The 70,228-nt window shown below is 47.6% G+C and overlaps 3 protein-coding genes across 3 annotated transcripts; all 3 read right to left on the bottom strand.

Annotated features, from left to right (window-relative positions):
* Window positions 1-8,867: 8,867 nt before the first annotated feature.
* On the bottom strand, window positions 8,868-21,525 carry LOC122427422 (keratin, type II cytoskeletal 72). Its single transcript, XM_043446886.1, has 9 exons — window positions 21,014-21,525; window positions 18,646-18,860; window positions 15,720-15,780; window positions 15,266-15,361; window positions 14,336-14,500; window positions 13,607-13,732; window positions 10,887-11,107; window positions 10,219-10,253; window positions 8,868-9,463 (listed from the first exon to the last, which is right to left on the bottom strand). Exons 1-9 carry the CDS (start codon window positions 21,473-21,475, stop codon window positions 9,270-9,272), a joined length of 1,575 nt encoding a protein of 524 aa, XP_043302821.1. The 5' UTR covers window positions 21,476-21,525; the 3' UTR covers window positions 8,868-9,269.
* An 8,017-nt stretch (window positions 21,526-29,542) lies between these two features.
* On the bottom strand, window positions 29,543-40,634 carry LOC122427428 (keratin, type II cytoskeletal 73). The gene is made up of 9 exons (XM_043446892.1): window positions 39,508-40,634; window positions 38,037-38,251; window positions 37,169-37,229; window positions 36,455-36,550; window positions 35,548-35,712; window positions 32,824-32,949; window positions 32,221-32,441; window positions 31,212-31,246; window positions 29,543-30,408 (listed from the first exon to the last, which is right to left on the bottom strand). The coding sequence occupies exons 1-9, from the start codon at window positions 39,952-39,954 to the stop codon at window positions 30,152-30,154; spliced, it is 1,623 nt and encodes a 540-aa protein (XP_043302827.1). The 5' UTR covers window positions 39,955-40,634; the 3' UTR covers window positions 29,543-30,151.
* A 4,265-nt stretch (window positions 40,635-44,899) lies between these two features.
* KRT2 (keratin 2) lies at window positions 44,900-52,945 on the bottom strand. Its single transcript, XM_043446889.1, has 9 exons — window positions 52,255-52,945; window positions 50,782-50,996; window positions 50,363-50,423; window positions 49,465-49,560; window positions 48,666-48,830; window positions 48,262-48,387; window positions 46,967-47,187; window positions 45,797-45,831; window positions 44,900-45,693 (listed from the first exon to the last, which is right to left on the bottom strand). Exons 1-9 carry the CDS (start codon window positions 52,885-52,887, stop codon window positions 45,341-45,343), a joined length of 1,905 nt encoding a protein of 634 aa, XP_043302824.1. The 5' UTR covers window positions 52,888-52,945; the 3' UTR covers window positions 44,900-45,340.
* Between the last annotated feature and the right edge of the window lie 17,283 nt (window positions 52,946-70,228).

Raw genomic sequence — 70,228 nt, forward strand, 5'->3', positions numbered from 1 at the left:
CAGCATGACTCTGGGGATCTGACTCTTCCTGGGCCAAGTGTGCACCTCCACTGCCTGGTGGAGTGTGAGCCCTAATCTGTCAGGGGAGCTGGACCTCAACAAAAGATAATTTACAAGAAAGGCACGAGACTAGGTCTTCAAAGCTGGAGAAGATTTAGATCAAAAGCAGAGTTTCAGGTGCCCAGGAAAATGCTACAGAATGAACTGGGCCCATCCATGCTCAGAAGTGACAGGCTGGGGAGAGCCAGGGGTAGGGCTAGGTGTCCCCGCACTCTCTGTATTCATTCCACAAGCAATCAATGAGTGCTGGCGTGGGCTTGGCCCAGTGCTGGGGGCTGAGCAGTAAGAGTCTAGTGATGGTGATGATGGTGATGGCCGTGGCAGTGGTGGTTGCAACACGGAAGAGGAGGAGGCAGAGGGGAATTTCCTGACGACAGTGGGGCGATCGTGGCCAAGCACAGGGGCCCCCCCTAGGAAATTTAATTGCAGAGAATTGCCTTTGCTACACAGTAGGATCTCTGACAGTTCCAATCTTCACCATGCGGGCTATCCTCTAATTACTCATCATAGTCCACACCCCAATCTTTGAGTTCACGGGACTAATGAGTGTCCCAAGGCTTGAAGAGGTTGGTTCATTCAATAAGTAGAAAATTGAGCGCTACTCAGTGAATTGCTCTAAGCTAAGCTAGACATCGAAAGAGAAACAGGTAAGACCTTCTCCTTCCTTCTAAGAAATTGAAATTGAACAGGAGGAGACAGAATATAAGCACATGAAAGTTGTTTTGCTGTTGTTATTGCTATAGTTTAATTCCTTGTGTTTAAATGAGTAATTCAGATAAGCTGTTATTGAAATTCTGCTTTTAAAAATAAATCAGAATAAAATATATTGGTCTTCCTGAGTTGGGGGTTGGGAATGGGAAGGTGAATAGATGCACAAGCATCCAAGAGGCAGTGAGTAGCCCAGGTGGACTGCAGGGGAAAGTTTGACTTGGGAAGCAGAAGTTGCTAGGAGAAAAATGACAAAAGAGGCCAAGGTATTTCCCTTCTCCATGAGGATAGTGTGGAATCATGTGAGGGTCCTCAAGGGAAGAAACCTCACAGAGCATGTGCTTTAGATTAAAGAACAGGCTCTGGGTTGCATGAGGGGAACTATGCGGGGGAGACAGGTACCCCAGGGAGACTGGAAGGAGCTGAGCCCATGTGCCCCGTAATCTCCCGCCGTCTTGGTTGAAGCTGCTACTGGAGGGGAGAGGTCTGCAGAGCATTCCACAGTGGAGGAGAGTGGAAAGCAGTGCCACAAATAATCCCAAATGGACATAACTGAGGTCATGTCAAATTGGTTTGAGAATGGATGTCAAAGGTCTTTTTTCTCTAATCCATTGTCCATTTGACTATTCCTAGACATAGTCAAGGAAGCCAGCATTCGTAGAAGGTAATTAATGGGGAGAAGAAGAAGCTTGACGGATTCTTGAAGGAAGCTTGATGGGTAATAAGACTTGGGGGCAAACCACAGCACCTCAGAATGGAAAGGACAGGAAGCTGAGTTCTCTGCTTTCCTTTCGAAAATAAGCTCAGGGCAGAAACCAAATACTCTCAGCTTGTCTGAACCAGTTTGAAAGGAGGCTGTTTTTCCATCCTCATCCAAAGTTAACTAGAACAAGCAAGAGAGTTCACCTGCTTTTCTCCTTCTCTCCCCATACCCTCTCCCAACACCCTTCACCTTCCTGACATGAAATTCCCTGGGTCTTAGTGTATCAAGTCCAACAGCAGATGGGACTGAAGCTTGGGTCAAGCTCACTGCTGCAGTTTGGGGACTTGGGCACCTGGCCGGGGTACAGTGGGTGCAAGAGGATGTTCAGAGACTGAAGCCAAAAGTCCTATGTTTGTAAGATGGGAAAGGGGAAACTCTGGGCACAAAAGATGAGAGCCAGCACCCCAGGCCAGATGACTGAAGCAGCTAAAGATCATTTTGTAGGGTGACCAGCTCTTCCAGTTTGCCCAGGACTGAGGGGTTTTCTAAGTGGGACATGGGACTTTCTATGTTACAATTTGGACTGTTCTGGAAAATCTGGACAGTTGATTGCCTGACCATCACCCACCACACCACAGAGTAAAGAGTATCAAATTCTCCAGTAGTTTAGGGGGGTCCCTGAAGTTGGAATATCTCTCCAAGTCTGAAACTTACATATTCAAGCAATTCACTGGCCTCTCGCCATCCCCACTGTTCCCTTGCCTCCTGCCCCCAACACACACCTGTTAACATGAATTTCCCAGATTATTAAGAAAACAGATAGCTGGATGGCACCAATATAAATTCAATTCCACTGTCATGTATTCAAGTCCTGTTATAAGGCACTGTATTGAGTGAAAACCCAGACAGGCAGTCAAAGGGGTTAAAATTTCTGCTGCTTAGTGCCACATTAGCATAAAGGATGTTGTGCAGTAAGCTTCTGTTTATTAAAACTTAGCAGAGGCTGTTCAGTGACCTGAAATCTGGCAGCAGCTTCCTTATCACAGGTGGTCTCATAGAACTTTCTACCCATCTCTCCACACACCCCACCTCTGAGTCTGAGGTTTTCCCCATGTCTTCTTCTCAGCACCAGCGTCTCCTTCCTTTTCTCTGAGGTCCAGCTCAGGAGACAAAAGTTGGAGCAGTTTAGCCAAGCGGCTGCAGTGCCTTTAAGATGCTTTTGTGCCAGTTCGAAAAAGGCTCCCCTTCCTCTGGGCAGATGCAGCCCTTTGCCAGGGTGCACAGCTGGATTTCAGGCCCCCCACTTGCCCCCTCACCAGGCCCCATTGTTGGACATAACCCTCGCAGCCCTCAGGACATTCATGGGTACATGCCCGAATCTTGGGGATAGGCTTGTGTTATACAGGTGAGTTGGAGCCTTTGGCCAGCATTCTTCCTGCTCCTAGGGGAAGGGTCATCAAGGTCTCCTGGCCTCCCCCCACCACCCTCAAGCTGGAGCCTACTTCTCCAGGCCTCCACTCTGACTTCAAGTCCCCTGGATCTTTCCTCTTTGAGCTCTCAAAAGAAAGTGATGGTCCCCCACCTCCCACCTCTGCCCACTCTGGCCGCTGTCCGCTGGGATCCCTGCCCAGCTCTGCTTCCCTCTGACTTAGGGAACTGCAGACTTGTTTTCACTGTTCCCAGCCTGAGTGTCCTTTGCATTCAGCACTTCCTGGGTATGCCTCACTAAGCTCCCCAGTCTTGATTCTCTTTCTCCTCCTGCTCTGGCTCCTAAGGCTTTCATGGCTGGAGAGACTCCTGGTCCTGAGGTGGACCTCAAGCATGCTTCAGTTCTCTTTCTCTCCTCTTTTTAGAAAGAAAAGCTCTTTGGACTCTTTACAGCTCCGCCCCAGCCCCTGCCCAGTCATCACCAGAGCTTTCCTCAGCGCGAAAGCCCTGAGGTATGTGGAGACAAGCGCCGTCTTGCTCTGGGAAGGACAGGCTGGCTTTCATTTGCTCTTTTCAAAATACCACCGGCCCCCATACCTCTATTATTTCATCCATCTCCTTACCTCAGACCTCCCCCCCGCCCGCCCCGCCCTGCCCCACAACTCCCAGCCACTTCTGGAAGAAATTTGTAAGGTACTTTTCTAACCCCCAATCCCCTTTATGGTGTGACTTGTTTTTTTTTTTTTTTTTTTTAAAGAGAACAGGCAGGCTGGGGGCCAGGCCTTAATCTCTTTATCATGGCTGTGAAGTCTGATGCTTGATCTGCCTCTTCCTTTGCCCATTTCCAAAGCAAACAAGCGGGCTGTGAGGCAGACTGTAATTAAGCCAGTCGTCCTAATGACAAGCCCTCTATTTCCCATCCGAGGCTCCCACAACCTGGTCCACACAGGACGGAGCAGCCCACTCTTCCCCCCATCCAGTAGGGGGAAGCTGGAGTGGTGGGCTGGGGGGTACCTGCCTCAGGTGTGGGGGGATATCCATATACATATCCCTGTATCCCCCCTGAGCCTGGGGGCAGGAGTTAGGAGAAGGGTGGGAGAAGGGGAGGAACACCCAGCAGGGCAGGAGCACCAAGGGGCCTGGATGACCACAGGCAAAGCGGGAACCAAAAGGGGAAAAAATCGGAAAGTAGGATGTCCGGAAAGAAGTATAAGAAATAAGAAGTGAGTGTTTTCAGAAAAGGAAGCTTGTCTAGCTCCCTGGGTGGTGGGGAGAGAGGAAATGGTCCTGAAGGGAGGAGCCAAAGCCTAAACAGGGAGGAGGATGAGGGGGTAGGGGACGATGGAGGCAGGGGCATGGCCTGAGCCCCCCATGGATCCATGACAGGCTCCTCATTCTTGATTCTCTCTCTCCGCTTACTCTGACTCCTAAAGCGTTTATGGCTGGAGAGACCCCCTAGCCTCGCAGTGAAGATCAGCCTGGGTGGAAGGGATGAGTTACCTGCTGGCTACAGGGAACCCCCTCACTGCTGGGAGGAGGGGCCTAAGCTCCACCCGCCAGGACGCAAGCCTGCCGGGGACTTACAGGCTCAGGAAGGCTGGGCTGAGGCTGCAGTCAGCCTGTGAGCTCCTCCAGCCAGAGCTGAGACCACAACTGAGTCCCATCAGAGAGTTGTGTCCACTTGCCCTTGTGGAGAAGGAGGCCTCGACACCAAGCCCCCTCTCCCCAGGGTCATGCCCCCCCCCCACATTGAAGCAAGTGGGATATTACGTCTGGACGTAATGGTGGGACCAGGACATGAGCGGTCGGCAGCATGGGTCAGGGAACATGGAAGGCTGGGCACACTGGCTCCCTCTTAAGGGGAAGGGAACATCTGCACATCATAACAGAGAGCCAAGGAGAGGGCTGAGAGGGACCAGCAGCCATGGGAGAGAACCTTCTGGAAACGAATGTGGGCTGGGAGAGCAAAGGAGAGTGAGGGAAGAGCTGTCAGCCTGGGATTGGAATCGAGCTGGAAGCTACTCTGACAGTCATGCCTGGGTGTAGACATGGAGGGATTATTGGCTGAGGGCTTGCTGAGTACATTTTAATTCATTTCATCTTCATACCAATCCTACTAAGTAAATACTCTTTATTTTTTACTTTACACATGAGGAGGGGCCTTCCTGATGGCTCAGTGGTAAAGAATCTGCCTTGCAATGCAGGAGATGCAGGAGAAAAACAGCTTTGATCTCTGGGTCAGGACAATCGTCTAGAGGAGGAAATGGTGACCCGCTCCAGTATTCTTGCCTGAAAAATCCCATGGATGGAGAAGCCTGGTGGGCTACAAGTCCATGGGGTCACAAAAAGATGGACATGACTAAACGACTGAGCACTTTGCACATGAGGAAACAGGAGCAGGGAGACTAAGCTGCCCAAGTCGTAATGATGAGTGACAAAAGAAACAAACTCTTGACTGGCCAACTGCCAGTGTGTTTCCTCACAGACTGGGTGATCCCTCTCCAGCCTGGAGCCACCAAGCTGTGATTCTTTTGGGTCCGGTGAGTTGGGAGTAGCTTTAATCTAGAACTTGGGGCTGCACCTGGAGTCTTAGCCAGAAGGATCTGGAATCCCTGAGACAGAGGATGGATGGGTTGGAAGTAAGACAGAGGGATTCCAGTGATGAACCTCTGACAGGACCGAATCTACATGATGGTGTGATGTGGATGTGCACCAAGTGAGGAGGGAGAGGCAGGGTGGTAGAAACTGGTCTGTAGGAGAGGAGACCCTCCGCATCTCTGCTGGCCTATGCAGCACTTGCTAAACGTGAGTGTAAGGGCTGAGGGATGGTGCCTCAAGCAGGGGGCTTGTCCTACGAACAGGAGTGGTAGCAGCCCTGGAAGGGAAACAGGAGGCAGCTGGCAAAGGGCAGCTCAACTTCAGAGCAGCCCCCAACGGTGACTTAAAAAGTCTGTAGGACACTCCCGGTCTCCGATAAGTCATGTCCCCTTCACCTCCTCCAGGAAGCCTTCCCAGACTGTGTTCAGCTCTGATCCCTTCCTTCCTCTGTAGCCCCTTGGCTGTGCCTCACCATGCCTCCAAGCCCAGATCATCCTCCAGGCTCCTTTGCACTAGAGAGTGAGGGGTCTCAGAGGGTTCCCCTTGCAGCCGAGACGGGAGCCTGCACACAGCACAGATGAGGCGAGGGCACAGTACTGCTGAGGGATGGGAGCTTTCCCTCCCAGGACCCCTGGATCAGCCCATCGAGGAAGAGCCGTCGGCAGGTCCCGAGTTCTCTGACTAGATGTAAAGAGGTTCAGGCTGTGGCAATGCCAGCACTACCACAGCCCCTACCCGCCCCCTCAGTCGTGTGAAAGGAGGGATGGGAAAGAAGGAGGGGAGACAGAAGCCAGGACCTGGGCAACACGGAGGCAGGGGCCTGCCTGAGCATGCCAGGGAGAGAAACAGCATCTCCTCCAGCTGGCAGCTCCACGGTGGGCACAGAGCCTGACCAAGGTTGTCTCACACCCTCTTGGTTTTAAGAGTCTTCCGCCCAGAGCCACAGGGTTGGAAGGTGCAGTACCTAGGGCTGATGGCAGAGGGCAGTGTAGGCACAAAATACCAGCCCCAAGGAGTTACTCGTCCTGCTTGGAAATGAGCAGTTGGTGAGTGAATGGGACCATGTGTCAATGAATAGACCCAGTGTTTGCCCTGGCCCTGCACTTAGCCCACCTGAGTCAGATCTCTGGGCACAGTGCTGCTCTGGATTGACTGCTCATGGACCAGGGCACAGCTGGTAAACACAAAGGCCCTGTAAACACGCATTAACAGTGATTATTATAATAACAGCTAACATCTGTTGGCTGCAAACTGTATTCCAGATGTTGTATTACTCACATTATCCCTTTTCATATGCTCAACTCTCCTCCACAGTGAGGACTTTGGCAGGTATGGAGGCATTGTGCATGGAAAACATGGACTGGACTCTGAGAGCCGGACCCCCAACTCTGCCATTTACTGTGTGAGGTTGGGTGGATTATTTTACCCCTTTGAGTCTCAGCATATCATGAGTGAGATCCATATTATAACAACCATACCTGTTGGGCTGTTGGGAGAATTCACTGTTGCCGTTGTGCTGAGAGTGGTACCTGGCATGTAGAAAGCTCTCATCAAAGGCCAGCTTGTATCAACCCCATTTTACAAGGGCAGGATCTTGTACCCAGTTACAACCAGCCATTAGAAGAGCCAGGATTTGAAGCCAAAACATATGACGCTCAGCCAGGACGCCAGACATAAGCTAGCATGTGCCTGACACAGTCCTGGCTTACGCCGTGCTATCTGCAGATCCAGTTTAGATTATGTCCAGAATAGAAGTGTCTCAATTTGGTTGATAAATTCTATAAATAGCATACACATGGACAAATGTAAGACACAAATCTCTTAACACAATTGTGTTTCATCAGTTGCATGCCAAATCATCAGGACACACGTGTGTTACATGAGCTCTTTCTCCCCAGTGAAGGTGGGTGAGACGGAGCAATGCATACCTATGACAAACATTACAGAGTGCTGACCATAAGCCAGACTGAGGGCCCCAGAACAGAACACGGAGCTCTGGAAAATAGAGCTTCAACTGTAATATGGGTTCGGGAACAGTGCTATGGATGTGCAGGGCCCCGGTCCCCACTCTGCTGCTCATCAGGGCTGTGAACGTGGGCAGAGCACTTAGCCATCTGGGCCTGTTTGCTGGCCTATAATAGTGGGGGGATTCGGGGAGTTCTTGGCCACAAGCTCTAATGTTCCTTCTCATTTATGCTTTTATGACTTGATGGAGTCCACATGGAGGGACCAGAAAATGCATGGCCATAGGAGGTGGCAATTCAGCTGGACCACCAAGGATGAGCAGGCTTTCAGGAAATGGGGCATGGGCACTTGAGATTGGAAGTTATATTTGCTAAGGTCTTGAGGTGTGAAAAGTCCTGGACTCCAGGAAGAAAGACTGGAGTATGAGGCTGGGGAATGACGAGGGGGAGAAGGGGTCACAGGCACCCTGAAGGTCACCCTCAAACGAGGCTCATCGTTGGAAGGTGGCCTTGCCCTGGAGGACTCTGCTCTTCAGCACCTCGTTCAAGGCAACTGTGTCAACTGCTTCTGAGAAAACAAACATTCTTACAGAAACATACACATGTGTCAAAGAACACTCTTCTTACGCTGTGTAACTTTTCTTCACAGACATCATCCCTGCCTGCCATATCCTGTGTTTCGCTGTTAATCGCTGATTTTTACTCTCCCCACCAGACTGTGGGCTCCCCTAGGACAGGCTCTTATGTGCCGGTTTGCTGACTCCTATATGCCCTGCGCCTGACGATGCCAGACTCACCAAAGCTCGTGAGCCACGGCTACATGGATACAGCAGACAGGGAGGCATACACAGGCAGGTGGGCGTGCTGGCCTCAAACTTGAGGATGGAAAGGAATCAGCTGGAAGAAGAGGAAAGCAAGGCTGGTGTGGGAGAGCAAGATAGGAGCTGGGTTGGCAAGAGACTGAGGAGGAAAGGAAGAAGAAGGAATGACTCTCTGACAACAAGAGACAGTTGTAGGGACACTGTGGGAGCTCTTGAGAGGCGGAGCAGGAAGCTGCGCTGAAACTCAGACACCTGAGAGTCCTGGGGTGACTCAGCTCCTTGATCACAGCAGCCTGAGCGTCTTTGTACAGGGGGCAACTGTTCCCATCTCACAGGGCCATTGTGTAGGCCCTGGAGTAAGTGCCCAGGTGCCCAGGAAGACCCAAGCCTGCCTAGAGGCAAATTTGTAACAAATCTCTGTTGTTTACAAGGAGCAGCTCTCAACCAATGCCTGCCTGGCCAGGACCAGACGGCAAAGATCCGTATCAGACCAGGGACCCAGAGGGAAGCAGGAGCTGGACCAAGAAGAGTTGGATGGGGCAACTCAGATGTCAGTATGCCAGGCAATAGAATCAACACTAAGAATGAGATGGCATTGACCATTTATTGCAAAGCAGAGAACTGGGCATGGCCCCAGTCAGAGGACAATGAGAGCCCCTTGACTGTGAAGACCCAGAAAGGTACAAGGACAGAGGGGCTTGCCCCTGGTCACAGAGAAGCATCCTGGGGATGTGTGTAATCTCTGCATACAGGGCAGTGACCCAGAGAAAGGTGCCCAAGGAGGAGGTCACCAAGAGAGCCTGTGGCTGGATGCCCTGCATCAGAGCATCACCCCACTCAGAATCAGGAGCAGGGATGGGACCAAGGCTGTGGTTACAGAGGAAGCACTTCCTGACTTGGGAAGGGGACCCAGAAGAGGAGATGAGGACGTGGCGCGAGGGGTGAGGTTTGCAGCTTTCTGCTCGTGAGCCAGCCTTCATCTGCCCTTCATCTCGAGGCCTTTTTGGTTGCACAGCTACTGCCTGAGGTTTTGGCAGAAGCATCCTTGAGCTCGCTGCCTCCACAGCTGCCTTTGGTTTTGACATCCACCGCTGAGGATTTATAGCTGTAACTGCTCGAGGCACCAAAGCCCATGCTGAAGCCGGTGCTTCCTGCCGCAGCGCTGGTGTTGCTGATGACGGCTGCAATCGGCAAGAAAAGACCCAGTTCATTCAGCTTCCTGGGACATCCTGATCATTCCCTTAGTTCTCTCCCCTGGGGTGGCTTCTCCATTGTCTATTTTTACTTTACTAAGAGATTTTCATCAGCACTGGTCATTTTTCATGTACTTGACCCCATGTATTTGACCTTTTTCTAATTAGTCTATGTTGATCTATCAATGTCAGACTGTAAGCACTAGCAGACTAGCAGTGAATTTCCATCTGGATAGGACCAGATGAAGAAAGGCACTTCACAGAGGCCTTCTGATGCTTCTGCTAAAGAAAGGGGCTGCTGGGAGTACCCTACAATAGAACCCTGTGCTCTCTCCAGCTTTTAAATCTGCAGGAGGTTATTTCTGCTTTTTTCATCATTCAGCCAGTCAGGCTCCTCTCGTTCCTTCTTACTTCAATCCAGTACCTCTTTTATGGACTGACCTCAAAGAAATGGAATGTAGTCATTAAGTATCATTCTTGAAGTAGACTTTGGGACTATATACTGTTGGATATCATTTGATCTCTCTATAGGTTATACTTTTGTATAACCTGTATTAAAATAGTATTTCACAATACTGTTTTTCTCCTTGGTTACTAAATCCAGCTCCCTCTTTGTGCGCCTAAGTCTCCCCTTAACCCACTCTGTTATTGTTATTCTAAATTTTCTTTGGTGTCATGAAAATAGAGGGACTTTGACTTCTGGTAGGTGACTAAGGGCAGAACTAGGTACTGCAGATACTTACAGATGCTCACGGAATTTGGATATTCACCAGACATCCTGCAGAGGGAGAAGAAAATCAGATAAACCTCCCTAAACCTCTTCGATCCAGGGAGATCCCTCGGTGAATCAGCCTCCCCTCTCAGACACGCCTTCCACTCCAGCCCAGCCTTCTTTCTTCCCAAACACCCGAATGGGACCTCTCAAGAAACAGAGAACTAAGACGAAAAGTCTGCTGCAGGGAGTCAGCCTGTCCATCAAAGTGACTTTGGGATTATCTGATGTGTGGGATAATTGTGCCCCTGCTTCCGACTAGTTATGCCTTTGGTCTTAGACAATTAAGAGGAGTGAGCTCACATCCTCTCTGGGCCTCAGGCTTTGTCAGAGCAACCTTGAACCTAGGTGACTCTTAGAGACCATCTTGCCCCTCCCATTCGCCTCAAGAATGAATCATGAAGGGCCAGCGATGCTCTATTTCTCAATTTCTTCAATTCCTCCCCTAGCACCTCTTTGGGATGTTTACAATCCTGTCCTTCTTGCTGTCTAACTCTGGTCTTTCCTACCACACCATGTCAAAACCATTCTTTATAGAGTTTCACCTCAGTAGAACCTGAACAAAACCAAACTGTTTGCCCTCAACCTTCCTACTAAAGCACAGAGATAATGCTTCAAACAAAAGACATCCCCCCTCACCTGCACTCCTCGCCCTCCAGCAGCTTGCGGTAGGTGGCGATCTCCATGTCCAGGGCCAGCTTGGTGCTCATCAGCTCCTGGTACTCACGCATCATCCTGGCCAGCTCCTCCTTGGCCTGGAGCAGGGCAGCCTCCAGCTCATCCAGCTTGGCCCGGGCGTCCTTCAGGGCACAGTCGCCCCGCTGCTCAGCATCGGCGATAGCCATCTCCAGGTTGGAGCACTGAGGGGCAAATGGATTCAGTGCTTTGGGTCAGAGCATAGCTCTGAGATTCTGCTCAGAAAACCGCCCTTCTTTTGATCCTGACTGATGGTAAATGCTTTGAGGTCCTTCTGGTTTTCCCATTTTCTGAACATCACTAGAGGTGATGTCTAGGATCTGTCCTTCCCCCCAACTCCAGGCACGTTCAGTCCAGCTCATGCCATGGCATATAAAGGTGGAGTGTCCTTACCTTGGGAGAGAGGAGGGGAAAGGTATTGATTGAGAAGGTGGCCACCTGGGCACATGGCTCCATGGTCTCCCTACTAGTCTGTAACATCAGCTGTTCTGCCAACCCTAAAAAGTCTACCGACCCTAAAAAGTCTCTGTGTCCCTGGCCTTAATTCTGCCCCATAGTGTAAAAGATATCTTGGGAGATACTGTAAATAGTGAAAAAAATAGGGACCAATAAATTTCCTATTAATAAAATGTCTATCCAATAAACCTACCCCACGGAGGATCTGGCCTCCCAAATTGCACAGAGGCTCATGCTACAAGGCAACAGCCTTCAATAATACTTTTGCATAACTAACAGGTTTTACTAGTTTACAAACTTCACTTTTAGGTGTTACTTGCAGAAGCAAACTGCAGGTGGGGCTCAGCACTGCATCCAGGGGAAGCTGGGCAGATAGAGAGGGTGTCTTGGGCCTTTCAGTCATGAGTGTGTTTGCCAGTCACTGGGTTAGGCTTTGGTGGGATCCTAGGATCTGTCCCCTTTTTCTGGAGTCAAAGTTGCTTCACCCCGAGGAGAGCAGCTGGTCCTGAGACCAAATGGAATTTTTCACTGCTGTCCAGGTGATGCTACCCTCCTCAACCAGGCAGGCCCCCAGCCATACAAGCATCCACAGTGTTTCGGGTGAGTGTTCACAGCCTCAGCAGAAAAACCTAGGATCCAGCTATCAAACCAGGGAAAAGCATCGCCATCCTCAGGACTGTGAAGGCCTAATTATTTAGGAGGATGCAATAAACTCTACAACTCGAATTCCACCAAACTGTCCTCTGTTCTTTGTCACTGACCAAGATCCTGCAGGTGAACTTGGGGGACTCCAGAAGCTTGGGTCTTGTGAATGTGGCATGAGTTGAAAGGAAGACCTGAAATGTTGGTTCCTCTGAAACAATTAGCAGCTGGATTCTGGAGCCACTGGATTCAGAGTCTGCATGTTTAACTGTGGGCTTCTTTGGTGGAGAGGTCAAAAGGCAGGAAAGCACCTTGGCTGAAAGCACTCAAGAGGAGCTGCCTTGGGGACCAAGTATCAGCAGTGACCCCCACTGGCTCCCCAAGGAGGATATCTCCCTGACCTCCAAAGCATGGTGGCCTTTTCATCACAAATGTCATTTTCTGGTGATAAGTTTGCTTAAACATGTACACAGAGAATGCTCAGATAAATAGAGTAATTGGGTACCAAAGGTAGCTTCAAACACCTTGTGTGTTTCTTTCATTTATGCAGAACTTGATTAAATAAAAACACCATAGGTTCTTAGTCTATCTTTTTTCTTTCTGCTGTTGGAGGAGGGCTGTGTGGGTGTGTGTGCACATGCACATGCAGGGCAGAGAAGGGGAGGAGATAGGGAACTTCACTTGCCCAGGAAGCTGAGACCTTAAATCTTTGCACCAAACTCCACAAACTTTGGGAGATTCATGAGTTTGCTTGCTTTGGAATCACAAGCGTGGCCCCATATTGTGTTCCTATGGGCTGAGTTCAGTGTAGTGCCCCCCACAGACAGACACAGGAAAAGGCAAACACTCAGCAGAGACCTGAGCCAAGACTAGTGTTGGGGGTGTGTGTGGCGGGGGTCAGAGTGGGGTGGCGATCTTCCTTCTCCACCTTCCTTCTCCACTCTCTTCTAAAATCCACGACTGGCTCTCCTTCCTCCGGCACAGATTCATCATGGGAAATTTTCAAGCCCTTTCACCAATTGCACTGGGTCTAAGGTCCACCACCCTCTTTGAATACTGCCCATAATCCACCCATTCCTACCTAGGGGTGTCCTGCTCCCTGCCACCCATCCATCACGGACCTTCTGCTCAGGGTGGGCGTCTTTCCTTCTGGCACACATGCCCACCTCACATCCACTGCTCTTGTGGGTTCCTTCACCAGACCCCCTTCCCTCTTTCTGTCTTCCATCCCAAGGTAATCCACCTCCTACAGAAAGCCTCACTCGGGTCCCCACTCATCCAGAGCCCCTTGGAAGCCCTACAGCACTTAGGGAGTGTGATGCCCAACAAAGGATGCTACATCCTTCCATACGGATTCCTACTGTTCTCTCCTTAGAGATCTTGTTTTACCCTTTTTAATAATGAGCCTCATACAGATTGGGGCAAGATCCTCACAGTGCTGGGAAGGGCAGGATGCTCTTCTCATTTGCATAGGCTGGTACAGCTGTTCTCATACTGACTGTACCAAACCATAATTGGTCTCAAACCAGTGAGTGCTGTCAGCTGACTCCTTTCATAGAACCCACCTGCTTCTTCACGTTCCCAATCTCTGAGCGGATCCTCTGGATCATCCGGTTGAGATCTGAGATCTCAGCCTTGGTGAGTTTGAGGTCATCCCCGTGCTGGCCCGCTGTGGCTTGCAGCTCCTGGATCTGAGATTGGGGGACAAGAGACGAGGAGCACAGGACAGTTGGGAATTCAGCCCTTAGGGTGCTGGAGGAGAGGGAGAGTGACGGGGCACCGTTCTCGTTATCTACGCAACACAGGCACAAGAGGAGGAGGGAAGAGGGGAGAGGGAGAGGGAGAAAGACAACCCTTTCCTTCTGGATAGGAAGGCCCGGCCCCACTTCAACAGGATCCTCGGATTCTCAAACATGAGAGCCCTAATGGAGTCTGAATTTCCTGTCCTCGTTTTGACAAAGTTGGAAATAGAAGAAAAGCTGAGATGGTGGATTGTCCACAGAAATGGCATCAGAATCTTATTGAAGCGGTAACTGATGTGGCCTCAGCTGTCAGCAAGGGCCTTGGCTGGGGAAGGGCTTAGCCCACACATGGCCCCCAACACCTGCCAAGACTGTGGAAGATCTCTCTGGACCACAGGATGGCATTTCCACAAGGCCCAACTCCAAGAAGCAGGAAGTCTCTGCCCAGCCCCAACACACATGCACACACACACACAAGCACACACGTGCATACATGATGACAGGATGGTAGCTGTGATCACTGGGCCGCTGCACACCTGGCCCTCAGCTCACCTTGGTCTGGTATAGCGCCTCGGCCTCAGCCTTGCTCTTCAGGGCGATCTCCTCGTACTGGGTGCGGACCTGGGCAATGATGCTGTCCAGGTCTAGGTCGCGGTTGTTGTCCATGGACAGGATGACGGATGTGTCACTGATGTGGGACTGGATCTGAGCAATCTCCTGGAGGACAGTTAGGGGAGGGGAGTCAGTTAAAGGTTTCCCAAGGTGGGGGTCCCTTTTCTTGGTCCTCTCTGGCAAACCCCCTGCTTCCCCTTCCTGTCCTTCCTAGGCACGTGAGCTCTGCCTTCAGCAGAGGCCTGCAGTGCTCAAGCCTGTGGGTGTGAGATGAAAACATGGAGCTTTCCACCCATGGGACTGCCCTCTCCATCACACACGCAGGACTCCTCCCACCCTACCCACTCTCTCCGCACCAACAGCCACCATGGATCAGTCTGAACTCCTTACGTGACACTCGGTTCTCTAGAGAGTCACCAATGAACCCCACTTCTCCAGGCCCCTCATACTTTAGCACAACTCCAGCTCCAGGTCTCCCCTAATTCTGCTCCTTCAGGCTGGAGTCCAAGCCCTTCCCTGCACCCACGGAAATCTTGCTCACCTTTCTCCTGGAACCTTCACCGACACCTCAGGCAGAATTCACCATTCCGCTGCTCTCCCAAAGCTCATTTACATGCTGTTTTCCCTACCGGACTATGGACTCCTAGAGGACAGGAATCATTTCTCCTCCATCATGGTCTCCTCAAAGCCTACCCCCACTGCTCAGCACATAGTAGGGCCTCAGCAAATGGCAGCTGTACTGACAATGTGGGTCAGTACAGAGGTCAAAAGGCCTCTCTGCCAACCCTTGGTCATGTGACCATCCAGGCCAAGGGCCAGAAACCACTTGCAAGAGGAGCAGACCACCAGAGAGCTCAGCAGGGTCCTTACCCCTTCATAGAGGCACTTCAAGAACTTGATCTCATCTGTCAAGGAGTCCACCTTGGCCTGGAGCTCGACCTTGTTCATGTAGGCGGCATCCACATCCTGGGGAACACAGAGAGGGACCTGCCTCTCCCCCTGCCCTCCCTCCTGCCACAAGGAGCCCCAGGTTCCCTGCTCTCTCCCCTTCCACCATGCTTCACAGGGAGGCCTGATCCCTGAGAGCAAACCAACCAATGTGCAGGGCCACGGCTGCACCTGGATCTAAAGCTGGTAGCTTCTGGAAGCAGCATGCTGCCCAGGCAAGAGACCTGAGAGATGAGTGGGACAATAGAAGCCTAGCCATCTCTGTCCTAGAGACTAAGTGACCCATAAGGGCCCTTTCCTCATCCTACAAACATCTGCATGCCAGGTCCCTAGGGAGCCCCCAGGCTTCTTCCAGCCCTCCCTACCCGCCTCATACCTTCTTGAGCATCACAAACTCATTCTCAGCAGCTGTGCGTCTGTTAATTTCCACCTCATACCTGCGTGGGGCAAGAGAAAGGAGCGTCACCAGTGGGACAGCTCCATTCTGCGAATGCTCACTGAGCAGGCAGCAATCGCCTCTGTGCCGAAAGCTGCAGGGCAGTGGCCCATAACCCGGGCTTTACGTTCCCCCAGGGCACGGAGAGCCTTCTGAAAGGGGATGTGACAAGGACAGGTTTAAAGGCATCAATGTGTGGCTCCTTCGCTCATAGTCAGGCTACCCTAAAATGTATCTACTTGGGAATGCATCTGTGATGGAGACATCATGCACGTTCTGCTGTCCCACCTTCCTCGTGACAACCGAAAGTCACCCCCCTCCCCACCAGCTGGCACCTTACTACGAGCCCTAGCCGGAGAAGAAAGCTCCCAGGCACCCAAAAAACGCTATTCCCTTTCTCTGTAAGTTATGCCTGTTTCTTACACAGGTGAAGCAAGGCCTTGGAAATAGGGTGTTTGGATGGGGGTGAGAGATTCTCATTACACATGTATTGTAGCTTGGAGGGTCAAGAGCACTGATCATTTCACTTAAAGATCTCACTATTCCATCCCTTTCTATTAACAAAGAACATGTCACCTTGCCCCAGGGACTTGTAGATAGAGTATAAATATATAAGCAGAAAAGGGGTAGGTGGGGAAGGGGTGTGGGGCTGGGGTCTCACATCCCCTCTTCCCCTCTTGCCTTGCCTCCTATCCATGGGGCCTTTTGTTTAAAAAGAAGAATAAAAGGATTCTTTAAAGAACATAATATAGGATATTTGCGAGAGCAAAAAAAATAGAGTATTGGAAAGAAATGTTTTGTGCCCCCAAAGGAGCTATTTTTCATACACATTAACTGGAGCAATTCTTCTCAGCTTTTTACTTCCTAAGTCATGTCACTGGCTGCCAAGAAAATAAAGTTTTGTTGGATTGCTGAAGTAGTACAGGTTAGTGAAGTGGGTTATTTAAAGTACTTAAACAGTGGGACATTTTCTGAAGACTACCAGATTTTTCTAGTTGCACTGGGTAAAACACAGAAAAATAGCTTATATGATTTATCTCAGATTCTATGTGTGTTATTCAAAAGATAATTAAAAACTCCTTTCTATCAAGTTATACTATGAAATAGTTGTTTCCATCACAATTTTATCTCATATTATCTTACATGTTATCACATTATATCCATCCTATTGACAAAAATAAAAGTATGTGCTAATTGAAGACCAGTTAGCTTTTAGCACCTTATATCTTTCTACTTCATAAAATACATTGGAAAAGATGGATCATGATGGCTATCAAAATTGATGACATTCATGCATTATAAATAACTTCTCATCATTTACTTCTAAAAATTGAATATCAGAGTTCAATATACACATACAATATTTATAAAGAAAACTGCATTTTACATTACTATGGACTTAATAAATAACATATAATTTTTAAAAGCAGATTAAAATGTATAATTAAAAGTTAAACCATGACAAAGTACACGTGGATTTATCTTGTTTTAGAATATAGATGTATTAATTATGTTAAATCTACATCATTTTAATCTTTAATATTTTCAATAGCCTACTGTACAAGCTGTCACCCTTAGTTTATTGCTGAGTGGATTTTAAAATAGTCCTCAGTGCATGTTTGTATTTTGACTTGAATTTAGATATGAAGCCACACTTTTTCTGACAGAAAGCAACATTTATTTCTCTGGTTTGACAACGAAAGCTAGCTTTCCAATTAAGCTAGATGGTAGATGCTTTCTATAAATTAAATGAACCAAAATTTTGGAAATTGTATTTGAGTGTGTACACATATTTAAAGAGGGGGCTCTCTGGGGGTGTTCTTTAAGCCTGTCCCCACAATCTGTGTGCTTTCAGAAGTCCAGGACTATGTCACCGCCACCTTCAGGGGCCCCATACAGGGCTCAGGCCAGAGTTACACCTTAGGGGGACTTCAGTAGAGATGGATGGGTAGATCAAAAGTGAACCAAGAAAAAAAGCCCAATTCCGACCATCTTTACCACCTTACAGAAGAAGTCATCTATCCCCAAAACTCCTAACACCTGGAAGCAAACCACCAAAATATCAGATCCCACCAAGCTGGGGCATTACTCTCTCTCCTCATAGGTTCAACTTAGAAGGAGAAATCATTTCCCATCCAAGCACACCTTCAACTGTTCTCTTTAATAATGGGATTCAGCAGCATGGAGATGCCTCACCATGAAAAAAAAAAGAAAACTTTTAAAAACCCATTTTTGCTTAGCTTTAAGATGTGTTCTGACAGCATGTATATTATCTATGGTGAAACAGATCATCAGCCCAGGTGGGATGCATGAGACAAGTGCTCGGGCCTGGTGCACTGGGAAGACCCAGAGGAATCGGGTGGAGAGGGAGGTGGGAGGGGGAATCGGGATGGGGAATACATGTAAATCTATGGCTGATTCATATCAATGTATGACAAAACCCACTGAAAAAATAAATAAATAAATAAAGGGGAAAAAAAAAAAAGATGTGTTCTGAGATTGGAAGGATGTTTCCTTCTATAGGAGTCCTGGCAGCTCCTATAGAAAACCTCACTCAGGAGAAGCTACAAAGCCATTTGGGTTGTTCATCTGGTTTTGAGACAGTTCTCTCCACCCACCCCCCAACATTCTTCCATTTCCAATGTTTAAAATGAGCACATCATCTCCTGGGCTATTTGGAACACCATTATGGGTAGATCTTCTCTCTTCCTACGTTTCATCCTGTCTAGATCTCTCTCCTTCCTATACAAGAAAGAGTAGTAATGATATCAGCAAAGGATTCAAGAAGACAAAATTGCTGGCTCCAAATCACAACCTCACCTATAATCAAGACCTTCCAGTGGCGTTTCTCCACCTCTCCACTCACCTCTTCTTGTAGTCCTCCACCACATCACGCATGCTCCTCAGCTCCGAGTCCAGCCTCACCCGGTCCCCGGACAGCGTCTCCAGCTGCTTCCGCAGGTTGCTAGTGTAGCCCTCGAGGATGGGCTCCAGGTTGTTCTTACAGTTGTTCAGGTCCAGTTGCTGCAGCAGTTCCCACTTGGTCCCCAGCACCTGGTTCTGCTGCTCCAGGAACCTCACCTGGAAACCAAAGGTGGTCATAGACCCCAAATGCTCCCCCCAGTGCTCTTGCCTCTCAAGAGTGAGGACAGGGCCCCAGAAATCAGATGGTGTCATCCTGCAGTGGGAGTCAGGAAAGAGCGAGGTTCCTCAGAGAGTGGATTCAGCCAGAGGGACACGTCCACCTTGTCTCTAAGACAAGAAACAGGATCCAGTCTTAAATGAAATCAGGAAGTGGGTGAAAGCAATGCTGTCTATCATCTGCCACCATGACTTACCGTGGTTAAAGCAGCATTTTTTGTTATAAATACTGGTGTTTTTGGAGTGAAGGGAAATGAGAAGCAGTAAGAAATAGTGACTGGGGAATGACACTGGAAAGTCACTCTGGTAATTTGCATGTTCTTTCTTACATGACGTCTAAATCGCTCCTGGTTTGTTTCTTTCATTGGTTTTGGAAGCAGATTGTCACATCTTTAAACTCAACATTCAAAAAACTAAGATCATGGCATCTGGTTCCATCACTTCATGGCAAATAGATGGGGGGAAAGTGGAAACAATGACAGATTTTAATTTCTTGGGCTCCAAAACCACTGCAGACAGTGACTGAAGCCACAAAATTAAAAGACGCTTGCTCTTTGGAAGAAAAGCTATGACAAACCTAGACAACATATTAAAAAGCAGAGACATTACTTTGCCAACAAAGGTACGTATAGTCAAAGCTATCCTTCTTCCAGTAGTCATATACAGATGTGAGAGCTGGACCATAAAGAAGACTGAATGCCAAAGAATTGATGCTTTTAAATTGTGGTGTTGGAAAAGACTCTTGAGAGTCCCTTGGACAGCAAGGAGTTCAAATCAGTCAATCCTAAAGGAAATCAACCCTGAATATTCATTAGAAGAACTGATACTGAAGCTCAAATACTTTGGCCACCTATTGCAAAGAACCAACTTATTGGAAAAGACCCTGATGCTGGGAAAGATTGAGAACAGGAGAAGGGGATGCCAGAGGACGAGATGGTTAGATAGCATCACCGACTCAATGGAGTCGGTTTGAGCAAACTCTGGGAGATAGTGAAGTACAGGGAAGCCTGGTGTGCTGCAGTCCATGGGGTCACAAAGAGTCGGACATGACTGAGCAACTGGACAACAACAATCACATCTTTACAAATCTATTCATATTGACGGAAGGTTTTTCATTTTTGTAGTGAACAATGTCAGGCCTCTGCTACACCAACATTCCTCTTCTTACCAATCTCTTTAGTTATTTCTTCCACTCCTGCCCTCTGTCCTCCAACTACTTCATTTCCTCTTCCCAAGTACAGTAGTGAGGGATACAGGCTACTGTTGCTGCCTTTTCTATTACCCTGGCACATTTCTTAGCTTCCCTCTATCTTAATTTGAGCTTCTGCAAGATAAGAGTGATCACTGAATCATGGGTTGATAAGTGAGAACCACTTGGGTCAGCACCAGGCACTGAGGAGTGTCAGCTATTATTAGTATCATATCTCTTATGGTCTAGATCTTTCCAGGTGGAGACAAGAGAAGCCCATTCTTTGTCTCCTCCCATTCAGCAGGGTCACTGCCTATGACTCCAGAGCCATCTTCTCTGTTGCCCCAATTTCTGGACATACACACACATAATTTGACATGCCCTCCTTCCAAATCTTCTCCCCTCAGCACCTTCACCGTTCTAGCCCTTTCCTCTCACCTCCTCTAAAAACCTTACTGGTTTACATCCTTATCCCACTTCCTACCTTCCAGGTCTTTCTCACCCACCAGGTATCCCGTCCTGGGACACCCCCTGTCCTGGAACTGCAAACCCATCTCTCTGTTTGGTAGTGAGAGCCCTCGGGGGGCCCATTATGCATCTCCTGCCACTGACACCTTTCCGGAGTCTTTTCCAGCAAGAAAGGAATGAAGCTCCTCTTTAAGGGGGAGGGGCGGGGTGAAGGTGTGCCAGGCACTGTTTTAAGCACCTTAGAAACATCCAATTCATCCTCATTATAAACTTATGGGGTTAGAGCTACTCTTGTGCCCATTTTACACAAGAGGCAAGGGAAGTTCAGAGAGCATAACTAACTTGCCCAAGTTCCCACTCCAGTGGCAGGGGCAGAGTGAGACCCGCATGTACGCTGGTCACCAAGGCAGGGACGGGTAGACAGCCCAGCACCAACCTTGTCAATGAAGGAGGCGAACTTGTTGTTCAGAGCCTTGATCTGCTCCCGCTCCTGGGCGCGCACTTTCTGGATCTCTGGGTCCAGCTCCACGTTGAGGGGGGACAGGAGGCTTTTGTTGACGGTGACCTGAGGGATGCCGCCCGGTGGGCACACGGACGGACACGCGGGCCCCAGCCCCGCGCTGCCGAAAACGGTGCCCACGAAGCCTCCCCGGCGGCCACCGCCAGTGGCTGCGCAGGGACCCAGGGCGGAGACGCCCCGCCCGGTCGAGGAGCTCAGGGCCAGGCGCCGGCCGCCCCCGCAGTTGAAGAGGCTCCTGCTGCCGAAGATGGCTGTGCCCTTGACGCCGCTGGCCCGGAATGAGGCTGTGCTGCTGCTGACCCGGCTGGAGATGATGGCAGAGCAGCCGCTGAAGGCCAGGCGCTCCCCACCAGGATAGAGGTTCAACTGGCGGCTCATGGCTGGGAGGTGGAGGTCACCGGTTGCTGGGTGGACAGGCGAGGGGCGCAGAGCAGCTGGGCTTTCTGTCCCTGCTCAGTCCTTAAATAGTCAGAGGGCTGGGCCGGCTGGAGTCAGCCTAATATGTAGTTCGTGAATATCTTTCAGGCCACCTAGGGCCTCTTGGTTCTCCGTTTATAAAATTACCATCTCCCCTCTGAGATTTTTGTCTCTTCCAGCCTCAATTCCCCATGAATTCCCTATAAAATGGTCCCAAACCCTGCATTTGCTCTGCTTACCTCCTGCATTATAGTAATTTGGCTGCCTTATCTCTCCTCACTGCCCTGCAATCACTGGGGTTATCCCTGCCCAGATCTCCAGTGGAAGTTCTCAGTGGGTCTGGCCTCTTTGGGTAGAGGAGGGGCCAGGGTAACAGGGTAACAGATGTCCAGGCTGGTTCTGCTTCAGAAGGACATGAACAAGGTCAAGAATATTCCAGAGTCCTACTTAGTCTGTCACCTGCTGCCTGTCCAGGCTTCTAGATGAAGCTGGCTCTGGCCTGTCCTGGAAGGAAGTTCCAAGGAAACTTCTGGTCCGTCTGCAGGGACTTCTCAATCTGGGAGACCAGACATGGTGACAAATAAGGCTAGTGAGAGCTCTGGTCACAAGTGCTGGTAGATGGTTTTGGGCCAGAACTAAAAGCTTTCTCCAGAAAAGCATTTCTGGAACAAGAGTTGGGGAGACGTTATCTAGGATGGAGGGAAGAAGGCGGCCTGGGGAGATGGTGCAGGAAAACTTTAGGAAGATGGCCTTTCCTGAGGTTTGGGGGTTGTTTCACTGTTGTCTGGTTTGGTTTGGAGGTTTTTGATTAGTTTTGTTTTTGGTTTGTTTGTTTGAGTTTTACGTCTTGTTTTTAATAGTAGAAGAGGATCATTCCTCCAATCAAGGAAACTTTGGTCAGGACATTTGCTTCCCTGACATCTCTGATTCTGGATCAACACATGATGGACTCTCAGGTCAGGAAAGGCCAAGAACATCTCCCCCAGTCTGAAATTAAGACTCAGTTCTAGAACCTGATTCTATGTAAGCTCAGGAGCATCTTTCTTCGATCTAACTCAGCTTCCTTTTTTCCAAGTTGAGTTGCCTTCAATTCTTCTCTTCCCTGAGAAGCAGCTTCCTCCTGCTCCTCTGGCATCCAGGGAGTTCTGTTTCATCACTCTTATAGCTCAGTCTGTCTGAGTCCTAGAACCCTATCCCATTCCTCCATCAGATTGACAGGTCCCTCTGGATTAAGGTCCTTCCCTCCCTGCTCCCTGGGGTTCAGCCAAGGCCTTGGCATCAGGACATTCAGGACAAATGTGAAACAGACTGGAGGTCAGGATGAAGCTCGTGTTGTGTCTTCTATTCTTCAGTGGAGCCTCAGCTTCCCTTGGAACCCTAATGGGCCAGCCAGAGAGTGCCTGGGGGTAGATGACTGACACAGCCTCCACTGAACCAATCACAGAACATAATAACAGCCAAAGTGTTTACCCCACAGGGAACAAGGCTCTGGGGACACTGGTGAGTGCTGGAAGTGGCGCCAGCCACAGATAAGCAGATAGAGGAGTCTGGGGTGTCCTGGGGGGCAAGGGGTGGGCTCTCTGCTACCTAAGAGGAGATGCTATGGTCCATTCTCTCTGGAGAGGGGAGGACATCAGTGTGACTGGGTGATCATCAGGTCATTCAAGAAACTCAGGATTGTGCTTTCCATTATTTCATGAGATTTCTCCTTCTGCCCCATGATTTTAGCCAGTGTTCCCCGCCCCCCCCACCATGAACACAAAAATTAGTTTATAAGTTCTGGTCACTGAGTTTTAAAAAAGGTTTTAAATTGAAGCAGAAGAAACTTACATAGAATTAGCTTTCAAAGGGATCCTTTGAAGTCTCCCTTTTCCTGGAAACCTTCTAAGAAGCTGAGACACTTAGCCATCTGATACCAAGCCATTTCTGCCCAGAGTTAGGTGCTGGCCACCCCTCGGCAGGAACAGGTAAAGTGAAGTCACTCAATCGTGTCTGACTCTTTGTGACCCCATGGACTATAGCCTGCCAGGCTCCTCCATCCATGGGATTTTCCAGGCAAGAATACTGGAGTGGGTTGCCATTTCCTTCTCCAGGGGAATCTTCCCAGCCCAGGGATTGAACCTGGGTCCAGGTAAGGGAACAAGTAAATGACCTTTTCTTATCCTCCAGTGAAGGGTCAACTGGCTGGATGAATCAAGAATTCCTCAACCCTCAGGCTCACCTTAGAGATTATGAAAAGGCAAAAGTGACACATCCAGGTTTCAGAGACATCAGATATGTGAGGATATGGGCAGATCAAAATGTGGCTGAAGCCTGATAAGCAGGGTTCTCATTGCACCTGCCTCTGACAGCTCACTGTGTCACCTCAGGCCCTGTGACCATCTCTGCCATTAGTCCTGAGAAACGGCAACCCCTGGATTGCTAGATGGGGCCAGAAACAGCACCCCTTTGAAACTAGAGCTCAGCAGTCTAAGATGGATGAAACTCATTAAGCAAGGATTTGCCAGTGGGTCTCTTTTGCCCCAGAACACTAGTTCTAAGGAAATTAATAGATATCATGTAGAAAAAAACTGTAGGGGTGGATTCCATGCTGGGTTTAAAAAAAAAAAAAAAGAGTTAAGGAAGCATCTTATTGCAGGATCCATTAATTACACTTAGTGCTACTGCTACCAAAGAGTGAACAACATTCAGGGCTTTCTTGCATGGTGACTGGGAAGTGAAATTCTAATTCTTTTTTTTTACTTTTTAATGTTTTTAAATTTTCTGATATAAGCATTTAATTTTTATAAGTGAGCTTTTTAAAAATTTTATTTAACATTTTCAATTATTACAGAATACTGGCTATCTTTCCCCATTATACAATACATCCTTGAGTCTACCTTACACCTGAAAGTTTGTACCTCCCGCCCCATCCTGATATTTCCCCTCCCCCTTCCCACTGTTAGTATGAGTGTTGTTTGTTTGTTTTTTTTTTTTCATTTTTTTAATTTATTTTTATTAGTTGGAGGCTAATTACTTTACAGTATTGTAGTGGTTTTTTCCATACATTGACATGAATCAGCCATGGATTTACATGTGTTCCCCATCCCGATCCCCCCTCCCGCCTCCCTCCCCATCCCATCCCTCTGGGTCTTCCCAGTGCACCAGCCCTGAGCACTTGTCTCATGCATCCAACGTGGGCTGGTGATCTGTTTCACCATTGATAGTATACTTGTTTCAATGCTATTCTCTCAGAACATCCCACCCTCGCCTTCTCCCACAGAGTCCAAAAGTCTGTTCTGTACATCTGTGTCTCTTTTTCTGTCTTGCATATAGGGTTATTGTTACCATCTTTTTAAATTCCATATATGTGTGTTAGTATACTGTATTGGTGTTTATCTTTCTGGCTTACTTCACTCTGTATAATGGGCTCCAGTTTCATCCATCTCATTAGAACTGATTCAAATGAATTCTTTTTAATGGCTGAGTAATATTCCATTGTGTATATGTACCATAGCTTCCTTATCCATTCGTCTGCTGATGGGCATCTAGGTTGCTTCCATGTCTTGGCTATTATAAACAGTGCTGTGATGAACATTAGGGTGCATGTGTCTCTTTCAGATCTGGTTTCCTCAGTGTGTGTGCCCAGGAGTGGGATTGCTGGGTCATATGGCAGTTTTATTTCCAGTTTTTTAAGGAATCTCCACACTGTTCTCCATAGCGGCTGTACTAGTTTGCATTCCCACCAACAATGTAAGAGGGTTTCCTTTTCTCCACATCCTCTCCAGCATTTATTGCTTGTAGACTTTTGGATAGCAGCCATCCTGACTGGTGTGTAATGGCACCCCATTGTGGTTTTTATTTGCATTTCTCTGATAATGAGTGATGTTGAGCATCTTTTCATGTGTTTGTTAGCCATCTGTAAAAAAAAAAAAATTGGAGAAGAAAGTAGAATACTGATTCCAGTATCAGAAATAAAGTACTGTTATTAAAAAAAAAAAAAAAACTCAAGGCTTTCCAAACCTTTTTTTAGGTCATAGAGCCCCTCTCCTTGACCACATATAGGAATCAGGGTTTTAAGGAATATACTTTAAGAAATATTGAACAAGTTTTCTCTAGTCCACTATTAAGTAGACAAATTTCCAAATCCAAACAGATTTACAGTATCTCCTTAAAAACCTGAAGGAGATCTAAGTATAATAAATATAATATGCAGACTGATCTAGTTTATAGCAACATGTCTCCAGCTACACTGCCAAAACCAAAGGAAAGTTGCTTACATGGACTGGAGGGCAGATGCCAGCATCACCCCAACACCACTCAATGGAGTTACCATCTGGTGGTAACTGATGTCTGTCCCTACATTGAGGAAGGTGGTACCAGAGACTGCCAGTGCTTACCAAGTGCCCTTGGCTCCTCCCCACTCCCCACCCTCCTTTGGGATTTGGTTGGAGATTGGGGCTGTGGTGGCCAATTAAGTGTGAGTGGCATTGAAGTGTGTCGTTTCTAGAGTGAGGCAGTCAGCAGCCCACATACTTGTTGAATCTCTCTTTTCTCCTATCCTAGTAACTCTGGAAACTGGGTGTTCAAGGTTGACAGGGCTAGAAAACACAAGAGCCTAGGCTCCTGAAACATCCACTGTCATAACCATGTAGATGAGATGCCTTAGACTGGGAATGAGAAATGAACCTTTTTCATGTTAAGTTAAACCACTGAGATTTCAAGGTTTTCCCATGCAGGCAGTCAGTGTTAATTACCTGAATCCAAGCATAGAAGTTAAGTGATAGAAATCTCTCTTAATAGCCAATACTCTTTATCCTTAGTTCCTGTTAGTGAAATGTCTTCTTATCGCTATTAGACCTTCTCTACTTTCCCTCTCACTTCAGCTTCTTGAAAGAAGAGTCTATCCTAGTAATACTAAGAGCTATAATAGTAACAGTGGTTTAATAACTACCATTTATGGAACACATACTATGTGGCAGTCACTAAAGTAAAGAATTCTCCTACATTCTCTCATTAAATGTAATTCTCATGACAGCTTTATGAGGAAACTACTATTATTAACCCCTTTTCACACCTGAGGAAACTGAGACACATGGGACAGAAGTAGCTTGCCTAAGTCACACAGTGAGTGGTGGAGGAGGACCCCAGTTGGGTCTATCTGACACCTAAGATCTAGGCTTCTCCCACAAGCTCTACAACATGAAATCCCAGCTCCTTAGCAGACATAGGGCCTCTCTGATGTGGCTGCTGCCCATCTCCCCAGCTTCAGGTGCCACTGCCCCCTCCCTCTCCACCTTCGGAACTTCTTCAGCCTTCCTCTTCACACTCAGGCAACCGTGACCTACTTATACCATCTAGTGCCTCTTCGTACAATGCCCACTTCTTCCTCTTGCCTGCCTAGTAAGCTCCATCCTCTCAAAACTCCATAGGTGATGCCTTCTCTGCCAGCCTCCCCTGACCTCCCTGAAGTTCCCACTCTCCTCTGTGCTGCCTCTGATTTCTTATGTTGCCCATATCCCACCTGGGTTATAGTTACATTTTATTGTGGTTACATCTTCATTAAAATTTCCTGCTAAATCGCTTCAGTCGTGCCCAGCTCTTTGCGATCCTATGGACTGTAGCCCGCCAGGTTCCTCTGTCCATGGGGTCTCTCCAGGCAAGAATACTAGAGTGGTTTGCCATTTCCTCCTCCAGGGGATCTTCCCAACCCAGGAATTGAACCTGCGTGTCTTATGTCTCCTGCATTGGCAGATGGTTTCTTTACCACTAACGCCACTAGGAAGACCTTCATTAAGAGTTTGGACCCTTTTCCTTTTCTTTTCCCCAAATAATTTTTTGTTGACTTTATTCCCATCTTTTATGATAAACTGATTTTCTTTTTCACATTAGAAATGAAAAAAAGTTGTATATATTTCATTTAAATGAAAATCTTTTTCCCTATTTGAGAATATGAAGTGATAATATTTAGATATATACCTAAAGATCAAGTCATAGCCTGGAAATGCCATTGCCTTGCTTCTTTAACAGTACGAGAGGATACATTCATATATGCATTCTAAGCTCTTTGAAAGAAGACATAATCATTTTGTTTGAGACCTAGTTATAATCCTCATTTTGTCAGATTAATCAGCAACTAAAATGATAGATACAAAGAACTGACTCATTGGAAAATACCCTCATGCTGGGAAAGATTGAAGGCAGGAGGAGAGGATGAGATGGTTGGGTGGCATCACTGACTCAATGGTAATGAGTTTGAGCAAGCTCTAGGAGTTGGTAATGGACAGGGAAGCCTGATGTGCTGCAGTCCATGGTGTCTCAAAGAGTTGGACACAACTGAGCAACTAAACTGAACTGAACTGAGAATAGATAGACAGAAATGAATATATATATTTATATATGTCTGTTTTGCTGACATTATCTGTTCTTCACACAGACCTTTTCGCTGCATATGTATATTCATTTTGTTTCTCTTGACATGAGGATAGGGAAAACCTATTTAACTGCCAAGCACAGCCCCCATTTCTAATAAAGTACTTTATATATAATGGGCAACCAGGACTTATTTGATGGAGCATGGACCTTTTTCTATATTACTATATCCCCAACACTAACTCATGCCAGGCATGTGATAGCTACTTCCTAAATATTCCTTGACTTGACCACCATTTCTTTACTGGCCCCAAGAGTGTCTTCCCTGGGACTAGTTATTCAGCCAGCCAGTTCTCCTTTGGGCAATCAATAAACTGCATATAGTTTATAAGATGGTTTCTTTAAGGTTTAGATTTTGTTAATTGCTTTACCAGCTGCTAAACAGCTCTTTCAGTGAGCTCATTATGTTTTGAACCACAAAGATCAAGAACAAGATTCTGTTTCCACTTAACATTTATTAAGCATGAACTTTGTACCAGGAATTTCACAGAACATCTTCATATTGCCTCATTTTAGCCTACCTACAATCTGGTGGTTAATTCTGCTTATTTTATAGCTACAGAAATGAGGCTCAAAGGGGTTGAAAGCTTTGCCCATGTTCACCACTTAGTTGCAGGGATTGAACCTGAATTCAAGGCTATCAACTTGAACTCTAGGACTCTCTCTGGATCCATAATGATCCTGTTCAGATGCACCTGTGAGCCCTGGTCTCAATGTGTGCTGGCCTCTCACTTACTTTTTGCTTCCTGTTGCATGCTGCCAGCATGATTTTGGCCTGGGGGCCTATGAGAAAGCTCTGAGCACAGGACTGTTTTGGAAGCTGAGTGACATGTAACAGAGATGGCCCCCATGCTTAAACACAACTCATACATACGTACATGTACATTCACATCCACCTCAAGCCAGTAAAACTTCCCCAAGGATCAAGAGAACATGGGTCATTAATTAAAACGGAATCTGCCTTTGATCTTTGTCCAGAGAACAATGAACAGCCAAAACTGAAGCCCCAGGCTTTCTGGAACTGGCCTTCTGCTGCCTCTTGGCCAATTTTTTTTTTTAATTGGAGTATAGGTGTGTTAGTTTCTTCTGTACAACAAAGTGAATCCTCTATGCATATACATATATTCTCTCTTTTTTGGATTGCCTTCCAATCTAGGTCATTTATTCTCTATGACTGTGTCTCTATTTCTGCTTTGCAAATAGGGTCATCTGTACCATTTTTCTAGATTCCATATATATGTGTTAATATACGATATTTTTTTCTGTTTGGCCAGTTTTAAATTTTGCCACGAGACAAATGTTGGCTTCCTGTCTGTCCCTACAATCTGAATGTTCTCAAAGATGTTTCCATTCACCCATGCATTGACCTGAGAAAAGCGTGACTTCAAAGTTTCATCTGCTGGAGATGGGGGACAGAGATGAAGCCTCAGTATCACAAAATCCAATGAAGGTGACCATGGGGTCCTGCCATCCATGCAAGGATGTCTTTCACTCAGCTCAAAGGTTACTTTGGGGTTCTTTAAAGACACCGGGCCTCAGGTTCCAGGACATTGACCTCTATTTACAGAAGAGATTTTGCCTAAGAGGTAGATTCCCTTAGGAGAGAGAAGCAGCATTAGTTGTATAAATTTATTGGTAAGATGAGGAAGCAGGGAAGAAAGGCCTGAACGAGGACAAGAACACACATGCTGAGAGCACAAATCCCTTCACCGACGGGCCAGTCAGCAGGGGTTCTCCTGGCTGTAGTCTGCAGGGGCCATGCGAGGTAAACTAATGACCAAGGATTTCCCCAGAGCTGATGCTGATCTAAGAAGAGATAGTCCTTGCAGGTCTGTCAGTGGACCTGTAATTGTCTGTACCCATGGAGCACGTGGCCAAATAACTACCTAAACCAGGGCACAGAAAGGGAAGCAGGAGGACTGGAATTGCCCTTGAAACAAAAGCTTCATCTGTGAGGGGCTTAGAGCCAGGAAAGGGTCTAGTCTTTATCCCTGGCAATTCTGCAGGAAGGGGAGGCTGTATTAAGAAGCCTCTTAGTATGGAGGCAGAAGGATGGGCTAGCATCCTGACTCCTCATTAAGGAAGACTAAGGTAGAGAGTTGCAAGAGAGGAGACAACAGTGGAGCAGAAAAGCAAGGAGATGATGACAGGTGTGATGGAGGAATTTCCTGAAGAAGGGAGTCCAGGAGAAACCAAAGCAAGCTGTCTGGACAGCTGTCTTTCACTTTATCTTGGGGTCTTCTTGGTGGGTGAGCTCAGAGCTAGGGTCTTTCCCGGCAGGTCCTTGATTTCACTTGTACTCCCTAACCTGGTTTTGGCCTCCCCGCGGGGGCTGCAGTTCCCACTGCCAGTGACACAGCCCCCCGGCAGGAAGCAATAGCCCCCGCCGACAAAGCTGGGCCGATAGCCATAGGTGCCGGTGCCGCTGTACCCAAAGCCGGCTCTTGTGCCTGCAGTCCCGGCCATGGAGCTGCTGATGACGGCTGTGGAAGACAGAGGGAGGACTAATAAGTGCGTGTCCCAGGATAGGGCTGACCCGAAGTCCTCTCCAGCCTCCCAGCTCTAACTAGATTAAATGTGTCCGTCCTAAGTGATACTCCACATCAACTGAGGACTTGGCTTTAGTGACATATGCTCAATTCCTGGCAGCTCAAGTACCAGGGGAATCAGCCCAGATCCCACAGGACCCCCAAGCCCAGAGCCTTCTCATTCTTTGAACAAACAAGAGTAGCAGGGGCTTCCCCCAAAGAGCAGATGACGCCTAAGCATCATGTAAGCCAGCAAGTCTTGCGTTTAACTTAAGAAGACATTCTTAATTTTTTCCAAAGAATTTCCTGAGTGCTTGATACAGGAGAGTTTTTGCCAGCTTCTCTTAGGAGACCAGGCTGAATCCTTTGGGGCAGCATTGAAACTGCTTGTGCACAATGTTTCTATGCACACCCGGGTCTCACTCCGGGTGAGGAGGTGCCCCTCTTCCTACTCACAGCTTCCGGCAAGCAGCAAAGTCTGGATGGGGGGTGGCAGAAAAGCATGGGGCTGAGAGCCTTATGAGTGAGGTTTCTGGGGAAGGGGCCAGAAATGGGGAAGTGTGAAATGTCAGAATGTGATGGGAAGCTGACCCCATCAAGGAAGAGGCTGCAGGTCTCAGCACAGGAGGTGATTAGGACAATGTTGCTCTAGCAGGCAGAACCCAGGCTGTTCCATGGGGGTCCTAGTGGTAGGGGACCACTTCCTTTGTGTTCATTAATGGGCTAAACATAATCTTTCAGAGGTGTAAAATACTCACATATGCTCACAGAATTGGTGTGTTCTCCAGACATCCTGCAAGGGAACAAAAGCACAGGTGAATCTCCATCACATGGAATTTGAGTTACCTTCACCCCAGCCTGCAACCATCAACCAGGCCAGCGCAGCCTCCACAAGTCCTCCAGCTGGCCAGGTGGCATTAACAGCCCTGGGTGACTCTAAGCACCTCTCTCTAGTCTTTCCCCTTCTGAGATGTGTGAACTTGCAACCCTGGAGCCCCTGTGGCAACACCACCTCCCAGGGGCCCTCCTGCTGTGCTTCTCGTCAACCCACTTCATCCCTGTGGGGCTACTGCCTGAATAAATACATGTGTAGAAATACTAGCATCAGGAGTTGCCGCTAAGGAACTAACTCTATGATATTAGGACCAATAACTTCTCTTCTCTGGGTCTCATTCATAAAATGATGCTAGGTTAGGATGGGGATTTTCAAGTGTCAACACTTCATGTACTACCCTTTCAATTGTTGCTATGACCACATATAACTCATACTGTTATATGTTTAGTATTTTTCATTGACTATCTTCTATGGCAAAAAAATATATTTCTCTTAAAAGGAAGTTTTATATCAATAGGGTGCATAGAAAACCAGTATCTCTGGACCAAAAAAAGACAAAAACAGTAGCAGTGAAAATAAATAAAACAAAAAAATATTTGGCTAGATATTGTTGTCTGCTCAGAGACTTTGAACCTAGAATCTACCATCTCTTTACTAATAGGGATATTTGCAAGTGTCAGGTCAGTGTTAAATATACAAGAGCACCACGCTGAAGCTTTCTCCTTATTGTAGTCTGAAGACTGGAAAGAAAACCATAAAGGAAATCACCATCTTATTATCTGACTGGATGCTGTTTAAGGCTATGTTTGTAGGTGACCTAAAAAGTATCTCCAACCCCTCCAACAGTCTGCCACCCATACCTGGGAAATTAAGTCAGAGGATTCCAAAAGTCCTTCCAGCCCTAACATTCTAAGAGCCCTCCCATCACCTACCTGCACTCCTCGCCCTCCAGCAGCTTGCGGTAGGTGGCGATCTCGATGTCCAGAGCCAGCTTGGTGCTCATCAGCTCCTGGTACTCACGCATCATCCGGGCCAGCTCCTCCTTGGCCTGGAGCAGGGCGGCCTCCAGCTCATCCAGCTTGGCCTGAGCATCTTTCAGGGCACAATGACCTTGCTGCTCAGCGTCAGTGATGGCCATCTCCAGGTTGGAGCACTGAGGACCAGGAGGTGACATTGCCCCCTGAGTTCTAAGGTACCTTGAGCCTCCCTTCACTGCCTCCCTCCAAGTGCTCACTGTGGTTGGACCATGCTCTATCCTGCCCCACTTCCTAGAGCAAAGCTACATCCATGGAGTTAGTATCCTGTCAACCTGGAACTGAGAAGCTTGTTATTCTCAGCCCCTTGGCTTTCTGAGAAGGCCTTTCCAATTGTTCCAGGATTCAGGTGAGAGCTAAGTGTGGAAGGATGCAAACAGAGGTTCCATCTGAGAAAAGGAGTTCTGAGATGGAAGACCCTGAGAAGAAGGGACATGAGTGTGTGATTGACAGTTCACCCCTCCCTTGGGAGTGAGCCAGGAAACCCCAAAGCCCCTTCACCTGCTTCTTCACATTCTCAATCTCTGAGCGCAGCCTTTGGATGAGCCGGGTCAGCTCTGAGATCTCATTCTTGGTGTGTTTGAGGTCATCCCCATGCCGACCGGCCGCCAGCTGCAGCTCCTGGAACTAGGGTGAAAGGGGCCAACACAGGAACCTAAGCTCGGCCTAGCAGGTTGTGCTTTTGCCTGGGGAGTGTGGCAGAGGTGGGTAGGGGTCCCCAGCTTCACCAGGCCTATCAACAGCCTCCTGCTCAGACATCTGTTCTTTGGCTTGATTTATCTGCCTTCAGCAGAGATGATCTCACTGAAGGTTTTGGCCATAAGGACAGTCAAAAGTCTCACACCCTCTACACTGCAGCTTTGCAACACACAACCTTGATTATGATACTCCCCTACCTATAGCTCCTCAAGGTCAAGGTAAAATTAAAACAACTCCTAGCCTGGCATCAAGGTGCCTTGAGATCTGACTCTATTAGGCTCTTCAGGCTCAGTTCTTACTGCCCTCACCCATCATCTACCCAGCTCCCCACCTCTGCCAAACAGTTCCAGGTTCCATAAGGAGCCCATGTGCTCTCAAATCTCTGAGTCTGTGCACGAGGCCCTCCCTCCTGCTAGAAAAGCCTCCCCCATTCATCCTCTCTTTTCCCCTAATCAGGTCCAACTCAGCCAGGGCAGACTCCCTTTCTCCAGGAGGCCTTCACTGAGTCCCTGCTTGGCTGCCCATCTGTGCCCATAGTCCCCGGCATGCCAGTCTGTAGACTTTACCACTCTGTTCTGTGACCACACATTTCAATGTCTTTCCCATCAGAATCAGAATGACTGGATGGCAGGGACCTCTAGTCTTACTTCTGAATTCCCAGTATCTAGCACAGAGTCTAGCTAGAAAAGAGGTCTGGAGAATGAATGAATGAATGAGTGAACCAAAGAGGGAGCTGATGAGCCACCGATCTATTTTCTCTGGAACTTCCTCCCATCATAGCTCAGCTGAGTTCCAGGCTACTGGCAGTCTTGCTGGACATGGAGGTGCATTTTGTGTGTATGGGAGTGCGGGGGTAGATTTGATTATATCCTATCACCATGGGTCATGAATTTGGAGTCATCTATTAGTTTCGGATTATTCCTGCATTTGATGTCATCCATTGAATAATTAACAGAGAGTACTCCATTTTTACCCCAGAATATGGTTATCTCCATCACTACCAGCTAAATGACCTTGAAAAGTAACACAAGGGGAACACAAAGAACATGTGACATTCAGAACTCCAGTGACTATGCACTGCCTGTCTGTCTCTGAGGGGTTGGGTTTGCCAGTTGTCTAATATCTGGCTCCAGCATGGTCCAAGAGTCAGGGTTCTTCTTAAGGATGCCAAGTTCCCTGGAAGGCAGGGGGAGCTTCTCACTGTGCTCCTGTGTTTTATGTTTGGTGCCAGGTCAGGTGGCCTTCTGCATCTCTGCATAGCCCTCCTTACCAGGGCACTAAGTCCCTGATTCTGACACCAAGTTGTCTCCTCCTGAGACAGGAGATTAAACTCCTGCCATTCAGCTCCCAAGCCACCCCAAGCCCTTGTCATAAATCCTTCTCAACCAGAGTCACCTCCTGACTTTCTGTCTAAATGCTATGGAACATCAGACATGTAGATTCAGATCCAGTTCCATCATTTATCAGCTAAAGGATCTTGGAAAGTTATTTCAACTCCTTAAACCCCGCTTCTTCACCTTCAAAAGGGAAGTAATAATAAGCATTCACAGTACTGTTTCTGGGATGACACTGATGCCATTCTGCTCAGTGAGTGCTTGCCCTGAGCTGGAGAAATCGTGGTGTGAGTAACCTCAAGAAACAAATGAACCCACATCATGTTTATGCCTAATTCTTCTAGAAGGAATCTGGGGTTAAGCACCGTCACTGACAATCCAGAATAATTGGGCCACATAGCCATCCCTGATCCTGGCTGGAGGCTGGAATGTAGAAGGATTTGGGGACTGGGGACTTGAGTTTGAACCTTTATCAAGAAGCCTTGGCCTGAGTTGTCTTCTAGGCCATGAAAGCCTCCCTTCGTCACACCCTTGAAGGTCAAGTCTTTCTGCCCCTGAGGTAGCAAGGGGGCAGCGGGAGGGGCAAGAAAAGGTCTCAACAGTTTGGGTTTCCCTTGAGAAGGAACCTGATAAACCTCAAGGACAATTAGGAAGTCACCATCTTGATCTGAGAAACTAAATTATCTGAAGACTCATTTCCCCACCCACAACCTATTAGAGGAGTTAAGATCTAAGGGACTCAAACCTACCCCTTTCTCCTTGGAGTTGGACTTGAATGAAAAGATAGGAGTGACCTGATCTCAGATGAGATCCCCTAATTTATTGTTATTAACAAGGGAGTTGAGATGCTAACTACCCATGTTTTCCTTCTTCCCAGAATTAGTTCAAAACTCTCAGCCTCTAAGGACATGGCTCCTGACTTGCCCCACCCAGTTCTAGTTCCCTAACCTCTGTCTCCCCAAGGTTCATGTTTCTCTGACACACTCATTTGCACTCAGCTGTGTGTTTTCTCTGATGGCTTCGTGGTTCCTAAGGACAGAGCTGCAATCTCTTCCTCCTCTGGGGAAGAGGGGGTTCTTTCCCCCGGCACCCTGGACAATGCTGTGCTCCCAGCGAGCATATGGGCCATGGTGGGTCATGGGATGGGTCAGAGGCCCCGGAACACATGACCTTGGGGATGTGTGCATCTCACCTTGGTCTGGTACAGTGCCTCGGCCTCCGCCTTGCTCTTGAGAGCAATGTCCTCGTACTGGGCCCGGACCTCAGCAATGATGCTGTCCAGGTCCAGGTTCCGGTTGTTGTCCATGGACAGGATGACAGATGTATCACTGATGTGGGACTGCATCTGAGCAATCTCCTGCAGGGGCAACAAGGAAGCTTGAGCTGCCTTTTGTGAACAGAAGAATGTGCCAAGGTGATGGACCTGGCCCAGCAGCGAGCCCCCCAGACCCTCCCAAACGACTCAAGTTGTGGTCCCCAAAACTTCCAAGAATGGAGTTCACTGGTTCAGAGGTTCCAACACCACATCTAAAATTTCTGGATGGTTTTGAAGTAGCTCAAGAAGAAACCGACCCCCATGACTGTCACCTGAGATAGGTTAGGAGTGCAGAAGGTGGAGGGGAGAGAGCCTGGCCATCACACAAGGGACAGTAAGGACATCTGAGAGCCCATGAATGGGCCAACAGGTTGAGGCTTGAAACCAGATAGTCACAGAGGCAGTGGAAAGAGTGTGAAGATTTTCACCTCCATCCCTGGGGACTCATGCCTAAGACCCGAGAAAATTCCCAAGCCACAGAGAGAAGACAAGCAGAAGTGAGAATATGGTTGGCTGGTGGTCAGTGGGGACCCCTTAGGGCCCCATGGCTTCCTGAAGGATGTGAGAGGGAACAGCTGGTGGCCAGGCTGGAGTGGATGGCACACATCATCAGATGTACCAAGATTGCTGTCACTCTTGCTTTGCTCTACAAAGCTCCCAGCGTCCCAACACTGGAGATTCCCTGGGCCCTTAAAGTTCCTGATGAGTTAGTAACCACTCATTCACATGTCTGTCCTTCCAGACGATTGAGCCAGGATGGGGACAGGAACTGGGGGAGACTTACCCCCTCGTACATGCATGTAAAGAACTTTATTTCTCTCTCCAGGGCATCCACCTTGGCCTGCAGCTCCACCTTGCTCATGTATGCCGCGTCCACGTCCTAGGGGAATCCAGAGAGCCCCTGACATCGCCCTTCAAACCCAGACAGGGGTCTCCCAGGCGCTGGCCCCCCAGACCCAGTTAAGTGACTAGCTGCCCCAAAAAATGGAGTCAAGACACAAGGATCAAGAAGTGACCCCCACCCAGAACTCACTGCAAGACCCTGAGCAGATTCCTTATGCCTCCGGAACTCCTCTTGCCTTATCCAAGAATGGAATCTTTTTACTGCCTACTCTGTCTCAAAGAGAGTATGGGAGAGAGCCCTACCTTACTATGGTCGGTCACACGGTGGTCAGAGCTGAAGGTGGCCAGGGACAGAGTTGGAAGGAGAACCTGCAGCCCTTCTCAAAGCATATGCTGTTTATGTATATGCTTTGGCCCGGGAGTGACTGTCCACATCTGCACTCCTGCTCATTTACACAAGACATGGGCCTGGACAAAGTGAAGTGTGCTAGATAAACTTCAAGGTGTCCCCCAAATCCCTCCACCTTCTTCTGTGGCCCTTCAGCTCCAGGCCCTTCTGCAGTGGGTAGAGACTCCAGTCTTTCCTCTGATTCACCTCCCTCACCCCCTACACTCCTCACCCTGCTGGACCGAGGGACATGTATTCTGTCCTCACCTTCTTAAGCACCACAAATTCATTCTCAGCAGTTGTGCGCTTGTTTATTTCCTCCTCATACCTACAAGAGAAGCATCACGATGAGAAGGGTGTGTGTGGGTGTGGGTGGGTGTGTTCTCAACATGAAGGAAGAGATGCAAAGCCCATGTTATGTACCTTTTAATAGATATTATTTTACATTTTGCAAATCTATCCAATTCATTAGGACTATGTGGCCAGCATCGTGGGCAGGGTTTGAAGCAACCTCCTCCTGGACCTGGGGACCAGATGGCTTGGGTCTAGATTTCCTCTGAAGCCTGGAGAGTGAAAAGGTTCTTCGTCCTCCCACTCTGTCCAAATCACAGGAACACACCGCTGTCCCTCTCTCAGTCATGATTCTTGTGTCACCCCAGCTGCCTGACACCCCTACCAATAACTTCACACCATTGCCAAGTGTGAGTCCCAAGGAAGTCAGACAGTCCCCTAGGACAGGAGGAAGGAGCATGGCCTAAATGTCTAGGATCTGAGGGAAGTGAGAGGAAGCCCAATGGAAAGTACAGCTCCCAACCCAGTTGGGCAGTTCCTGGGAACTTGGGGCCAACTTGAAAGAACTTAGGACCCGAGAGGCTATGGTATGCACACCTGGGCTCTCGTGAATGGGGAGCAAGAGAGCCACCAACTAGCACAGCCTCACCACTGCTCGAAATGCTGGCTGGCCACTCTCTAACCCACCTGGCTGCCCAGAGAAGGCCCTGATACTGTCTGGGCAGAGGATCTCAGGATGGGTCACTCTCACCTGAGGCCAGTGCCCCTGAGGCCAGAGGCATACATCCCAGTGCCTGTGGGGAAAGCCCGGGCCCAGGAGGCAGTCAGCTTGGGTTCCACTCACCTCTTCTTGTAGTCCTCCACCACATCACGCATGCTCCTCAGCTCCGAGTCCAGCCTCACCCGGTCCCCGGACAGCGTCTCCAGCTGCTTCCTCAGGTTGCTGATGTAGCCCTCGAGGATGGGCTCCAGGTTGTTCTTACAGTTGTTCAGGTCCTGTTGCTGCAGCAGCTCCCACTTGGTCCCCAGCACCTGGTTCTGCTGCTCCAGGAACCTCACCTGGAATCCAGCCAACCAATAGTCAATGGCAAGAGGCCAGGGAATTTCTTTCCTGGACAGTAGCTGTGTTCCCTTACGTTACATAGCCTCATCCCTCAGAAAATGATTCTCCTACCCCTTCCCACCCAGGTCCTTTGTCTGACTGCAGTTCTCTTTTGGGGAGCAGCCACTGACGTCAGGAGGGGCCTCACCATCCTCCCTCGCCCCTCATCAAGTTCTGTCTTCTATGCACCTGTCCTTACCTGCCTGGACCAGTGTCGATGGTTAGCCTCATCCACCTTTCTTGGGTAAGTCCTTAGACATGTAATCTGGCCATACTGGCCTTCACGCTCTTGGGGACCCCTTCTCTGGGTTTCTGGTGGTCTGGTGGTCTGGCCTGTGCTCTGCCTACTCTGTCTCCTTCATCACCATCTCTCCCAGCCCAGCCAGAGGCCGGTATCCAATTGATCTGGGGTCTCGGGCCCTCTCATGTTGCCTTCATTTCTGGCTGCCTTTGATCTCAGAGCATTTCCCCAGGGGGAGAACCAGCCTTCTCAATTTGCAATCTACGAACATTCCACCATTCCCTTGCACAAAACCCTCCAGTGGCTCCACACCACCTACAGGGTCAAGCCCAGATTCCCTTCTTGTGCTTTTCCAATGTGCCAGTGCCACTCCCACCATTCTCCCAACACACACAAACTGCATTTCTCCCCACTCTTCAGACAAGTCTCATCAGGCTGCATGTGACTCTTCCATCTCCTTAGGTTGCCTTTCTCCACCTCTGTCTGGCAAACTCCTCCTCATGCATCACTGCCCTACCTCACTATCACCCGTGGTGAGCTTCCCCTGCTCCCCTAAGCTTGGGAAATGTTTACTTCACCAAACCTTCCTACCCCTTTGCTCTTTAGTGGTCCTCAAACATGAGAGTGCCTCGACATCACCAGGGGGCTTGTTAAAACACAGATTTCTGGGCCCCATTCCCAGAATTTGTGGTTCAGTAGGTATGATATGGAGCCTGAGAATATGCATTTCCAACAAATGCCAAGGTGATGCCAGCCCTCTCGGTTCATGGACCCCTTTTAAGAACTGCTGTTCTAGCGTACCACTGATCCCCGTCTGCCTTGCTTTATAGTTTAGGGTGTATTATAGGTTATGAGTCTGTCTTTCAACCAAAGTCTGAGCTGGTCTGGGTCCCATGAGAGGAGGAGCTGGGCCTTAGAATTTCTAGATATCCTAAGTTGCCATGGACCTTGTGTTTCTCCAGGAATTCCCACCTTGTCGATGAAGGAGGCGAACTTGTTGTTCAGTGCCTTGATCTGCTCCCGCTCCTGGGCACGCACTTTCTGGATCTCGGGGTCCAGCTCCACATTGAGGGGAGTCAGGAGGCTCTTGTTGACGATGACCTGGTGGATGCCCCCAGGTGGGCACAGGGATGGGCACATGGGCCCCAGGACCACACTGCCAAACATGCTGCCGGCAAAGCCACTGGCTCGGCCTCGGCTAAACCCATAGCCCCCTGGCCGCCCATTGCCACCGGCCATGTTGAAAGAGACGCTCCGGGCACACCCCAGGCTATACAGGCTCCGGCTTCCAAAGCCCCCACTGAGCCCTTTGCTCCCTGCCCTGTAGGAAGGTGAGCTGCTCCCAGAGAGGACAACTGAGCATCCGCTGAAACCCCCCTTGGCAGCAGCTCCCGACTTGTAGGTGAATTGGCGGCTCATGCTGGGGAGGCCAGCGAGCTGGAATGAGATGCCAACCCTTAGCTGAGATGCAGCTTATCAGCCTGCAGTATTAGATGCCTCCTTTATAGGGCTCAGAAGGGAGCCACTGCCCTAATTTGTGGGTTTATTTTGCCTGGAGCAAATCATTTTTTCCCAGCAAAATCAGAGCCACACTGGGCAAATAACTTAAACCTCCCACAGTGCTAGGCTTGCAAACCTTGCTCCTGTAATTTGAGTCTTATCTAATTAATGTGGGATAATTAGGCTGACTGAATTATCCCTAGAAAGATCTTGGGAAGTTTGTCACAGCCTCAAGATTGCCCTTTCCCAGGGCGTGGGAGTGAGGGGACCAGATTGCGGGGCTGCAGAGGGGAAACCTTTGATTGACAGCATCATCTGTGAGAGATTTCACGACTGTACCAGAATCAGATGGGCTACATCCAGAACCCTGGCTAAGCTGCTTTTATGTGGTTAGAAAGAGACTCCATGGCCTGGCTTCCCAGGGTTCCTGGAGGCAGTCCTCGTGGCTGGCCTGGGCCATGGCAGATGAGCCCACCAGGAATCCAGGCCCGGTCCTCTGGTTGCAGGGCCTCTGTGCCCTCCCAGGCTAGTCTCCTGCTCCTCTGTGCCAACCAGGCTGCCCTGTACACCTTTCACTACACACACTGACTTTGTTCCTGGACCCTCCCATCACAGCCACTATCAACCTTGAAGTTATGTTATTGTCACCATTTACAGTGGCTAACACTGGTGCAGCGCTTTCCAACATTAAAATAGCTTCTCATACACAGAAGCTCATTTAATTCACTAGACCTGGAGAGGAGCTGTGAGGGTCTACCTTTCACAAATGGAAAAACAGGAACTCACATGTTTGCTGTTATAGCTGAGGATCACATTTCATGAGCCTTTCTTTGTGTGAGTCCCAGAGGAAACAGCAGGCCCTGGTCTTAAGAACTCCTTTGGCTGGTCTTCTGACCCCACAATCGAAGTTCTACAGGCCTTGTTTGTCCAGCCAGCCAGCCAGCCATTCATGTGTTTGTTCATCCATCTGTCTGTTCATTTAACACACTTCTGTTGAGAGTTGACTCTGTCCCAGGTCTTAAACTAGGTTCTGGGGTCATAAATTAATAAGACAGAAGCCCAGTTCACAATTCTAAGGGAGAGGGTAGACATTTGGATTTTAATAGATCCTTGATATTACCCAAGTATATGACCCAAGAGTCTCATAATTCCCAATTCCAAATACATTCACAGTACATACTTTCTCCATAAAAATGCAATTGTTTCACTAGGCAAGTGCTCAGATGAACAGTTTGCCAATCCCTCTTTTCCATTTCTGTGTAGAGATTTTGGCCTTACTCTGTATTATAACGGTATGATGCTTCTACAACTATTGTACCAAGCAATTGCCAAATTCAACCTCCTCTTCTTTTTTATACAAAAGAGCTCTTTTCTAGTTAAGAATAATCATTTTCTTGGGCAGTCTCAATTTCGCTATCAGCAATAGTCCTTAGCAATCTTTTCAGTCTTCTTTCACTAGACACAAAGGTTTTCCCCTCTGCAGTTTCTTCACAGCCATGAAGCAAGGCTGTGCTGTGATGAGGACACAGGGTGTCCTAGCCAGGAGCACACCCTAATTGATTCCTTTCCATATGTGAGTGTCACGATTCAGACCCGTGGTGTCTCAGCAAATCTGTTCAATACAGACTGCTGTCATGGGCCTCGAGCTCTTTCCCTAAGGGCTGAAAGCAAGTGTTCACGCTCAGAAGGCAGTGCAGTGTGTGAGTGCCCTCCCCCTACAGGGGCTTGACTTCCCCTCTCCCACACTGGCCTTCTCTCCTTGGGAACCTGCCACAGAGATACCCTGGAAAACCTTCTCTGATCACATCCCAGTCTAGCCACTCCTCTCTGGCCAGCTTCCCCAAACTGCACCGATTGTCTATGCTAACTCCCTGTCTCTACCTGTGTTCCAGGTGTGTGCCAATCCTACCAAGCAGCCAGAAAGTTTCCTGAGGACAAGATCCAAATCCCATCTTCCCTCTACTCCTCTCTAGTTACTGCGCAGAACTGGGGTGGAGGAAGGGGTCCCAGGAAGTCATGGAGGAGACAAAGAGATGCTTCAGTGACCCCTGAAAGCATTTCTCCTAAGGACAGTATCCTCAGCACCTACCTTTAGATCTCTCCTAAGTGGCTTTTCAAATAGTGGGTCCCTTGCAATTCATATCCTGGCCCTGCCCTCAGTGTCTACTGAGACATTGGGGAATGTCTACTGGGGAATCAACGTCTACTGAACCCTTACCTAATTTTCACGTAGTTACGAAGTCAGCCCCATTTCCCACAGAGGGGCAGGCAGTGCTACCATGAGCCTTTGCCCAAGCCTCTGGGACAGGCATATCTGAGGAATCAGCCCAAAGGAAGCAGAAAGCCAATCCCCATCCCCTTCATGAGCACTAAAATCATGTTGTAAAAGAATATTTAGTATTTCTCATCCAGAAAAATGGAGCAGACTCTTCTGACACTGCTCCGGCATAAGAAATGGTGTGAACTCACTCCACTTACCACAACTAGAAACCTGGATATCACATATATAATAAATATAGAAAGATCTTAAAGGTGGAGAGAAGAGGTACAGCAACTAGGGGCTTCAGGAGCCAAGGATGGTGAGATTAATGTATAAACACTACTATGTATAAAATAGATAACCAACAAGGACCTATTGTATAGCACAGGGAACTATACCCAATATTTTGTACTAACCTATAGGGTCAAAGAATTTGAAGAGAATATATATATGTATGTATAACTGCATCTCTGGGCTATACACCTGAAACTAACACAACATGCAGATCAACTATACTTTAGTTTTAAAAAGAAAACAAACTGAGAGAACTAAAAGAAGAAATCCAAATCATATGGAGTGTATTCTCTGACCACAAGGAATAAAACTGGAAATAAAACATTTTTTTAATTTTTAAAAAACAAGATTTCAGGAATTCCCTGGCAGTCCAGTGGTTAAAACTGTGTGCTCTCACAACTGAGAGCCCAGGTTCGATACCTGGTTGGGGAACTAGGATCCTACAAGCTGCACACTGTGGCCAAAAAAAAAAAATTGTAAAGAAACAAAATTTTTTCCAAACACTTGGAAACTAAACAATTTACGTCTAAATAACTCATGGGTCAAAAAAGAAGTCTCAAGGGAAATTTTTTAAAAACTTACTTCCAAATGAGATCACATTCAGAAGTACTGAGTGTTAAGACTTCAATATATCTTTTTTGAGGCCACAATTCAACCCATAACAGAGATCAAAAGCACAATCAATCAAACAAAACCCTCAACTTAAGTTTCACACTTTAAACAAAAATTGACTCATAATAGACAATAAACTTAAAAGGTAAACCTAAAAACCTTTTGGAGAAAATTTTCAGTATGCAGGACTATGTATATCTGGAGAAAACTATAATTTTAAAAGATATATGCACCCCAGTGTTCCTTGTAGCACTATTTGCAATAGCCAAGACATGAAAGCAACCTAAATGTCCATCAACAGAGGAATGATTAAAGAAGATGTAGTACATAAATGCAATGGAATATTACTCAGCCACAAAAAAGGAACAAAATAATGCCATTTGCAGCAACATGGATGGACCTAAAGATTGTCGTACTGAATGAAGTAAGTCAGACAAAGAAAGACATATATATATATATGATATCACTATATGTGGAATCTTAAAAAGTGATACAAATGAGCTTATCTACAAAACAGAAATAGTCACAGATGCAGAAATCAAACTTAGAGTTACCTGGGGGAGAAGTGGGGAGGGACAGGTTGGGAGACTTGGACTGACATATACAGACACTATATATAAAATAAATAACTAACAAGGACCTATTGTATAGCACGGGAAACTCTACTCAATACTCTGTGATGACCTATATGAGAAAAGAATCTTGAAAAGAGTGGATATATGTATATGTATAACTGATTCACTTTGTTGTACAACTAAAGTTAACACAAAATTGTAAATCAACAATATTCCAATTAAAAAAAAACTTTTTAAAGACTTTTAAGAAGAGAATAAGCAATGCAAAAGGAAAAATATGCATATGAAAAGGTTTCTTCAATATTAAGAAATAAATGCTAATTAAAACAAGGGGATATTGCTTCACCACCGTATTAGAAAATATTGATAACTTGGTACTGGCCAGGATAAAGTGACAAGGACTTTCTTGCAGAATGTCACTACTTTTTGGAGGACATTTGAGCATTATAAACTAGGAATTTTAGAAAGATGTTGTGTCTGAGCAAGTATTCTTTTCCTACTTTGAGAAATTTATTATTCATTTTTGGAAGAAAAGGAAATACGGCGAAAGATGGTTGGTAGTGGTTTAGTTGCTAAGTCGTGTTGGACTCTTTGCAACCCCATGGACTGTAGCCATGGACAGAGGAGCCTGGTGGGCTACAGTCCATGGGGTCACAAAGAGTCGGACACGACTGAGTGACTTCACAGCCACGACTCAACTGTACTCAATAAATCTCACAATACTTCCAGAACTGAAAATTCCTAAAACTTGCCTGTGTCCTGGTTCATTATTTTACTATCAGAAAAGAACTCTCCTAAGTACAAATTCCTTCCACCACTGACTTTTCCTAGTTAAGGAAAAGAGCATCTAATCCTTGCCCTAATTCTCATTCTTTTTCCAGTCGAGGCTCATCCTACTCTGTGTGTGTGTGTGTGTGTGTTCGGTTGCTAAGTTTTGTCTGACCCTTTGCAACCCCATGAACTATAGCCCACTAGGCTCCTCTGTCCATGGGATTCTCCAAGCAAGAATACTGGAGTGGGTTGCCATTTCCTTCTCCAGGGGATCTTCCTGACCAGATAGCAATGAGTAATAGCTCCTGGCTACTCCTGCCAAGGCTTGACATTAAACACACATCACATGCTATGCGTTGCAAATGAAGTTTATTATGCAGACACCAAGACCACAGCACTTTAGATGCAGAGCCAACAAGAGGGTTATATACACAGAAGCATGTTTCCCTGGGGGCACCACCAGGGGAAAGGCACAGGCTTTGAGATGGGGTGCTCAACAGAATACCCTCTGGGAGAAGGACCACCAAAAGGGCAATTGCAAGAAGGGGCAGGGAATGGGGGCAGGGCTGGAAGCACAAACCTAAACAATGCAGACTCTTCCCCTTGGGACAGAGGGTGTTACTGGCTCCAGCTGATTGGTTAGCTGGTTTTTGAAAATATTTCAAAAACCATAGATGGGCATCCCTTTGCCCCACAATGCCGTGAGAGGTGGATAACAAGATCTGACTTGCTGTCAGTTAGATGTACAGAGACAGGCATTCTGGAGGGGGAGGGTCAAGGGCGGGTTCCATCCTTATCTGAATGAGAAGGTCACGCTGGAACTGCCACCTTCACATGAGCCAGAACCACCCCTCTCAGAGCCATAACCGCCTCCTCCAGAGCTGGACCCTCCTCTGGAGCCGCCTCCAGAGCTGCGTTTTCCTCCAGAACTGTATCCTCCTCCAGAGCTATAGCCTCCTCGAGAGCCGCCTCCAGAGCCATGGCTCCCACCACCGCTTCTGGAACCAGATCCTCTGCCTCCAGAGCTGTAACTGCTGCTTCCAGAGCTGAATCCTCCTCCAGAACTGGACCCTCTACCTCCAGAGCCATAACCTCCAAACCCAGCCCTGGAGGCCACGCTTGAAGAAATACTGCTGCTCGTCACAGCTGCAGAGAGAGAGACAGCATTACACCTCAGTTCCAACTGCCTCGGCGCCTCTGCCCCACTCCACCCTCAGGACAGGACCACTCCCCCGCCCCCTGCACTTACACACAGTCACGTTGCTGCTGAGGTCTCCAGACATCCTGCCAGAGAGAGAGAGAGAAAATAACTCTGGGCAGAGCACTTAGGGACTCTGCATACGCGGTTTTACAACTTCCACCTACGACCACCCACTTCAACCTCAAAACTCAGCCACCATGGCCTCACACAGCCTACTTTCTTTGGTGCTGCCAGGTGACAGAGATGGGGACGGGCCCCATGTTTCCAGACACTCTGGCACCCCAAGTCATCTCAATTTCTTGCTCTGATAAAACTGATCGAAAGCAAATTCACTCCTGAACTGGCAACCCATTGTTTTATTTAAATCCATCTTAGGGAGTCTGATATGAAGAATCCAAGCCTCACCAGAAATTCTCAAATGAAAACTCTTCTGTGAACATTCAATTCAGAGAGAACTGCGACTCTGTACAGCCTCCCTGTCCTGCACTCCCACCCCGCCCTCCCCTACTTCATCTGAATTCTTTCCCACTTCATCTTGCAAGCTGGGGAGAGGAGGCCCGGCCTCCAGACAGGTACCCAGCAGCAGCCCGAGCAAAGCCAAAGCCGCTCCCTTTCTGTAATACTGGCTCTCTGGTGGACCGAGGGGCTTTTCCCGTCTAATTGCTTCAGCCAGACTGAATCACCAGGGGTACTGAGGACACTAACAAAGGTCTTAGACCACAGAGGAAGGAAAGGCTCCCTTCGGGAGGTTAACACGTGGTTCTGTATGTCACTCAAGAAACCTGCAAAGAGCTAGATCTGGTGCCTGCTCTGTGGGCATGCCCCAGCCAGGCAGCACCTTCCAACCCACAACATCCCGCCCTGGGTCACAAGGTGGAAGGAGAAGATGCCACACACCCTGCAGACCCAGAGACGATGTTTCAGATTGTCAAGAACTAATCTGTGTTCACACCATCAGTTTTCCCTTTCAGAAAAGAGAAATATTAATTTACTGCTTCATTTAATTTAAAATTTAATCTACCTTGTTAGTCATTCCTCACTGAGAAGCCTACAGCTCTGCAGCGCTGCTCTGTGTCCTGAATCTCTCCAGTGATGTCAGCTCTCAGCTGTCAGAAGGCCCTGCCCCTCCCTCTGCTTTCTCTGCCTCCACCTCCAGCCCTGGCTCCAGGAGAGGAGAAGGTGGACCAGGGTACCCTCTGGCTTCCTGGGGCCCCTCACCTGCACTCCTCGCCCTCCAGCAGCTTGCGGTAGGTGGCGATCTCCACATCCAGGGACAGCTTGGTGTTCATCAGGTCCTGGTAGTCACGCAGCAACCGGGCCAGGTCCTCGCGGGCTTTTTGCAGAGCCTCTTCCAGCTCACTCAGCTTGCTCTGGGCGTCTTTGAGGGCATTCTCTCCCCGCTGCTCAGCATCTGCAATGGAGTCTTGTACACTCTTACACTAGGAGAGAAGTAGAAAAGGTTTCTGTTGGGACAGGAAGTGCAATCTGTCTTGGCAGAGGAGGAGAGGGAGGGAGCAAGGATGTGCAGAAGCCAGGATCACTGGCCCTGGAAGTGTGTCACCAGAGAATTAATGCAAGTTACAAACAACTTGCTAAGACTTGCTGCTGTCTCTGAGCCTCTGTCTTCCTAAGTCCCCTTTGACTGGACCCTTAACCCTTTCCCCATCGTGACCTTTGATGCTCACAACCTAGGACCAGAGTTGTTACCCCATTTTACAGTTGCAGGTGCAAACACTGGTGTGAATGGCTTCATAGAACTTCTGTTGCTTGTGGAGTCAGTTCTCTGCCCCACATTACCTCTTCCAGAGCTAATGTCCAAACCTGGCCAACCCCCTGCAGCACTCCCTGCCCCTGCATCACACAGCCAGCTGTGCAAAGAGGTACAAATGGGAGGTGACACCTGTGATCTTTGATGAGCCATGACCTCTAGCTTCGTAAGACACTGTTCCATTTCACCCGTGAAAGCGAACAAAAAGTTAACACAATTCTTTCCCTGCACTTAATCCCTACTTGAGAATGAGTCTTGAAAGTGAAAGCCGCTCAGTCCTGTCTGACTCTTCGTGACCCCATGGACTACACAGTCCATAGAATTCTCCAGCGGATCTTCCAAACCCAGGGATTGAACCCAGGTCTCCCACGTTACAGGCAGATTCTTTACCTGCTGAGCCACGAGGGAAGACCAAGAATAATGGAGTGGTTAGCCTATCCCTTCCCCAGCAGATCTTCCCAACCCAGGAATCAAACCAGGGTCTCCTGCATTACAGGTGGATTCTTTACCTACTGAGCTATCAGGGAAGCCCCAAGAATGTCTCTTGATCACTCTAAAATTGTTCTAAGTCTTTAATTATGTCAAGCCCAAGGTTTTTTGTGATCAACATACACTATATTAGAATTTCTCTCTCTCTCACTCACACACACACACACACACACACACCCCTGCACACAACCTCCCACGCCACCCTGAGCTGCACTCAGCCAGGAGAACTGTAGCCATCCTAGGGCACAGACCCCACCTGCTTCTTCACTTGAGCGATCTCCCCTTGCAGCCTCTGGATCATGCGGTTCAGCTCGCTGATCTCCATCTTGACCTCCTTCAGGCTGTCTCCATGCTTCCCAGCAGTTATCCTGAGCTCCTCATACTGCATAGGAAGAGGAAGAGTGTTGCAGTTTGGAGAAAGTTCAGGTTGAGCCAAGAAAGTCTGATCTGACCAGGGAGGGTCAATCAAGTTGAGTGGGAGATGGAGGACCAGTGCCGTACTTGACTGAGGGCATTTGGGATACTACAGACACCCTTTCTTGGGAATGATGCCCAATTTCCACTAGACAAATCCAATAACCTTATTGTACACTTATTGGCTGGGCTGGAACGCAGCTCATTAGAAAGAGCTGCGGCTCTCCCTGCCCACCCAGAACGTGCCTTGCTGTGGTACACCGCCTCGGCCTCGGCCTTGCTCCTCTGGGCAATCTCCTCGTACTGGGCCCGGACCTCAGTGATAATGCTGTCCAGATCCAGGCTGCGGTTGTTGTCCATGGACAGGATGACGGTGGTGTCGGAGACACTCTGTTGCATCTGGGACAGCTCCTACAACACAGGGAAGGTCTGGCCGCGACGTCCCTGCCCACAGCCACAGGCAGTGAGGAGGAATTCCCCTCCCCCGGTCCCAGGGAAATGCAGAATCTCAGACTAACTATGTACTGGGTGGGACATAAAGTGATATAGCCATCATTCCCAGTCAGGTAGTACTGAGAATTACGGGGAGGGGTCTGCATTTCTGAGCCTCCTAGTTAACAGCCTTCACCATTTATGCAGCTTAATAAGTGCCCCCAGAAAGAAGCCATTTGATGGCAAATGCCTTAAATTGTACTTCCTGTTGCAGAAGTCATGTGTGTGCACTTGGGCAGGGAAGAGGGGAGTACATTATATTTTGACCTCTGAAATATATTGGATATAAGAAGAAAAACAGGGTGAGTCTCTTCCTAAGGGGAGCTGGGGTGAGGGAATTTGTCCTAACGGAGCTTTACTTCCTGTGACATCAGAGGAGAAAGTTCCTCTCCGCCAAGACCTACACCAAAGAAGCTCCCAGTGGCCTAGATATTGGTCAGTTGAAGTCAGCCACCCATAAACCCCACCCACAGCCCCTTTTCCCCAGTGGGAGAGGACTTCCTTTGGGGTGAAGGGTAGGTAGCAAGGGTCCATTTAAGAGCAGCCTACTTACTGCATCAAAGAGCATTTTTGTGAACTCCACTTCCTGTCTCAGCAAGTCCACCTTGGCCTGCAGCTCCACCTTGTTCATGTAGGCATGGTCCACATCCTACAGGGAAGGTCAGGGTCTCTGATGAGGCTCACGGCCCCCTACCCCCACCTTGCAGTGCTTTGTGTATGGGCCTCTCTACCACTCCTCCTCCCAGTCCCTGTCAGCTGCTCTCCAAAATCCCAGGTACCTCAGATAATCCACAACCCTACAGGACCTCATTCGCCATGACGTCCACAGTGCATCTCTGCAGGGGGCTACATGCCCATGTCACTGCTCACACTCCCCCAAGACCATCAGAGCTCTGATGGGACCGAGCTTTGTCAACCATTCTCTCCTTCCTGCTTGAGATGCTCTGTGTTTCCACCAAAGAGCATAACAGCCTCTGTGGCTTTTAACAGTCCCCAACTCTCCCATCCTATCTATCCATCCCACCTCTCCTGGATTTCACACCAAAGCTTCTGCAGAAACCAGGTTGAGAACCCACACTTCTGCCTTCAGGCTCAAACCTTTGTCAGCCCAACTGACTACATCTTTAAGCAGGCAATCTAAGGAAGTCCCATGCCTTCCTCAGTCCTTTAGAAAAAAAATTAAGTGCTTTCTATGGTCATAGCTTTCAAGATCCAATACAGTCCTTGAGTAGGTAATTGATGGTAAATGTCCTAGCAAAAGTGCAGAAATTGCCTGAAGCTTGAACTACAGAGACACCTTTATTTCCAAGAGAACCAGCCATGGATATGCTTTGCCCTTTCTCTGGCTAGTGCTTTTTTCACTCAGAGGTGTGCTCCAACCTGTCCATCTAGGCATGATGGGCTTTGATGCATCCTCACTCCCTCCCCAACCATGACATCCTCTCATTCACCTTTTTAAGTGTCACAAACTCGTTCTCAGCAGCTGTGCGCTTGTTGACTTCATCCTCATACCTGTTGGTACCCAAGGACACTGCAGTTAGATTAGTACTAGTTTGTTTCCCTTTTTCTTCTTCTTTTCCTACTGGATTCACCCAAAATACTCCATTTCCTGGGACTATTAAAAAAACACTTTTGTCTAAATTGAAATGATCCAGATGAGGATGCTTTCCTATATATTAACCATCAAACTTGTCAAAAACACCATCTCTAAAGCCCTAAATGTCTCCCTCCCAAACAATCAGCAAAGATACAGAAGGTTCTCCCCTTTATCCCCACAAATACAACTGGGAGATGAGTGGTTTTCTGGGGCAATGATTGGATGGGCTCAAATCAATGTTTATGTCCACTTAGTTTTTACTCTGCCACTTACTTCTTCTTAAAATCCTCAACAAGATCCTGCATGTTGGTCAGCTCTGACTCTTGTGACATTCTTTCTGAAGAAAGCTTGTCCAAATAACTTTGCAGTTGGCTGATGTACCCCTGGAAGAGGGGTTCCAGGTTGGTGGTACGGGTGCCCACATCGATTTGTTGTAGCAGTTCCCATTTGGTCTGCAGCACCTGGTTCTGCTGCTCCAGGAATCGTACCTGTGGGGACCAGAAGGCGAGCACATGAGCTCTGGGTTGTCCTTCCCACCAGCAGGCCAGGGTCAGCTCTGATTCTCCTTCAGGAGATAGGGAAAACCACGTGGCTTCATCCTCACCGGCTGCATGCCGGATCATGCCAGGCCGAGCTTCTGAGCTCTCTGTCTCCACACTTGGAAAGTTCTGTAGGCTCCTAAATGTTACATCTGGCACTCTCCATGCAGAGAACTCTTTTTTCCTACTTTCCCACCCACTATTTCGTTTGCAGCTGCTTTCAAAACTCCATGCCATCTCCCCCACCCTGATACTACTTGAATTCCCAGCAAATGTCCCATAAATCCTGGGGGAAATCAAAAGCAAGCTTTCACTGGCACTGCTCCTAAGGGCTATGAGTATAAAGGCAGGGTTCCTCCATCTGGTTTTTAAGAGCCTTGTAAATTTCTTAGACAGGTTCCTCTGCCTTGAAATGGGAGAGAACCCTATCACACTCCAAAATGACATCAATTAAAAACTTTGTGGTTCATAAAACTAAGAAAGCTTCTCTTGAAGGCAGAAATTTCACTCATTCCTAAATAGATATTTCAGGCTTAGCTTCCCAGAATTTAATAGAGCAATAACTCCTAGAGAAGGAAGAACAGTCTCAGAAGACATTTTACCCATCCCCGCTAAAACGTTTGGCTTGAAATAGTCCATTTCTTGTCTGTGTCAGGTTTTTTTTGTTTTTTTTTTTATGATTTTCAGAATTTTCCATTAGTATTGTTTGTTTAGGCTGAGACAATAAAGCCAAAGTCACAATTAATTCCCAACCGCAGACTATTATGGAAGATGGAGGCCATGAAGCCTGCATCTTTCCCCTATGGATACTGCCGATTACCCAGAACAGTGTGACCGCACCTGCTGCTGCTAAGTTGCCTCAGTGGTGTCCGACTTAATGCGACCCCATAGACGGCAGCCCACCAGGCTCCCCAATCCCTGGGATTCTCCAGGCAAGAATATTGGAGTGGGTAGCCATTTCCTTCTCCAATGCGTGAAAGTGAAGTCGCTCAGTCCTTTCGACTCTTAGCGACCCCATGGACTACAGCCCACCAGGCTCCTCCTTCCATGGAATTTTCCAGGCAAGAGTACTGGAGTGGGGTGCCATTGCCTTCTCCATACTGCACCTATGGCTCCTTAAAAAATGAATCTCTATCATTTGCTTTTCAATTAGCACTAAAAGCAGGGCATCCTGAGCCTCAGAGGAAGCCAGCTTCTCATGACTCACCTTGTCGATGAAGGTGGCAAATTTGTTGTTGAGAGCTTTGATCTGCTCACGCTCCTGAGACTTCACGTTCTGTATCTCCGGGTCAATTTTCACATTGAGAGGCTGCAGGAGGCTCTGGTTGATAGACACTTCGTGGATACCTCCACCAGGGAATCCTCCAGGTCCGAAGCCACCAGGACCCCCGAAGCCACCAGGACCCCCAAAACCTCCAAAGCCACCACCACCTCCAAAGCGGCCTCCACCAAAGCCGCCGCCACCAAAACTGCCTCCTCCAAAGCCACTGCCGCCTCCAAAGCCACTGCCTCCTCCAACGCCGAGGCCGCCTCCAAAGCCACCTCCTCTGCCACCAAATCCTCCATAGGAGCCAAAGCTTCCACCTCCTCCAGCCACGCTAATGGAGGTGCTCCTGGACCCTCCAAGGTTAACGAGACTTCGACTGCTAAAGCCACCTCCGCCGAATCCGCCTCCGCCGAAGCCCCCGCCGCCACCGCCATGGCGGCTCAAGCAGGAGAAGCTGGTTCCTGATCGCCGGCTTCCACCGGAGACCACGGCCGAGCCGCTGCTGAAGCCCCGGAATCCTCCTCCACCTCCTCCTCCTCTTCCTCGAGACTTGTAGGAGATCTGACAGCTCATGATGCCTTTGCCCGGAGAGGGAAGTTGCAGGTTCCCGAGAGGAGATCCGATGGGAGACTCGGTGCTGCTGTTGGAAGACTGTCATGGTCCCCTTTTATACAGGCCAACTAGGTGTTGGTGAGCATGGGTGTGGGCCCACGTATGCAAGGGTTTGGTCTGCCTGGAAGCTACTCCTGGTGAGTGATTATCAAGCTAATAGCCATTTAAAAATCTATTAATCAGCTCCATCCAGAAGTTGCTTTGATTGCAAACTTCTGTTTATCTGAGCATCTGTCACGCCATTTGATTTTTGTAAAATCATCAAAAGAGGAGGTCAGGATGGGAGTTTCTCAATCTGGAAAAGAAAAAAAAAAAAGGGCATTCTGCAGAATGCTGCTCCATGCTCTGGACCAATTCAAGGGAGGCCAGCTGCCCCTAGGGCCTCTGGAAGCTTGCCACCCAGTTCTGCTGATGGAAGAGATGACAGGCTTAGAGACTTCGGAGCCTCCTCAATACTAGCCTCAGTGTTCCCCCTTGCTTTTTCTTCTGTGCCAGGGAGAGTCTCAACAGGGGATTTTTCAGAGCATGAATGCGATATGGGGAAACACACAACTTCTCACAGAAAGAAGTTGACCAAGGATGCTTCAAAAGAGTTGTCAGTTTTGGGCTTCCCTGGTGGTCCAGTGGTTGAGATTTTACCTTTTAATGCAGGGGGTGAGGGTTCGATCCCCTCTCAAGGAGCTAAGATACCACATGCCTCATGGCCAAAAAGCCAGAACATAAACAACAGAAGCAATACCGTAACAAATTCAATAAAGATTTTGAAATTTAAAAAAAAAAAGAAGATAATAAAGAAAAAAAGTTGCCATTTTGCAAAATATCTTAACTATTCCCTTCCCATGCCACACCAGGACTCCACAGTAGCCAGTCACTGAGAAGAGGAGAATTTTCCTTCCTGTAACCAGGTCTTTATAACTATCGACTCCATGATTTTTCTACATGAAAACCCAGAGAATGAGAGGCTTCAGGGAAGTTCCTCTGTCCCTGGGTTTGTCTAACTCTGGGTACCCAACGAAATATTGCAATAATAGGCTTTATGCAACTCCAAGATCCAAGTGTACATTGATTCAGTCATTTAGTGATCATGTATTACTTGGTGATCATGCTAAGCAGTTTGGAAGCTGGGCTCTTCAATGATACCCAGAGGTGGGTGAACATCAGAAGACCCATCAAGTACACAGAGTCTCCATGCTTAAACTCAACCAAGGTCCTTCCTTGGTCTACGTGGCCATATACATAGGGGATGCAATATGCAGTACTAGAATTGAACTTAATGTCAAACATTCTGAATTTGAGTCCCCAGTTTTCCCATTTACTGGCTCTGTGACTTTGAATTAAATGCTAAGGTTCTGTATTCTTACCCATAAAGTGGGAAGTTCATTCAAACTGTTTTGAAAACCATGACACACGATACAAGTGTTAGGTCTCATTACTGTTTTGGGTGAAACATAGATATCTTCTTTTCCTTTCACCCTTAGTATCTTATTCTCCCATCTGATGGCTATGACTGTGCACCTCCACAACCATGCCACAAGTTACAGATTTCCCTAGGATTTGTCAGATCCTAGGGCAGAGTTAGCATAAAAGAATGTAAAAACGTACGCTTTGAGACTAAGTCCCAGTTTCATTGTATTTGAGTTAAATGACCTTGGATAATTCATAATACTCTTGAAGTCTTGGTTTCCTCATCTATAAAAGTAAGAAGAAGAACATGGCTATTGTAGAAGCAGAACAAGATAAGCTCATGTGCTATGCATAGTTCTTAGTTAATAGTAGAAACTCAATAAGTATTATTTACCTTCTCACACCCCCTCTCCCAAGTCTCCAATCCTAAGTCTCAACTAAGTAGCCAAAGTAGGGAAGAGATGGTTGACACTGATCTTTTCAGGATATTTGGTTTGCATTAAGACAACACTGAATTGAGTAAATGAATGTGCTTGACTTTTTTTCCCCAGTCTGGCTTATATAATCATGCATATAAACCATAGGCTAAAAGCTTTAGCGTGAACCTCAATCCAATGTCAAATGTTACCTGCAGGTATCTGAACAATGCCCTAATGGTCCATTACACCACTGAGGCTGTGCCAAGGCCACGCCAGACTTGGTGGGGTTGGGGGAGGGGGGTTCTTAATCCTCCGAGAAGGAAAGGAACAAACATCTGCGGAGCCTCTACCAGGCTCCAGGCTTGTGCCAAGCACACCGCCTCGCCTCCATGCTCTACTGCTCTGTAATTCACCCCGACTGACTCTCCCTCCCATGCTCACTGCAGGGCACCTTCTCTTTCTAGGTCTATTTGCCAGGTTTTGAAAGTCAGGTTTAAGAAGGAAGCACTCTCCTCTTCTCTTGAAACATGAAGGGTAGAATTAATGCAGATTGTATGCTTTAGAACATATTTTATTTCCATTTTAAATTTTACATTTTATATAATCTGAATATGCTTTTCTAGATAACCTGTTTTGCATTCTTTAGGGCAATGAAATCCAAGTTAAGACTCTTGGTTCTGGTTATGATTTTGTGACTGACTTCCATACAGCCCTCAATCTCTTCATCTATAAAATAAAAACATTTATCCTAGATGCCTAATGGGCCAGAACAACACTAACCTCTTGGTATAAAGGGTTTCAAGATTTGCTATCTCTGAGAACAGAACAGGGATCCTGTAGGATAAAGTCTTCTTCTGGCTCCTCAATTCTTCTTTCAAAGAGTTGCTGGCAAGCCCAAGCCTCTAAGTATTTAGTTTTTCAAAAGCACATTCTTTGGCCAGTGGAGCAGAAAAGCAAACCTCAGTGTTAAGCAAAAACGGGGTGAACTGTTTAACCAGTGGGAAATTGGTATGGATGCTAACCTCAGATTCTCCCACTGAAACTTAATTTCCCCCTCCCTAAACTCCCATACCTGCCTGTGTATCTCTGTTACAGTCACATCACCATCCTCCTTGGGTTACATTGAGCTGCATCCTTGGGCTTCCACAGAGAAGAATATCATCTCCTTTCCTGCTACTGTGGTCTCAGATGTCCCTTGCAGTTCTAGTATTCTAATTGGGAATTTTCTGATTTCCAGCAGATCTGACCAGACAACGCAAGGTTACACATCCCAGCTTTGTTTTCCATAGACTCAACCAATAGTTGAATGAACTCAGCTCCTGTTCATTCATGCTACCTACAAGTCACTGGACGTGTGCCTTGTGGGCTAAAATGCTATCTAGTTAATACTATCACTCCAAAGTGTGCGCCTGTGTGTTCTCATCCATAATATGTCTTCATTCACACAGAAAGAGCCAAAAAATGGTCTTCATGAAAAATTCATGTTGTCCCCACCCGTTGTTCCAGCTAAGCTATTTTCTAAACTAAGTCCTCCCCCTTCTCTGGCATCAATATTCTTGCTTACCCATTATCCATATAACCACCCTGATATGGAAGGATAAGACAGCCATCAAACTCCCCCTCCCATCCTGGTTAAGATTTCAGGAAAATAGAGTCATCATCATTATACTACTCACTGCTTCCCCACAGTTCAGAGATTTTCCCAGATTAAATCTGCCCCCCCCCATCTTCCTCAACCCCTCACTTGTGGGAAGCCTTCCTACTAATCCTAGATTGCACTGCTGCCATTCACAGCTACAATTCATCTGCTGTGCCTTTACCTGGGAACCTGCCATTTCTTCAGCAGTTACCTATGCCAAATGTCCACTGGAAGATGCTTCCATTCGGATGCTTTCAGCCCACACCTTTCCTCCTAGCCCCAGCTTCCATCTCAATCCTTCCCCATCATTTTAAGCTGCCCCTGTCTTTTGTCTCTTTCAAGGCTTCTGTGTTGGGTTGGCTCAGAATAATACTGGGAGGAAGCAAGTGAAGAAATACTGTCCCCCTTTTAAAAAGTGAGAAAGAGAAAGAGAAAAGCATGGCGGGAAAAAAGTGGAATTGTAGAAGACCAAATTCAAGAGACTCTTGCTCTTCAGTCTAGCAACAAAGTTCTTTGAGGTGCCTTCAGAACTGTAAGCACTGGGATTCCTTGTTTTGGAAGAAATGGCCAAAGGTCTTGATTCTAGTTGGTACCTTTGCTACAGGAATTTTTATCAAGAGGGGGGAAAAAAGAGGATAATTGTTCAAAGCTCTCTGGGCAGTTTTTTACTTTCCCCATCAAAAACCATGGGTCTTCCAAACTCTTCTTTTTTCTTTTCCCAAAACTTTATTTGGGAAACCTATCAAGCCTACCTAACATCCATTAGAAGAGCAAATTAACATCCATATTCCATTGTAACATTTGCCATAGCTCTTTATTTATATAAGTATTAATTTTTTTAACTCTTGACACTTTTGAGAGTAACTTACTCTCAGATTATGAAATTTTACCTTCAAATATTTCCTCATGCAACCTGAAGAATAACACAATTTTGCTATATAAGCATGACACAATGATTGAATTCAGGAAATTTAACAGTGGTATGTCATTTTCTGATATATGGTCCATATTCAAAAATTCTCCCCTTATTCCAATTCAGTCCTTTATAGCTTTTTTCCTTTTTAAATCAGGATCCAGTCCAAGATCTCACATTCTATCAGTTTGTCTAGAGACAAACTCTTCTTTAAAAGCATTTTCAGTTCAGTTCAGTAATTCTGAAAATTCAAGTCATTGCTAAAGAAGCAGTGACTGTTTACTGGAGCTAGTACAGTCACTCATTCGAGATGTATTAAATTCATGACACGAATTATATTTTTATGAGCCTTAGACACACTTAAATTCATGAAGCAAATTATATTTTTATGAGCCATAGCTCACATACTGAACCCATCAGGCATTCAAAGCAGCCTATTTGTCCCTATTTAGCAGTACTTTTATAAGGTAAGCAGTTTAATGAACTGGGAAGACCGTGTTTAGTTGTAAAGGTCAGGTCTGTCTGCCAGAAACTAGCCATGTGACTTTGGCATGTCTCCTCTCTTACCAGACTTCCCTCTTCTCACCTGTGGACTGAGGGGTCTAGAAACCAACAGGAATGGGAAGAACATCACATGTGGGGTCAGAGAAGCTGCAGCCAACTGATTCCAGAACTTCGGGGCAACCCTTCACCTTTCTGAGTCTTGATTTTCTTGTCTGTAAAATCAGTGGTCCCCAACATTTTTGGCATCATGGAGCGGTTTTGTGGAAGACAGTTGTTCTGTGGATTTGATTCAAGTGCATTACATTTATTGTGCATTTATTCCTATTGTTATTTATTTATATTATTATTACATCAGCTCCACCTCAAATCATCAGGCATTAGATCCCAAAGGCTGGGGATCCCTGTGTAAAATGGAGTCACTGGATTACAGACCCCTACGTGCCCCGCCATTCAGAAGTCAGTTTGTGCTTCAAACCAACATTCAGTTCAGTTCAGTTGCTCGGTCATGTCCAACTCTCTGCGACCCCATGAATCGCAGCACGCCAGGCCCCCCTGTCCTTCACCAACTCCCAGAGTTTACTCAAACTCATGCCCATCAAGTCGGTGATGCCATCCAGCCATCTCATCCTCTGTCATCCCCTTGTCCTCCTGCCCCCAACCCCTCCCAGCATCAGGGTCTTTTCCAATGAGTCAACTCTTCGCATGAGGTGGCCAAGGTATTGGAGTTTCAGCTGCAGCATCAGTCCTTCCAGGACTGATCTCCTTTAGCAGGAGGTAAAGCCCTGACTGCTGAAGCCAACTCTGGGGGAACTTGGAAATCAAAATCCACACTCTGCTTTTAATAATTTTTCTCACAGAGGAGCAGGGAGGCAATAGCAGCAGAAAAGCAGATGAAACGCAGCCAGAGAGGAGGAAGAAGGGCAAGTGTCTATGACTTCAGCTAACAAAGGGAGTTTTAGCATCAGGAACACCTGCCAGGTTGAGCAACTAGGATCTGAATGGCACAATTTTCTTATGTCTTGATTCTCCACTGTGAGTTCCTTCAGAGTTTATATTCTGCTTTTCAAAGGTACCTAGAAACAAAGTTGATTGATAAACTTTGGGCTTCCCCAGCAGCTCAGCAGTAAAGAATCCGCCTGCAATGCAGGAGCCACAGGGGACCTGAGTTTGATTCCTGGGTTGGGAAGATCCCCTGGAGGAGGGCATAGCAACACTCCAGTATTCTTGTTGGGAAAAATCCCATGGACGGAGGAGCCTGGGGGGCTATAGTGCATGAGGTCACCAAGAGTCGGACACAACTAAAGCGACAGAACAGCGTATCTCTTTGAAATAACCTTTCACTAAGGCATAATCTATTAGGTACAAAATAAGCTACAGGGATGTGGGGAATATAGCCAATATTTTGTCATAACTATAAATTCAATATAACCTTTAAAAGTTGTGCATCACTGTATTATACACCTATAACATATAATATTGCACAGCAACTATACTTCAATAAGAAATAAAAACACTACTGACGGTTCATTTTAAAGAAGGAAACAAATAGCATTTCATCACCTCCAAATTCTGACTCTAGCAGCTAAAATTCAAGTTTACTGTTTCTCCTTTTATTCTTTCTCTCTCCTTGGTGTCAGAGCTTACCAGCAGACCCAGGAGCAGGTGGAGGACTTGACCTCTTCTTCTAGGACTCCATATTAGCCATAAAACTTCTTCTTAATGATTTTGAGGAAAATGTAATTAATTAATTTTAAAATGTTTTAGATTCTGAGAAGAGTCTGTCTGAGATTTGAAGTCCCCCGGATGTAAAATCTCCAGAATCTTTCTCTTTTGCGGGGGGTAGGAATATCTTTGCCCTTTCTGGCGCTTCCCTGATGCCCTGGTTGTTTAGGTTTTCTACTTTGGAGTGAGGGTGGATTGGGGAGAGTCTGTACAGAGCCCACCTTCCCCACCAGCCCTCCACAACAGGACCTCAACTGACGCTTAAACACTAAAGTGTAAGATGCTGAGGGTTTCCTGGGCTCCATTTTCCAGGGTGGGCCCCACACTGCCACACCCGCAGTTCAGGGCCCATCCTCTGAGACCTGTTACTATGGCCATGGCATGGGTTCACTGTCCGTACATTGGGTGCCCCCAGAGGGCCAGGACAGTGTCTGTACTTCGCTCTGCAGGTTTAACTGGATGCTATTCACTCTGAAACAGAAATAGCTTCTCTGGTAAGAAAAAGAGATGATGTGTGGATACTAAGTTGCTTTAGTTGTGTCCAACTTGGTGCAACCCCATGGACTGTAGTCCACCAGGCTCCTCTGTCCATGGGATTCTCCAGGCAAAAGTACTGGAGTGAGTTGCCATGCCCGCCTCCAAGGGATCTTCCCGACTCAGAGATAGAACCCACGCCATTGGCTCTGAAACAGAAATAACATTTCTCTGGTAAGAAAAAGATGACAGTGTCAGACTTTTGTGCTGGGATATTGAGGAAGTGTTGTCTTGGCAAGTCCCTGGAGGCACATCATTGCCAACATTTTTCCTTGTCCTATTCTGTGATTCTGAGCAATCACAAGTCCCCTTGTCCGTGGGCAACTGAGAGGAATGTCAAGTGCGGCCAAGCGAGTCTCCCTGGTGACCCCCTCCCTCTTGGGCAGTAGATGCAGCATCCGGAGTTACTGGCCCTTGGAGGGGCCAGGAGTAGTTTGTCACTTCGTTTGGCCTCCTTAGCAGGATCTTAAATATCTCCCATCCCACAGCACTTTGTCCTTCATGGGATGTTGTTTACGTTCCTGGTCTCCAATCTACTAACAGTTCTATGTGATGAGAATTATTACAGATGCGGAAACAGAGGCATGGGGGGTCTGCTGTAATGACACAGGGCTTATGCCCAGGACACGTTTTGTTTTGTTCATCACTGGGATCCCAGCATCTCTCCAGATACCAGAGGATCCGGGTCAGTCCACCTCCTCCTGCTCATGTCAGATTTCCCTTTTGCTGAAAAGCTTTTGCTGATCCATCCCAGGGGTGCTACTCCCCCTAACGCTGTGCTCCTTCACTTTATCACACCTGTGCCCTATATCCATCTGATTTCTTAGCGCTGATTTCTCAAGTGCTCAAGCCATGTTTATGGGTCTTCAGCCCACAAACTCCCAAGCTGGGATATTAAACTGGAGCCCATGGAGCTGTCCATGGGTGGGCTCTGGGCAGTTCTGGCAAAACTGGCTGCTTGCCTGGGACTGTGCAGTTTCACTGAGGAGACAGATCACAGACAGAGACAGCTCTCCCAGATCCTCCTCAGGGCCCATGACCCAAATATCTCACGCATCACTATCCTGAACTGATCTCGCCTCCTTGTATCATGAACCAGCCCCAGGCCCGACTCCTAGAACCGGCTTCGGCACACTGTTGCCTCAAATGTGCCAGCTGACTCATCTCTCTCAGGCCACTGCTTCCCAGCTGTGCATGGAGGCCACGGCAAGAGGACTTTGCTGCGTCGGGATGCTCAGGGTTTCTGCTCACACCCAAGAGGGTGGAGATGCTGAGCAGGGAGCCCAGAGAAGCAGAGGGCTGCTATGGGTGTAGGCAGTTAGGGGGAGAGGGAGTGTGATAGATTATCAGACAGAGCGTGAGAAAGACGGGTGGTCCCCTGCCCCCTCTCAGGTTCCAGGAAGTCTGTATGTCACCAGCTAAAAAGGACAGAATAGCTTGACATCCTTCCCCTCTATACAAAGTGTGGATTTGGCTCACAGCCCCCTTCACACATCACTGCAGGAGGCAGCAGGGAGCTGCCAAGATCTCTCTAAGAACAAGTGTCAGGGGCCCTCCTCTTTCTCTCTTTGAGCACAGAGGCTCAGGAGGGCTCAGCATTGAGCCCAGATGTGCCTTGACAAAAAGGTTTAGTGGGAGGGGCATTCACTCCTGCCCCGTCCCTGGGAACCCTGCTCCGGGGGCCATGGAAAGTGAGGAGTGAATCAAAGATGCCATTTGGGAAGTTGTCACCAGCACCGTACTGAAGTCACCAGACTCGCTAGGGTTGGTCTTAGCAGTGGTGGGAAAGCTGGGAGCTAGAGAGTGTCCTAGGCTGGAGGGTCATCCAGGGGCAGACACTGGGGTGGGCCTGAAGCCCCTGGGAGGAGCAGCACAGAGCAGTAGAGAAGTGGGGGGTAAGTAGCCTGTCCTGCTTTTGATCTCAGTGTTGTTGAAGCAGCGCCAGGCTGTCTGCACAGTATTTTAACAGTTCCCACACCCTTGGGGGCTGTTCTCTTCCTCACCAGTCATCCTCCTCCTGTATTTCTCACCTCCACTTCCCTTCTGCCCAGATCAGCCGCTGGGAGATGGAACTTAGCTGGATCGCAGGATTATTCTGTACCTTCCTGATCCTTGTTCCTGCAGGAGGTTCCTCCAGTCCCTCCCCTCCACAAGACCCTGGTGCATCTCTGGTGTCCTAACCTTTGTGGGGCAATGGCTTCCCCAGCAACAAGTTGAAGACCATCATATTCCAATGCGCTGGCCGCTTAGATGATCCTGGAAAAGCAAACTCTGCCTTTTCCCTAAAGCTCAAATAACCATCAGCCCAGGGACGGAGCAAGTCTCCATCAGTTTCCCTTGAGAGCCAAAGGAAGGAATAACACTGGGCAGTGGAAGGGGGAAGGTCTGGGTTATCCTGATGATGAGGCTGGTGGGAGATGCCAGGTGAGGTTTCCTCACCGGTGTTTTAGCAGCAGCACTCAGCTCTCTATATGACATTGAGAGGAGCACTTCCCCACTGCCGGGCAGACCAGGGCCCTCAAAGGAGAGAGGAGGGCTCCTCATTATCTTCTGCGCTGTGCAGATCCTGGTGGGAAAGTGTGAAAAAGGAGCTCCTGAGGCTGGGCCAAGGCCGGGCCAAGCCTGAGCCGCCTTGTTCTTACCAGGTGGTTGAAACACAGGCTTCCAGACACTGGGTCTGTGGGGTCCCTTCCTGTCTCTCAGGTCTTCTCCTTGACTTCTGTCTCATCATAAAAGTGACCACATTATCCCAAGAGAAAAGAATCCACCTCTGTTGAGGGGGAGGAAAGCTCAAATGCTAAAGCACCCTTGAAGGTGACTCTGTGTACTGGGTGAGGAAACGGATTTGTGTCCCACATCTGGGTTGAATCCCAACCCCAACGCCTATTAGTTTCTTGACCTTAGAAGGATTACCTATCTGTTCATGGCCTCTAGTTCCTCATCTGTACAGTGGGCATAATAGTACTATTTACTTCAGAGAGTTGATATAAAAGTAATAAAATAATTGGGATGAAGTATTAAAATAAATGAAATAACACATGTAGCACTCAGCACAATTTCCAGCAGAAAGCAAATGTTTCTACTTTCTTACTGTCTATAGGAGTGGCCAATAATGACTAGAAATTCCAGCACCATGGTAATAAAATAGAAATGTTACTTTGTAGGCTGCATCTTGTCACCTGACCATGCAGGCCTACCTGAGTCTCACAAGCCCACCTCCCAAGCCCTGCTCCCTGGAGGTCCCAGTCGGGTGGTCAGCTCAGTGCTGCCTGGGTGTTAACCTGCCACTCACTGCAGAGCTAGTGGTAATGGTGCTAAGACATAATCCTTCCTTCCAATAGATGAGTGTTTCTCATCCCCCTATTGGGGTATTTTTGTTTTGTTTTGTTTTTGCTTCACCATGTGGTATGAGGAACTTCCCTGACCAGGGGTCAAACCCCTGCCCCCTGCAGTGGAAATGTAGAGTCTTAACCACTAGACCACTAGGGAAGTCTGAATGAGTATTTCTTTAAAAAGGAAGACTCTTGAATGCATCAGGACCCAAAGAATGAGGTTATAGAGAAGGAGAGTCAGGACTCCACTTGTCCCCAAGGAAGCTGCCCCTCCCAGGTCCCCCAGCTGCACCTCTGCTTATGCCCCACCCCCACTCCAGCCCCTTCTCCATAAAGAACAACAGTGGAAGGGATATCAGAGCACCCTCGCAGATGTCACTTCATCTCAACCATCTCCAGTCGCCCATTTCACACAGGAGCAAACTGAGCCTCTGAGATAATGCTGAGATCGGCCTGTGGTCACCAGACAAGTCACATGGCAGACCCAGGGCTTGCACCAGAGTCTTCAGGTTCCACAGCCTTCTGTAAGCCCCACTTCTGCCCACTCCACCCTCTTCTGCCTGATCTCCGCTCTCAACACAGAGCTTTCATGAGGTTGCTCTGCCCCTCTGAAAGGCCCTCCTATATTACTGCCCCTCTGAAAGGCCCTGTCTATATTACTAACAATCAGAACCATATTAGAGACCACCTGATGGTAACTTCCTTCCTTTTTAAGATGAAGAGACTGAGTTCAGTGACTTGTCAAGGCCACGTGACTAAGGAGTGCCAGAGCTGTCTCTGCCACCCAGCCACCCCACCCCTGACAGCATGGGAGTTCAGAGCCAGAAATGTGCCCAGAAAGACCAACAGCAGGGGCTTAATAAATAGCCCCACCCCAAAAGCTCAAAGGGAAGCCTTTTATGCAGAACAAGGTGCCTGCTTTATCTTTCGTCTCCTAGCGGCTTTCACTTCAGTTGCTCAGATGTAACCAGAAACTCAGTTATGCTGCCCTAAGTGGCCCGCAGACCTGAAACCTGCCCTTGCCCTGTTATCCTTGTTCTGTATACACCAAGTGGTTCCATTGTCTCAAGAAGCTTCCTGCTGGGCGAGCAATGTTCTGAAATGGATTGTGAGTGATATACATGCTCAGGATTTCAGAAATTAATCTAGTTCTATTTAGCTGGTTAAAAATAACTGCATTAGAACAAAGTTAGTTATTATTTTCTTATTTTCATAATACAATGCGTTTGAGACACAGACTGTCTTTTATGTAAGCAAACATTTTAAGAAAATTTTAGTACAACTAAAATATATTTTCATATATTCATATTGTATATATTTTCATATATTCTTATACCACCAGCAGGGCATACTGCCTGTTTGTTGACAGCTTCAAATATTTGTATACCATATAAGTATATTCAAAGAGGTTTGGAAGGCAAAGAGTTATGTATAAAGATGTCCATTTAACGGTTATTTAAATCCCACGGACAAAGGAGCCTGGTGGGCTCCAGTCCATGGGATCGCAAAGAGTCGGACATGACTGAGCGACTAACACACACACACAAAATCTCTGTTACCCACAATGATGAAAAATAAGAAATAAGTAGGAACAGTGTCCTTCCCAAGCTGCTAAATCTTCCACTGCAAAGATTCCCCCAGGCTGTTAAGGCCTCAAACTGACTGCTCCTTCTATTCACTTGTCTGGGGCTGGCCAGGAAAGGGGCTAATGGTTAGTGTCCAGAGTCAAGATAATCCAACCCTTGCTCCATCAGAGCCTCACTAGCCATAGGCTGGTAATTGTCCCACCATGGTGTGGACTGGCTTCTTCCCTTGGTCCTGCCAGGTGCACCCCTCTCCATGGTGGCACGTGGCAAGTCACAAGTGACAATGAGGTAGCAGAGGCTCCTGCCACACCACCTTGTCTCCAAGCCTCACCATGGCAACGTGTGAGAGATCACTGAAGAGAAGGCAGCCAAAAACAGGGCACTCCCCTGGAGCCCAGAGGGGTTTCTCTAATCCCAAACACACCTGTGCAGTTAGCAGAGTGTGAGTGGAGACACTCAAATGTTAACCTGTTGATCAGAGTGATTTCAACTGCAAGACCATCTCCTGCCTCCTTCAGGGACGTTGGTGCACTATGTGTCCTTCACACTCGCCCAGAACGTTCTCCCAGCTCCACTAGGTGTAGAACAAAAGGCAATGAACTGTGCTGACAACAGGAGAAATTAAAGCTGACACCAAAAGGGACTAATCAACAGCCTCATTGCACACAGAGCAAAGAGGAGGAGAGTAGGAATGTATAGGTTGTTGGATCCAGAAAGCTAAACCAGGGACTGCCCCCGCCCTTGACTCACCCCTCTCACCTTCCAAATAGTTGAGGTTAATTAGGGACTTATAACTTAGAGGATGGGCAAGAACAGCCTCACCTCAATCCTTGTCTCATTCACACCCTGCCATGAACAATCCAAGGTCAAGGACTGAACTTCAGTGTCTTCTTAACTGAAAAAAAAGTGTTCTCCAGATCACCTATCAGATCAGCTCAGACCAAGACCAAACTTTTATACTTTTTAAACAGTTGGGGAAAATACTTTGGAAGTTGACTCTGAAACTTAAGGAGGGAAAAGAAAGGAAAATGAATATGGAGTCTTTGGGAAGGTAATGGGGAAACAAGGAATGAATCTCAAGGTTGGAAGTGGTTCCAACCAGGGTTTGACTCTTCTGAAGCATGCCTGCCTGGGGAAAGGCCAGTCTACTCAAGTATGTCCAGTGGAGATTAACTCATCATCACAGGGCAGCCCCTGCACCATCAGACAACTAGACCTCAGTGAATGTCCTTCAGAGTGACTTATCACTTCCAAGCAAGAACAGCCCTGACCTTCTACTCTGCAACAGTGGTGTGGTCCATCTTCAGTGAGAGTGACCTTCACACACACCTTCAGTCACCTTTGATGGAGTCTCTTCTCTGCCCCTGTTCTTGCCCCTGAGCTCACACTAGCTCTTCAGTGGGTCATTTGGACTTTTCAAATGCTCATGACTGAACTCAACACCCAAGTTCAATCCCTCAGAAGTTTTCAACTCTTTGTGACCCAATGAACTGCAGCACGCCAGGCTTCCCTGTCCATCATCAACACCCAGAGCTTGCTCAAACTCATGCCCATCTAGTTGGTGATGCCATCCAGCCACCTCACCATCTGTCATCCCGTTCTCCTCCTGCCTTCAATCTTTCCCAGCATCAGGGTCTTTTCTAAAGAGAGAGAACTTCCTCCCACCAGAGATCTCTGTACCAAAAAGGATTTAGCTACTTCTTTAAGTCTTTACAACTAACAGAAAAGAGCCAAGAAACAAATCTTTCTATTATTTTTATGCTGTTATTATTCCCAAGAAGCTTTCTGAAACACTCAAATTACATATTCTTCAGTCTCACTGCCCCTGGGAGCTGCTGCTTTGGGGTAACCAGCACAGGTTCCAGCACTGTGTGTAAAGGAGCCTTCGTGCCAGCAGAGGACACTCCAGACTGTCAGGACAGAACTAACAGGGCCTATTGACAAATTGGAAACAGGGCGTGGGCACCAGGGAGCGGTGGGATCACCCTAGGTGAACCTGGGAAGGTCACAAGTTAACTGAGATGGCACCATTTCTCTGATAATGGGCTGGCAGGGAGTGCCGCGTTCCCTGCAGCAGATATGGGAGGGGCAGACACAGTGACACATAGCATCCCAGGGCAGCTTCTGCATCCATCCTTCCAAGGAACAACCAAAAATTGGTAGCACCATCCAAATGTCTCTTGGGCATCTTTACTCTCCCTCAAGGAAGCAACATTATAGACCTCTTCTCTAACCTCCAATTGTAGTCAGCCTGTCAGCCATGGCCTCTTCACAAGGAGAGGGGCTTGGAGAGTCCCTTCATCCCTTGGAGGTGGTGGTGTAGTCACTAAGTCATGTCTAACTCTTGCGTCCCCATAGACTGTAGCCTACCAGGTTCCTCTGTCCATGGGATTCTCCAGGCAAGAATACTGGAGTAGGTTGCCATTTCTTTCTCCAGGGGTTCTTCCTGACCCAGGAGTTGAACCCAGGTCTCCTGCATTGCAGGCAGATTCTTTACCAACTGAGCTACAAGGGAAGCCCTGCCCAAATCCCATCCATATTTCTAAGGTCCTCTCAAATTGTAGCTTCCTCAGGAACCTTCCACTCACACTTGACTCTTCTTCCTAAAATGTGCTTGTCTTGGTTTCCATGACACCGTGCTCTCTTGCTTCTCCCATACACAATGACTGCTCCTTTAGGCTCTTTTCTGATTTCTCCTTCTTACTCTGGTCCTTAAGCAGAGTGGTCTTGGGATTCTGTACTTGAATCTTCTCTCACTCTCGAGAGAATAAATTTCTTTAATGTCAAATGAAATAGAAATTAATAAAAAAAACAGTTACACAATTCAGGGGTCCATATAAGATATTCTGAGATGGAGATAAGGCCTTTCCACAATCTCTCCTCCTCAACACACAGAGAGACCAAGAGAGGAAGAGAGAAAGAGAGAGAGAGAGTACAGTTGAAAATATGTGCCTCATATTCTCCCCTGGATGCTCTAAGAATATTCCCATTCCCAAAATGCCCTAAAGCAGCAGTATTAGCATAGGGATCTTTTGGAAATCTGTGGAGATAGTTTTTTGCTTGTCACTGTGATATGGGTGGGTGAGGGTGGGGGGGGGCATTTAGTGATTTAGTATGACCTAGCATGATCCTATGCTGGACCTCCTGAATAGCTTTTGAATGCTCCACCTTTTATAATCGTTCAGTTCAGAACCCAACCCATGTCGCATATACAGACACAGTGGCTATGCTCAGTTTGCAGATACACTGAGTTGTTGAGAAATACTGCTGCTGCTGCTGCTGCTAAGTCACTTCAGTCGTGTCCGACTCTGTGCGACCCCATACACGGCAGCCCACCAGGCTCTGCCGTCTCCGGGATTCTCCAGGCAAGAACACTGGAGTGTGTTGCCATTTTCTTCTCCTGTGTAAATCAAGAGAAGTCTGTATTTTCCCCTCATTAGGAAGTTTATGGGAGTTTTCACCTTTTTTGGAATATTGTGTCATCAATGGTATTTAGATTGTACATACAGCACACCTGCATTAGTCTGCATTTGTAGCTGGTTGAACACATGGTGATTCTACCTGTCAGTGCAAACATTTTATACTTTCTTACATTTCCTAATAGAGCCCTGCCTGAGAATACACAAAGTGAAATATATAGGGTATTACTACCAGTTTTTTTTTTCAATTTGTGTCTCCTTTATCTGGCAGTTAAAACGTTGTGTTGATTTAATTGTGTACAATTGTAAGATATACCATCTAAGTTTTTCTTAGCACAGTAAAAGGGTGCTATTTTATTTTTGTTATAAAAACAGAGGCAATGAGACTGATACCCTTAGAATAGCTAAACAAAGAATATTCTTTTTCAAAATAAACTTTCAGCAATGTCACAGAGTTCCTGTTAAGATTTCCATGCATGTTTTTGATAGAACAGGGCATAGAACTATGAGACTTCCCCTTAGTTCCTCCAAGGGACCAACAGAAGATACCCATTTCAGTTAAGACTGTTCTGGAAAGTTACAGTTTCTAAAATTTAATGCAAAACGGTAGGCTCTGGTTCAAGGCCACCTTTTGGAATTCTCTCTTCCAAGAACGAGTGGACAGTCCCCTTGTGAAAGTTAGTGAAGACACTCCTCCATGGAAGAAGTAAGGGTGGCAGAATTGAGCTAAGCTGAACAAGGATCTGAGAGGCAAAGGCTGTAGGAATTGTTGCTGGATTCTATAGTTAGAATAGAATAGGGATGTTAGACAGTTGTCTTAGGCCTAGGTGTGTGGGAGAGGAGGGAGTTACTGTGTGAAGAGGAAAGAAGGAGGAAAGTCCTTTCTTCTCCAGAGTAGATGACTCTCAGAACTCTATTGGAGAGGTGGCTGTGTAATAGCCACACATTTATGAAAAGAAACTTGGACCAGTTATGGAAGGAAGTCTCCATCCACTGACTTAAAGCCAGCAACATCATGACCATTCAAGGAAGAATAACAGCCCAAGGGAAGCCCCAAGGCTCCATCAGCCAATGGGCAGAGGGAAGGACTCTGTTCTCCCAGCTAAAACACAAGGAGTCAAGATACATGTATCCAGACCCAGGGAGAGGAGGTGTGTGCAGATATCTCTACGAAAAGTGAAAAGTCACTCAGTCATGTCTGACTCTTTGCAACCCCATGGACTGTAGCCCACCAGGTTCCTCCATCCATGGAATTTTCTAGGCAAGAGTACTGGAGTAGGTTGCCATTTCCTTCTCCTGGGGATCTTCCAGACCCGGGGATCGAACCGGGGTCTCCCGCATTGCGGGCAGACACTTTACCGTCTGAGCCATCAGGAAATCCCACCAGCAGATATCTCTAGGTAAGGGTAAAATGCTAAAACTGGGTCATAGGATGTGGTATGAACAGATTCCACAGGACATATGAGAAAGGAGGATAAGTATATATGTACATTTTTGCTTGTGTGTGCATGGATACCCAAGGAACTGTGGTTGCCACATACAAAAGGATCTTGGTGATGAAAGATCGAAGACTTTTTATCACACAGTTGTGTTAGTGGGTTTCCCTCCTGAATATTATTACTTGAATAAGCTGTGAGCATCAAATCCACACTGGACCTATCCAGGGATGAAATAAGGAGTCTAAGATTTTGAGACGTTATCACTAAGACGCGGGGAACCTCAGTATCTCGGCTGAATAACTCCTGAGGAATTATGACTGGTTTTGTGGTCTTCAAGTTTTCTCCATTTTAGCCCATTTCTCCCATGTATTTTTGGCTTTCCTACTGGAAG

The sequence above is a fragment of the Cervus canadensis genome, chromosome 25, assembly GCF_019320065.1.
Source record: "Cervus canadensis isolate Bull #8, Minnesota chromosome 25, ASM1932006v1, whole genome shotgun sequence".
In the NCBI taxonomy this organism is placed as follows: Eukaryota; Metazoa; Chordata; class Mammalia; order Artiodactyla; family Cervidae; genus Cervus; species Cervus canadensis.

What these genes read in the sequence shown, in the direction of transcription:
- LOC122427422 (XM_043446886.1), bottom strand. Translation starts at nt 21,475, where the DNA reads ATGAGCCGCCAGTTGAACCTCTATCCTGGTGGGGAGCGCCTGGCCTTC. An exon ending in TGAAGTGCCTCTATGAAGGG is followed by an intron (nt 14,501 to 15,265) that starts GTAAGGACCCTG and finishes ACTGTCCTCCAG; the next exon opens with GAGATTGCTCAGATCCAGTC. An exon ending in TTGGGAACGTGAAGAAGCAG is followed by an intron (nt 11,108 to 13,606) that starts GTGGGTTCTATG and finishes TTTGCCCCTCAG; the next exon opens with TGCTCCAACCTGGAGATGGC.
- LOC122427428 (XM_043446892.1), bottom strand. Translation starts at nt 39,954, where the DNA reads ATGAGCCGCCAATTCACCTACAAGTCGGGAGCTGCTGCCAAGGGGGGT. An exon ending in TTACATGCATGTACGAGGGG is followed by an intron (nt 35,713 to 36,454) that starts GTAAGTCTCCCC and finishes TTGCCCCTGCAG; the next exon opens with GAGATTGCTCAGATGCAGTC. An exon ending in CTGGAGGGCGAGGAGTGCAG is followed by an intron (nt 31,247 to 32,220) that starts GTAGGTGATGGG and finishes GTTCCCTTGCAG; the next exon opens with GATGTCTGGAGAACACACCA.
- KRT2 (XM_043446889.1), bottom strand. Translation starts at nt 52,887, where the DNA reads ATGAGCTGTCAGATCTCCTACAAGTCTCGAGGAAGAGGAGGAGGAGGT. An exon ending in AGTTTGTGACACTTAAAAAG is followed by an intron (nt 49,561 to 50,362) that starts GTGAATGAGAGG and finishes CCTTCCCTGTAG; the next exon opens with GATGTGGACCATGCCTACAT. An exon ending in CAAAAATGCTCTTTGATGCA is followed by an intron (nt 48,831 to 49,464) that starts GTAAGTAGGCTG and finishes CCTGTGTTGTAG; the next exon opens with GAGCTGTCCCAGATGCAACA.